General features: G+C 35.6%; 3 protein-coding genes across 5 annotated transcripts; 2 read left to right on the forward strand and 1 right to left on the reverse strand.

Moving 5' to 3' along the window:
* Positions 1-7,234: 7,234 nt before the first annotated feature.
* On the reverse strand, positions 7,235-25,670 carry Gos28 (golgi SNAP receptor complex member Gos28). Its single transcript, XM_089242613.1, has 8 exons — positions 25,382-25,670; positions 23,443-23,548; positions 21,563-21,650; positions 19,847-20,040; positions 14,639-14,710; positions 11,260-11,289; positions 9,553-9,635; positions 7,235-7,498 (listed from the first exon to the last, which is right to left on the reverse strand). The coding sequence occupies exons 1-8, from the start codon at positions 25,410-25,412 to the stop codon at positions 7,374-7,376; spliced, it is 729 nt and encodes a 242-aa protein (XP_089098739.1). The 5' UTR covers positions 25,413-25,670; the 3' UTR covers positions 7,235-7,373.
* A 292-nt stretch (positions 25,671-25,962) lies between these two features.
* LOC149075282 (uncharacterized) lies at positions 25,963-54,995 on the forward strand. 2 transcript variants are annotated; one of them, XR_016193975.1, is made up of 8 exons: positions 25,963-26,116; positions 28,230-28,906; positions 31,668-31,772; positions 33,863-34,092; positions 36,774-36,840; positions 47,621-47,833; positions 48,951-49,019; positions 52,170-52,240. XR_016193975.1 is itself a non-coding variant. In XM_089242614.1 (8 exons), exons 1-8 carry the CDS (start codon positions 26,094-26,096, stop codon positions 52,269-52,271), a joined length of 1,533 nt encoding a protein of 510 aa, XP_089098740.1. In that variant the 5' UTR covers positions 25,963-26,093; the 3' UTR covers positions 52,272-54,995. The 2 variants fall into 2 exon arrangements, 1 of the variants encoding a protein (XP_089098740.1); XM_089242614.1 differs by having other exon boundaries at positions 36,774-36,887; positions 52,170-54,995.
* A 1,705-nt stretch (positions 54,996-56,700) lies between these two features.
* On the forward strand, positions 56,701-70,750 carry LOC149075283 (uncharacterized). 2 transcript variants are annotated; one of them, XM_089242615.1, is made up of 4 exons: positions 56,701-56,972; positions 62,335-63,026; positions 65,777-66,383; positions 68,282-70,750. In XM_089242615.1, the coding sequence occupies exons 2-4, from the start codon at positions 62,358-62,360 to the stop codon at positions 70,486-70,488; spliced, it is 3,483 nt and encodes a 1,160-aa protein (XP_089098741.1). In that variant the 5' UTR covers positions 56,701-56,972; positions 62,335-62,357; the 3' UTR covers positions 70,489-70,750. The 2 variants fall into 2 exon arrangements, with proteins under 2 accessions (XP_089098741.1, XP_089098742.1); XM_089242616.1 differs by having other exon boundaries at positions 56,706-56,951.
* Positions 70,751-72,089: the final 1,339 nt, after the last annotated feature.

The following is a 72,089-nucleotide window of genomic DNA, read 5'->3' on the forward strand; positions in this document are numbered from 1 at the left end:
CATACACGTGGGTCAAAAAAAATCTGTCAAAAATAAAATAACTTTTAAAAAAATTAAAAAAATATTTTGATAATCAGCAGTATTTTTCGCATCTACTCAGAAAAAATGATTAAGTTTTGGGAATTAGAACTAAGCAAAAAAATTAATCAATAGAGATAGATCTCTAGCTATCTCTAGGAGGTGCTGCTATAGTCCGGTCTATATATTCTATAAATCTTGGTGCATCGAGCTATAGCCACTAGAATAAGGGCCTTATCAAGTCGCCTTACATCGAGCTTATATTACTGGAGGGAGTATGATGTCAGCGGTCTCCGCCTTGGCAGTGCTGAGAACGGTGTCCGAAACATCATTCGTCGGAAGATCACGTGACTCGGTGAAAGCACACACAATCGCCGTTATTTTCTAATGGCATAAATTGGCTTCTAAAGGTTTTAATCTTAAGATTTCTAAAATCTTTATAACCAAACTTTTATACACAGAGAATAATCTCAAACTAAAAGTTGTCATTGTAGAGTGATTATGCCAAAAATTGTTTTGTTTTGATGTTTCAGGCAATGAAAACTGATATTTAGTTTATAATATAAACGAAACTAGTAAAAAAATTCATTATTTAAAAGAAAAATGAATATTCTCACCTTGCATCTCTAGCCATGTGAATTTTTAAAGATTTTCATTTATTCATTGAAAAAATGGGCATTATTTCCCATTATAATTATCTTCTGATTTGCATACTGCTTTCTCTGTGATAAAATTACTTCATTTCATTAATTTAATTTTATAACACACCAAATAGTATTCAAATGCTATTAGAAAACGCCAAATATATTATTTTATGAATCTTGTAATGATCAGAAATATTGATTTTCAACATTATTTTAATGGTTTATATTTATAATAGTTTATACAATTAAGTTCGTTAACAATTATAATTCTTTCACACACACTTCCCTTCGATTCAAATCGAATACAATTCTTTAATTTAGATTTTAAAAAAACAATAATTGGCAGCCCATAATTGAGGTAAAATTTTAATGGGAAATGACTCGGGTCCAATTAAGTTTGATGGCCTTGCTACAAGCCCGTAACTAGTCTGGGGCACTGTACAGGACCCCGAGCCAAGTGCCCCACCACAGAAAATTACACATATTTTGCATAGAAATAACCACATTCAGGCGGCCTCCAAGAAAAAGTCTGCTTTCAGAAGGCATGCTACGGTCCTGCCTTGCTGTACACTAATGGAATTCATTGCCAATAAAATCAGTGTTGAATAGTGCTATTATTACAGCCCGCAGAAGTGCCGCAACACGACGTGGCATGGACTCGACTAATGTCTGAAGTAGTGCTGGAGGTAATTGACACCATGAATCCTGCAGGGCTGTCCATAAATCCGTAGGAGTAAGAGGGGGTGGAGATCTCTTCTGAACAGCACGTTGCAAGGCATCCCAGATATGTTCAATAATGTTCATGTCTGGGGATTTTGGTGGCCAGCGGAAGTGTCTAAAGTCAGAAGAGTGTTCCTGGAGCCACTTTGTAGCAATTCTGGACGTGTGGGGTGTCCACAGGAAGACAGGATGCTTACGCGTACCTGTCACCTGTCAGAGTCGTATCTAGACGTATCAGGGGTCCCATATCACGCCAACTGCACACGTCCCATACCATCACAGAGCCTCCACCAGCTTGAACAGTCCCCCTGTTGACAAGTAGGGTCCATGGATTCATGAGGTTGTCTCCATACCCGTACACGTCCATCAGCTCGAAGCAATTGGAACCGAGACTCGTCAGAACAGGCAACGTGTTTCCAGTCCTCAACAGTCCAATGTCGGGCCCAGGCGAGGCGTAAAGCTTTGTGTCGTGCAGTCATCAAGGGTACACGACTGGGCCTTCGGCTCCGAAAGCCCATATCGATGATGTTTCGTTGAATGGTTCGCACGCTGACACTTGTTGATGGCCCAGCATTGAAATCTGCAGCAATTTGCGGAAGGGTTGCACGTCTGTCACGTTTAATGATTCTCGTCATTCGTCGTTGGTCCCATTCTTGCATGATCTTTTTCCGGCCACAGCGATGTCGTAGATTTAATTTTTTACCGGATTCCCGATATTCACGGTACACTCGTGAAATGGTCGTACGTGAAAATCCAAATTTCATCGCTACCTCGGAGATGCTATGTCCCATCTCTCTCGCGCTGACTATAACACAACGTTCAAACTCACTTAAATCTCGATAACCTGCCATTTTAGCAGCAGTAACCGATCTAACAACTATACCAGACACTTGTGTTATATAGGCGTTGCCGACCACAGCGCCGTACTCTGATTAGTTCCATATCTCTTTATTTGCATACGCATGCCTGTACCAGTTTTTTTGGCTCTTCAGTTTAAATGTTCGTTTCACAAAAACTGCTTGTCAAGTGTTTTTACTATTGTTTTCATTTGCTTTCTAGATAAAATTAAAGCTTGAGTGGTTTACTGTGAGAAAATATTGGATGATATTAGAAATTCCTTAGTTTTAGATCTAGAAATTGATCTTGATGACAAAACAAGACTTGAACAAAATAAAACAAGAATTCAACACTTCAATTATTAAAATACCCTGATGGGATGCATTTCCACTCATTGAAACAACCATAGATCTGAAGTAGACACAACATTCAATATTTTGATTCATTCAACATGTTTTTATTACCCATATACAGTTTTATTACCCAACTTATCTCAAAGTTATTGAATCAAACCATGGACAGAAATAATCTTTCAACACACGCAGAAACATAGCCTTTTTTTTGTTAGCTGTTTCACTAACACTCAAATGATTATATACATATCTATCGTCCATTAATCCAAAGGATACATTTGGGAATAATGTTCTCTCAAAGATGAAATTATAAAATTGATTTGCATTTGCTAGAAGTCTCATGGTTATTGATATTAAAAATAGTAAAATACAACTTTCTTATGAAGCTCAATAAATTTGTGCAATAAAGTAATACAAACAGTCAATTTGCTGTTACAAAGAAATTAGTGAAAGCAAGTGCTCTGTTGTAATGTGCATTGCAAATATTTAGTATAATTTCATCTGTGTTTTGATTTTAAAAGATTTTTCTTAAATTCTTTTCTACATGTGAACTTAACTAGAATTAGAGGGGCTATATATATATATATCCTTCTGTACTGTATTTCTGAAGATAAGCAATTGGGGTATGTCTATCTGTATTTCTTTTATTGTGAAATTTCAGGTTTTTGTCACATTACAAAAAATAACATGCATTAAAAATACAACGCCACAACAGGCAAAATGCCCAACGAGGTGGCTGAGAAAAAAGATGCCCATAACAGATATGATGTCATATATTTCAAAAATACAGCAACCCAATTAAAAATGCAATAAATATATATACACATGATAAAATATATTATATATACAATGCCCATAAAGAATATTTATGGTTGTGTTGTTCTTATGTCCTTATTCTAATAAACAAATATTCTTACTGTCATCTTACTTGGTGTGCCGAACACAAGAGAACCTTTCGCTACTTTGTGAGCACCTGAACTAACATTCTCCTTATCGATAAGTCCTCTACAGAGCCACTTAAGTGATTTCAATCTTTAACACGGATCCTTCAAGTGATCTGGAAATGAGTCCGGCCGTTTAAACGCTCTAAGGAATGTGTCGCTAGCTTCTTAAGTGCTCTGAACCGTGTCACTCAAGTGAAGGGGTGGGAAGTGACAAAGTCCATTTCGGAGCAGCTTTGGAGCAGTTAATTGAGGATTCGGAGCAGATATTTATAAATTGGAGCAGCGAAATTAACAATATTTTCGTTAACCCTCACCCCTTTTCAAAATAAGTCTTTTGTTATCAAACATCTTTTCATCAGCTTGATTTTGGTGTTTCAGGTTTTTGACACCTTGTTTGAATGAGCGGCTGTCATAAAATTTTTCGCACCAGTCTATTAAAGATGATTTTTGCTTACTGAGGGCACTATTTGCTGTCTGGTACAGCAGCCCTTCAAAATGGGCTAAACATTTTCTATACATAGTCTTTATAGATATTATAAATTTCTATATCAAGTTTTCAATTCGTTTATACCCAGGAAGAAATTGTTGCAAAATGGGAGAGAATTTCGGAAAAATCAACACGATGGTTGGCGATTCAGCACTCATTATTTAGCGAGATTGGCAATCTGACACTCGTTATTTGGCGACATTGGCTATCTTACTCGTTATTTGGCGATATTGGCTATCTTACTCGTTATTTGGCGTTTTAATACTCGTTATTCGGCAACATTGGCAATTTAACGCTCGTTATTCGGCAAAGTTTCTAAATTAGCAATCATAATTCGGCGAACATGCTCTTTTCACTCCCGGGATATTTTTTTTTCACGAAACATCGGGATTTGACGAAATGACGATCGACTACAGTAATTTCTGCTGCTTTCAGCGGCGACTTTTTTTTTTGAGAAACGGAAACTGACTCGCATTTGTGCTTTAAAGTTGAAAGACCATTGCAAACCATCCTCAGTTGCACGATCACTGATACTATTGGGGTTTCGCGATGGAAAGCCCGATGATGGACCGATAGTTTAAATACGGCGATAGTTAAAGTACAGTAGAATAAAACACGCTCTTTTAGGAAAGAATCGTTTCGCGGCAAGCAGGAACAAAAATTTTACGGCGCAAGATGTTAATTTTGGCGCAGTGCGGCGCAGAGTTCCCACCCCTGCAAGTGATAAGTGGTTACGCCGCGGATTACTTAAGTAATCTGAGAATGTACCGCGGTTAACTTGAGTGATGTAGAACTCCACTGCAGTGCTCTAAAGCTGTACTACGTGTCAATTAAGGGATCTTATGGTTTAGAGGGTGGGTCGCAATACAAATTCAAGGCTACATCAGGCAAAATGCCCAACAAGGTGGCTGATAAAAAGATGCCCATAACAAATATGGATGTCATATATCTCAAAAATACAACAACCAAATTAAAAACACAAAAATTATAAACAATATATACACATGATACAATGCCCATAAAGAATATTATTGTTGTCTTATTCTAAGAATGGATAGCTTCTCGATTTAACCCCAACATGTTTATGGTATTTCTTTTTAAACGTATCAATTGTGTTACAATTTACTACCTCCGGGAGTAAGCTATTCCATTTATTAACAACCCTATTAGAGAAAATTCCCTGCGACACCATAAACTCGCATTGCCCCTTACCAATCGATACTGGTGTCCCCTTGTTAAAGCAGTCGATTGACGGTGTACTAATAATTCATGGTCCATCCTATCCATCCCACTGAAAATTTTGAACACTTCGATCATGTCTCCCTGACACCTGCGTTCATCCAATGTAAACATATTCAAAAAATGAAGTCTCTCTTCATAACTGCATTCGGGATAGTGACACCATTCAACTCGCAAGAGAATCGTGGGTTGTTCAAACCAAAATGAGCAACCACACATTTGTCAACGCTAAACGTCATGCTCCAATTATTTGCCCATGCTGCAATCCTGTTTAAGTTGGTCTGGAACAATATATCTGTGGTGTTTGGTCAGAACATAATCAAAGAACATAGTCCAAAATCACATTTTTGAGATATGAGCATTTTCATTGTGATTTAAAAATCAAAAATAAAGCATACACACAAATAAAAATCATCAGCATGTTGTTTAGCTGTACGCGTATGTTTGCGCATTTATGTCACTTCTAATTAGCTATAATTAGCAAGACTTTCTTTTAGATCAATAACAATTTTTTGGAGATATCATGTTCTGACCAAAAAAACACCACAGATATATTCACTTACTTCATAAACTTACACATATTTATAGCATACTATCTGAGTGTTGTTCCAGATAGATAAAATGAATCAGAAATTACAATGGTTTCTGCAAATTATTCCATCCAAAATTCTTAGTTTGAAATTTGCAGAAAAGATTTTCATTCTCATTTTTGATTTGGAAGGAAGATTGCAACACTTGAACACATAACAAATGCAACACTTACATGAATTATCTTTTCGTTCCTTTTGAAACCAACCACGACCAACTCACTTCTACATTATTGCAGTAGGATTCTATTTGGTATCATGTTTTACTTATCCCAGAAATTCACCCCTGACATAAACTCTTTCAGAGAAAGGGATAGGTAATATATACACAATAAAATATAATCTGTAAATATTGTTAATTTATGCAAAAAATTCCAATTAATATGGTTTTTTCAAATAAGTTTGTGCTCACAGATTTACAGATATTCGGCCGAACAGAATATTTGGCAAAATGGCCGAATGCTGAAAATTCGTCCCATCTCTAATACTCATTGGCTTCCAAGATATTTGTGGTGCAAATCCACTTACAGCCACGGATTCGTGAGATATATGTCATGACCCAAACTTTATTCGCAGGGTCTTTCGAGAAGGGTTGTATGAATTCATTTACAGCCAGAGGTTCTTGAGCTATGGGTCACCACACAAATTTGATTTCACTGGGCTTTCGAGATGGCCGTGAAAATCCACTTACAGCCAGGGGCTCTTGTGCTATGACCCCCCCCCCCCCTGATTTGTGGGGTCTTTCGAGAAGTTTCTACGAATCCATTTAGAGCCACAGACTCTTTAGCTATGGGTCTAGATTCTAACTTGCTTCCCAGGGGCTTTTGTGAGACGAGTCATACAAAATCATTAGTCCTGTCATAAATTTTTACCAATTTTGAAAAACAAACGTTGCATGGGTCGCAAAGCTGATTTTTCTGTTGATTTCGGGTCACGTCTGAAAAATATTAAGAACCTCTGGATTACATCTTCTAGCCTCCTACATAGTCTTGTAGCCCGATAATGATAGCTTACAGGAAAAAATTATGTTTAATTAAACTTTAGCTTCATAATGTGTAAAAAAATCTTTCGACAGAAAAAAATTCAATAAATTTATTCGAAGTCCCAATAAATAAAAATTTCCCCAAGTCAGGATATTCGTCCATTCCTTACAAAAATGATAACAATACCAGTTATTCTCCTAAGTGGCATCGACTGTATATAAAAAACTTGTTCCTAGGAATTTCATACACATTGTACATCTCATATTTTATAAACGAACAAATAAAAACATTTGTCTAATCTTGTTTCTCTTATTCATTGGAAAATATTTCATTTTCTGTATAGCGGGTAAACATAATTTTAGATTCTCTCTCTCTGAGGTCACAAATGCTGAAGGGGAGGGAAAATGAAATTGAGAGTACTCTTTGATAACATTTTTCTTTTTTTTAATAAGCACAAATAACAATTTCTATGCCTTTCTAAAACAGTTATGGCGATCATCATAATCAAGTTCCACACAACATCAGTTTGCATCACAGTTCAGGTCAGAAAGGCAGTAACATCTAATTGAAAATATACAAAATGAGAAGGATCAAGCAAGCACTGATCACAAGCCCAACGATTATGGAATCTCGCCTTTTCCGAAGGTTTATTCTCTGTACAATACTGTTAATGACTGGAAATCGGTCTTTGAAAAGAATGTCAAGTCCATTTCTTTGAAATTATATTAAAAAATTCATACAATAAAGAAAAAACACAAGAAATTAAACTCAAGCAAAATAACAGGGCTTGACAAATCAGGGGAAAACAATCAATTGTCAGCTGAATTTTTCAGGAGACAAACATACATTTTTAAACTTTTTTGGGGACACTTTTCCATGTTATTATAATACATGCAGACACAAATTGTCTTATCATTCTTATTTAGAGATTACACATGCAGAGAAAATTTTAAGGCACTAATACTAATTTCTTTGTTGCAGTGGTAACCTGGGAGGTCTGCGATTTGTCAAGCCCAGTAAAATACATCTATGCTAACTTAAAGAAAATCTTTTTTTAATATAAACTTTCACATTTTCAGCAAAATAACACCTATTCAATCAGATTTGCAATTTTGGAAGGAAAAAAATTCTTTAACAAGACAAAGGTTTAAGAAGAAATTTTTCTCCGATTTCAGCTTGAAGCTATATGTAATCTCTCCCGATGGTTACATGGTAGAAATATATTATGTTGAATAAATGGCAGAAGTTTGAATGAGAAATGTTTTTCCCAATTTTTTTTTCTTCATAAATATTCACAACGATCTAAACTAGTAATTTTCAGCGGTTGTGTAAAATGAAGTGGTTGAAAAAATTAATGAAATTGAAAAATATTTCGATACACAATGAAAATCTTATGCAACTATACCTCCCATAACGATAATACTCTTTGGTCCCAATGCACTTTTCATAGTGTTGACACAGATGCCCGGACTTGAAAAATCTGTGGTTTAATGATGAAATATTTCATGCTGAGGAAAACATTATATAATACAAATAAAAGGGGGAAAAAAGTATTTTTTGGGGATTGCAATCAGGGTAACTATATGATTCATTTTTCTGACCTGTTCTAGTATTTTTGCCAACACAATTATTTTTATTAAAATGTCCCATTTTTCGATGTGGTCTCTCTCAGCCTAGAATTATCAGGATTAAAAGAGTATTTTTTAGGAATTTTTCTATAAAGACAGGTTTCTTGTAGACAGGTTTCTTTCATAAATTTCTGGTTTCTGTCCAGAAAAAGTGCTAAAAATCAAAAGCATTGTGTGTGGCACCTATGTATAAACATGTTCCATCTATAACCTACCCAGTCCCTTCGTCATCTGTGGAAGACACTAAACACCACTTTAAACAAAAGTCCACCTAGTTAAATGAAATGCTCACAGAGACCTCAAAATTAGTTTTAGATGTAAGCATTTGGTATTAACTACATGTAGAGTAGCATATTCATGCTCATCTTTTGGAAGAAACCAATTTTAGGCAGTTATAATTAGACAGTTAAAAATAAATGTGAAATTCAAAATGATCTTGAGGAGGGTAACAATAACTCCTTTATAATGATACACTTCTCCAGTCCCTTGAGGGTTGTTATATAGGTGTTTCACTGAATATAATTTTTTAATGTGCTCAAATCCAGTAAAAATAAAAATCTGAAAATGATTTAGAATCCCAATCATACGTGTACTGGTTACTTTTGCGGCACTAAAGTAATTCTATTACATTTTACTTACCTAATAGATGCTGATGTCAAAGGTGAACGATCAGCACACTTCGGACATTTTTCAATTCATATTAAACATCAACAGATCCATAGTTACTCTCAATAGTTTCCTCCTCAAACTGAGCATGAGAGCTTCAGACATATATATATATATATATATTTTGAAAATATGCAAATAATTGAGTTTCATCACAAAATGTAAAAATATAAAATTTAAAAAAAAAAAATTCTTCACGCATAATTTGAACAATATCCTACATGATGTAAGGAATTTAATTGCTGCTTGGATAAACAGTCCATTACCATTTGAATTGTACTCATTGTTTACCTTTGACAATGACACCTCTGAGATGTGTGTCAGGTAACAAATAACTTGTTTCTATATTTTTTTTCATCTTCAAAAACACTGGAACTTTACATATTTTTTCCATCTTTTAAAACATTTGAAATAACAAATAAGCAAAGAAAAATAGAAAAGGATACTAGCTAAAGTTGTTATTTTACTATGAATTGCTTTCATAGCTATTCTTTGACTGATAAGCTCGTCTTTTGTTTTCATAGCAATACTGTAATGAAAGAAAAGGTTACACAATTTTTATACTTTATCAATATAATCACAATATTTTATTAAATATCGTAAAAAAGCAAACACTCAGAGAATGCTTTGAATACATGCACAGTGAAACCTTGATATAACGATATTCTGCAAACCAAGAAAAAATATTGTCATACAGGGCTAGAGAACCGATTTATCTTCCCAGGGTAACTCTTGCCGCCGGACAAGCATGCATTATTCCTCGCTCATGTAATTATGAATAATTTTAAAGTTAGAATTTAGCGCCCGGGGCATTAGATCCATCAGAATTATTCTCCTAGTTTGAGGGGGGGGGGGAGGTTCTGCAAAAATAGTAGTTCAGAGGGTTTGATGCCTGAATATTAGAGAGAGGTCTTTGTATGACCCCCCCCCCCCCCCAACATCTTGTAACAGAGCTGGCCTAGGCTAGGATCTAAATACAAATACAACGCCACAACAGGCAAAATGCCCAACGAGGTGGCTGATAAAAAGATGCCCATAAAAATTATTTGGGCCCTACCATAGTGAATTCATAATATAAGAAAACAAAAAGTGATAAGAATCATCCCGGGCTGGAGCCCTTACAGCCCTACCCTTGTGAAGGTTGTGGGTTTTGGACAGTGAAAATATAAGGAAAATATTTTTATGCTGTTTTGCTGCCCCTAAAATTTTGCATCATGGTGCGACCACACCCTTTGCACCTGCTCAAGTCCAGCTGTGTGTGTAATGCACCTATAAAAAAACTTCAACACTTTCGGTGATCAGGTCGTACCAGTTCTACACAAAAGAATGATTTTCAAGAGCATTTTCACTCCTCTCCAAAAATTTGAGGCATAATTTCATAAAGACAGTAGTATTTTTTTAAATGAAAAACAGAGAAATAACTATTTTTAAAAAAAGCCACCTAAAATTTGAAGTATTTTCACTCCTAAATGAAATTTGGAGGATTCAAATTGAATTTTGATGTGTAAATCCACATAACAATATTATTAGACGCCCTCAGATGAACTGAAATGTGTGACAAGCTTAAAAATATATTGACATATATTTCGTGAAAAATATAAAAAAGTATTGTTATACAGACAGGTTTATCATAGTAAAGAATAGTTTTATCAAGAAGAGTTTAACATTAGACTATAAGTGATTCCCAACAAAGTTTTAAAAAATGTGGTAGAGGGATTTATCATAACATGGAGTATTGTTGTAGCCAAGATTTCACTGTACTTCTCTGATTATATTGATAATGTCACAAGTGAAAATTACATTTTAGTATTTTCTATTTACGATTCTACTATAATTGAAATTACAATCGTGGCATCATGGTTCTAAATACCCCCCAAAAAAAAGCTGGACAAAGTCCCGAACATATTCAGAAAAAGAGCATACCATGGGGGAGGGGGGAAAGCCATGAAAATTAAAGTGATGAAAAGAACAAAAATTATAAACCGTTTTGTTTTTTTTTGCCTTAAAATAATATACATACATTTTTCCATTACTGAGCTAGAAAACTGACACAGCCCAACAAAGAATTGATTGGGAAAAATAAGTTGGAATAAAAATTTTTTTTGTTTTTTTTAAAGCAATAAACTAAACATATTTTGAAAAAAAAAACTTACCTAATTTGATCTTCCACCATTTTCTCTGAGCTGAATGAATAATTTTTTAAAATAGCCATTACAATACTGCCATGGAAATATATTTACAGCAAAATTATGAACACTATCATAATTTGCTGTATTATGATAGTGTTCGAACACCTTATTACTGAAATAACGCTTAGAGAAATCAAAAGATGGACCATTCAAACCTTGTCTATTTTCAAAAATGCTCTAAAATGTTTTGAACTTAAATTGCCAATGACCTTAGTGAAAGTTTTAAATTTTTGAAATGTGAAAAATTCAACACTGGAGTTATTTTTTTATGTGAAAAAAGATTTTTTTAGAAGTAACATATTTACCAAGTACGGTAAAACCCCTCTTTTGCAGACACTCATGGGACAGAAAATATGTCAGTAAAATAGGGGTGACCCTATGGGAGGGTTTCCTGTTTGAATTATATTATATAGTATTAACAATAATTGAAAAAGTTCCTTACTTCAATATGAATTAAATTCTGACAATATGAGATATATTTAAAGTCACGAAAATACATAATTACTGCATAGATACACAATTAAAATTACAAAAGACATATTACACAAGGTTTACATACTGAAGTTATATATCTTTTGGATAAGCTGATCAATGTTTGGTGGGTTCGCTGAGTATTTTAGCTATTTCAAAATGCATTTTAATATCATTGTGTTCACAGGAAAATGTATTCCATCAATGAATTGAATTCCTTTGCAAGTGCACAAACTCCAATTTTATGTTTTTCACTGTATTCGATACATCAATTTTTTTCTCAGTGATAAAGAGTGATGATTACTAGAGATGGTCATATTAAACAGTGTGGAATAATGTAAAATATTATAGCACAACCACAACAACACATGATTTCAGATTCTAAACGAACGTCAGAGTTGCCAAATATTAACTTTGAGCCAAAATTTCATTCAAAAGTAACCAACTTTCGTTGCCCTAGTGAGATTACTTCAAACCAAAATAGCTATTATTGGTGTCTGCACAGGAGTTTTAGTGCAATGAAACGTATGATGAAAATGGTGTCTGTTACGCATTGTAACAGTACAAAATGGCAAACTCGGTACCCAAACTTATAGGACTGCCCTTACCTACTACTAATACTTTACTGTGCATGCACCTTAGACACATTCCTTTATGAAATTTCTAACGTATTGATACATGTCAGAATGTGTGTGTATGTGTTATGAACATGAAATGAAGTTTGTTTCCTCAAACAAACTTCATGTGCTGCCATCTGCTATCAATTTTTCAAACTAGGAGGGAAGTGTAAAGATTGAATAACTACCGTTGTAGTTCTGTTGCTCTCTGTGGTGACACATTTTAAGGAGGTGATCGGCTCGAATTTGCACCTTGAAATTGGGAACTGCCCTTATCGGACAGAGAGCTCAGTGACAAAATAATTTTGGGTACTTTCATGGAATAAATGGTTTTCTATAACTAGTTATACACTATCTACCAATAAGTATTTGGATACCTGTGATAGAAAAGAAAAACTAACTTTATTCAAAATCAATAGTTGGTAGAGCCTCCACGAGAGGCAATTACATCGTGAACCCTCCGGGGCATACTTTCCACAAGTCCTTGTGTGACGGCTAGTGGTATTTTCTTCCACTCGGCTTGGAGAACACATGTCAGTTCCTTCACCGATTTTGGACGGGTAGGGCACCCCTTAATTCGGCAATCCAACTCGTCCCAGAGGTTCTCGATAGGGTTCAGGTCTGGGCTCTGGGCAGGCCAGTCCATTCGATGAACCCCATTGGCACCATACCAAGCCTTGGTTAACCTCGCAGTATGACAGCTGGCATTGTCGTCCTGGAAGTAACAGGGGTCCACCCCGTAAAACTGCCACAATGTAGGAAGCACATTGTCATCCAAAATAGTGCAGTGGGCATCGGTGTTGAGCATACCATGAATGGGGACCAAGGGTCCCAGTCCATACCAGGAGAAACACCCCCAGACCATAATTCCACCTCCGCCGAACTTGACTGTTGGCACAATGCATTCTGGCAGGAGACGTTCTCCAGGCAGATGCCAGACCCTGCCATCCGAACGATAGAGGGTGAACCTTGATTCGTCGCTCCAAAGAACCCGTTTCCACTGATATACGGTCCAATTTCGATGTGCTTTGCACCACATTAACCGAGCAACGCGGTTGGACTTTGTGATCAAAGGCTTATGGGCAGCAGCACGACCATGAAAACCAATCAGATGTGCTTCCTTACGGATGGTATTCATTGAAACAATACTCCCGGATGCCTGTTGAAACTCCTCGCGGATGAGGGTCATCGGTTGGGTGCGGTTCTTCCGAATTTCTGTGGACAGCACCCGTCGGTCTCTATCTCCCAGTTTCGTTGGTCTGCCGACTCGTGGCAAATTCCGACAATCACAGCTCACCTTCCACTTCTTAATCACATAGGCCACTGTCAATTTTGGGTACTTCAGCTCGATAGATATGTCCCTTAAGGATCGGTCATTTTTGTGATACCCGATAATTATACCTTTCTCGAAATCAGAGAGCTCCGAACTGCGCGGCATCTTGCATGCGACTAATGCTGATGTTGTTTCCTAAACGATATATACCGGCGGAGGGCGTGACGTATCTCAGGACCGCAGATATCGTCATTTGCATAGGTGTCCAAATACTTATTGGTAGATAGTGTATATAGCTCATGGTTGTGGAGCAACTACCTTACTTTGCCGTATAAAATTATTTTTCAATTTCTACTATAGCAAGTGTGCTGCACTTGCATCATACATACAGGCTGCTCTGCCCAAACTTCAACACATATCCACACTTTTGGAATACACATTTCATGGTGTATTCCAATTTGTCTCAACAAAATATAGCCCCCTTCCCCCCCCCAAGATTTTATGCCCACATGAAGTAATTTCACTTGACATTTCTACGGTATTACAGTTTGCAATTTGACACCAAACAGCGCAAAGGCCAACACCTCATATCGATCAGATGTTATTTATGGTGAGTGTTGACAAGGCCCAAGCTCAGTTAACCTCCAACAGGTATTTTAGCCATGTGATTCACAATGTAATGCTTTCTGAGAAAGATTACTTAATATTTCTTGGTTTTTATTAAGGAATTAACATCATGTTCAGGTTTTTATGAAGATTTGTCCTTTTTTCTCAGTAATATAATCTGGCCACACTATTCTAACTGGCCACACTGCACTCAGATTAACATATTTTGTTTTGTAAGGGAGTGGAAAGCATGTGTTGGTTTCGACTAAGTGATGTATTTTTAATCAATAAATGAGCAATAAATTCTCAAGAAGGATCATCAAGACTAAGACTTCACAAATAAAATAACCAGACTAATAAATACTGACATACTCACTTTCTGATATGTTCGTGTTCTTTCAGGTACATATCTGCTCTCCTGTTCAGACCAGAGGAATGTTTGTATGCACTTAATAAAAAAGAAAATTACACAGCCATTAGCGGACATAAAAAATATAAATAATTTGAATGAATATTATGATTTTTATACATCTACTCTTTCTCCAACTTATGAGAATATTCTGTTTGATAAGGCATGATCATTAAACATAAGTTTAAAATATGATATGAAATATAGCATATCTCAAACCTCACTGGAGTTCAAGTATGCAGTATACTTTTTGTCATTAAAACAGCAATATGTTGCCATAATCCCATCTATAACCCTAGTAAATAGCACTAAATCGAGTCTGGTGATAAAAAAAGTCACCAAACAGTGATATGCTATGCCGAATTTATCCAAACCCATGTAGATCTTTGGTGGTTTGGGATGTTACAAAGGAAAACCTCACTAGTCAAAGGTATTATAGATGTAACATTTAATTATTTTTATTTAATCAATGGTACTTATTCATTACAGCATAGAAGCACAAACTTTGGCCCACCATGCAATTTTGAAAACTAAATCATTATTTATAAAATGCACTTGAGAATATGTATCAAAAAACGTAATATATATATATATATATAATAGAATTATATAATGCATTCTTGATTCTGATCCAATGATAACTAAGTGGAAAGTATCTCAGAATTAATTAAACCATGTTTAAATTTTATTGACATTTGGTTTATCAAGAAATAATTTAGCTCTTATACCGCACGTAAATGTAATCCTTAGGTGAAACATGACCTGCAAGCAGAAATGTATGTGTATCTGTGTATTACAGGGTACTACACAAAGGCAAACATCAAAATGAGCTTAGTGGAATTTAGCAACAGAGATATATCACAATATATCACACACAAAAAAATAAAGAAAAATATTTATAGAATATAATGAATACATATAATACACAAATACATATTTTAAATTTATTTGTTGAATATGCTTATACTCCTACAATTAGAGATGTGAGGAGAACGAGAATATTCTCCTGGATGTAAAAATTGGAGAATAATAGAGAATATTCATTTTTCTTTTAAATAATTTAATTTTTTTTACTAATTCTGTTTATATTGTGAAATATAAATCAGTTTTCATTGCCTGAAATATTTACAACAATACAATTTTTGGTATAATCACCCCCAATGGCAACTTTAGTTCGAGAATATTCTCCAGGTTATGATGAGAGGTTTTAAAAGTTTGTTTATAAAGATTTTAGAAACCTTTAGATTAAAACTTTAAAAAATTATTTTAAAATTAGATCAATTTTCAGAAATAAGTTTACAACAAATCAAAGTTGATTGATAAAGGAAGCTATTCTTATATAATCACCTTCATTCTATGACAAAGAACTGTTGTTTTCTTCAATGCACATACACTTAAATTCTGTATCACTAATACTTCTTTAAAAGTTGTGCAATTCAGGCCTGTTGGTTTAATTTTCTTGCTTTCAAACTTTAATATTGTGGTCTACAAACTTCAATATACTCATCTTCTTGACGGGAAGAGAGACGGGGACAGAGAATATTCTCTCAAAGGACTACTATTATAAATTACTAGAGAATATTCTAATCAAAAATAATAATTATTATTCTCAATTTATTTATCAAGATTATTTATTGTAATACACATGTTATTGCATATATTCTTGATAATACTCTCTGGAAAGATTTCGGTAACTGAAGAATATTCTCTGGAGAAGGACTATTATTAATAACTTCAGAATAATTCTTATTATTTTCTATAAGAATATTCCCCAGTAATCTATGTACTGCAGCTACACAGATTGAGTCAAGTACTGTTAATATGATGAAGCTGCTATTTTTTATTGTCATTCAGCCAGATTCATTACTATTCCATCTCAATTACATGTATTATCAGGGGAATTTAACCTATTTTTGACAAGTGTCTTGAAAAGTTTAATCTAAGGTTAACCAATGTCTTAATATTACTTTCAGTCATAATTTTGGATGGGTATGTGACAGACTGCCCCATTCCTGTTATATTATTTTTATGAGTTTAAAACAACATACAGTAAAGTCTCGAAAATTCAAGGTTCCAGATAATCTGAGGAGCTGGAATTTTCCACAAAATTCCTTCTCGAGTCCCTCTTTCTGTTTTTTCACCAAGACCGCACTTAATTTCATTTGCTTGATTCTTTTGATGAATGCAATTATTCTGAGTTTTAAGGGGCCTTGATCTTTAGGCTGGGGTATTCAGTATATTCCCACACCAGATTTTCCACAAGCTCCTCTAATAACAATAAATGTATGAATGTTACTTTTTTTACACCATCTAAGTCCCCAGGGATAAAAAAAAAGCCCCTGCAGGGTTTCGAGCAAAATCTGTTTGATCATTTCCCTGACCAAATTCAAAAATTTCCCTGACCAATTGCGCGTACACTGACACACGCATATATAATTCTAAACCATCTAATATCACTGAATCAATGATTCCCAACAACGGGGCGGTAGAAGCTACAGGTATAACATAGGATCCTATGGGTTAGATTGCATTGGGGGCGATGGGAGAAAAAAATTTCTGAAGGGGGTGCGAGATGGGACAAAAAAGGTTAGGAAACTATGCTCTAAATTATAGTCGATCCCTCCCCCGTATTTGTGGGGGTTACATTCTGGGAGTGGGGAAAATATGGGAAATTGCAAATAACTGAAACCATAGATTTTTTTGTTTATCTTGTTTATTGAACATCACGAGAAGAGCAGGGTAACACAAAATTGTAAGGGAATGTAAACGAGGGTGCAGCGATTGATTGTTGGTGATGTTTTCTGAAAGAACATTGTAATTCCTGTTTGCCGTTTCTTCTTCATATCATCGAGTATGTTGACAAGACTTCCTCTACCAATTTTTCTACATGTGTAGAACGTACCATAGAGGGATCTATATCATGAAAACCATCTGGTGGTGAGCCAAAGCAGCAACTGACTTACTTTCGCCAGGCATAGTCAATATACCTAATTTTTTTTGTAAACTTTTTTTTTTTGTATTTTCGGAGCATTATCAGTAGCACTAGACAAATGAGCCATCCTAAACAGGCACAACTCAAATTTTGTAAGCAAAACATGTAAATGACGATTGCTGAGGAAAAAATCCAATGAAGGAAAAAAACGACAAATACGGGAACCACAAATACGGGGTGGGGCGACTGTATATCATTTCACGGTAATATACCATTGAAAAGCACATTACAGACAGATGCTAATATTTTGCCGCCAACACCACTCCTTACAAAATCAAACTGTGTATATGATCTTGCACACAACACTAATTTCCTTGGAAATTTCACAGAGATAATTGAATTCAAACCATTCTTCAACATATAAAGGTTAAGGGCCCTTTCACACGGAGCGGATGTGGACGCAGGTACGGAAGAACTTTTAACAATTGGTATATACAGAGCATTTCAGACAATGTGGAATGCGCCCGCACCTTTGAAGTGTTCATGTGGGTCCGGATGGCATCCGCACATACAAGTTTTGTACATTAGGTTATTTGGAGCTATTCACACGACACAGATGCGGGTCGAATTAGTCCACATCTTTGGCTACTTTTTCAAGACTATTTTGCATGGAATTTTTTTAATTATTTGACATAAATATAAAAACACCATATGAAGGTCCCTCTGCATCAATAGGATGTACCCACATATATATGTCTATCCCTCCGTTTCCTTAGATAAAGGAGATATAGCAACTTTAACTGCTTTTTGTCCGTACTTTACAATTTTATGTAATAAAATTTGCCAACAACGAACACTGACGGGACCAAAATTATGAGCCGTTCTGTAATTCATTACGAATACAATTGACTGAATACTTTAATAACTTTTAAATTTAATTACAAATTTTTAATTTTTTCTTTTTAAATTTTTAAAATTATTATAAAAATATAAATATTTAAAATTGTTTAAAATATTTTTTTATTTTTAAAACTAAATACTTTTATTAAACAACATTATCCATGTACAGCGTTCACTCAGGGCTGGATTAACACGTTTGAAAGCCCTAAGCACTTGAATAGTTTTGGTGTGTGTCCCCCCACCCCCAATACCTACATATATACTTTACATGATATTGAGTCTATAAACTTAAAAAAAGAATTTATATTTCAGAAGTGACTAATCTAAGGATGGGATTTCACTCTAAAAGGTTTATGAAAGTTATTTTATAAAACTTGAAAAAAAGCAACCAATAAATTTATCGGTTACATTCGAGAAAATGCAACCAATCAGCTTATTGGTTGCATTTGTAAAAGAATCAAATTTTTATAGTGTAATCTGGGCTTAACACAGAATTGTGATGTGAATATTTCTAAGCACAGACATTTTGAGTCTCCACCCCTCCCCCTTTTTCTACTTGCAAAGTCTTTGATATCTCCTGATTTTTTTTTTTTTTTTTTGGAACATCATTGGATATGTTTTTGGAATTTTTTTTCATATTTTCTAAAAAGACAGATCTTAGATTTTTTTTTCAAAACCTTTTGAAAATATTTTGAGATATATTCTCCCATTGACTAATTGTGACGATCAAACTGAAAAGGCATCTTTATGTTACGATTAAACTATTAAGATTATTCTATGGGGCTCTAGATTAAACCACCAAAGAATAGCTCTAGGCTGCCTATGAGCACTGAATCAGGGGTGATTTCCCTGACTTTCCCTGATTCTCCCTGACTTTCCAGGTTGCTGGGAACCCTGCCCTGCCAGTCACCCTTATATTGTTAGAGGTTCCGTAAGGAATATTAACGTGGGTATCTGTCTGGTAGTTCAAGTCACCCTTATAAAGAGGTCATCAGTCTTGACAGCCCAAACCTTAATGGACAAAGCAACTGAATTAAGAACAATATAGATAAGAGTAAGTATGAATAGGTAAGTCAATGCATCCCCCTCCCTCCAGTGAAAATATTTCATTTCTATTGCCTTCTATGGCAATCCAAGTTTTTGGTAATCAGAGGTGGCCTCGGTACCATTTCACCTCGAATAATTGGGACTCTACTGTAACATAATCCTTTTCTTTAGTTTAGCAAACAAGGATTCAGCGATACAAAAATGAATTGGATGAATGATTTGAATCAACACAATATAAAATGTCACATTCCCTGTTAAATGGTGATAAGACAACAATATAAACAAAACTATTTTACTCAATATCCTTATGAACAGAGCAAAGCAATTCTTCTCGCTCTTTACGAGCTTGAATATTGGATCTTGTTTTCTGGAACTCATTGTTGCAGTCTAGCAGAATATCTCTGTGGCGCTGCAGAGTATGAGTTATGGTGGCACTGGGAGCAACCTGAGACTGACAGTACGTCACCATTTTGTCATTAATGTCTGTCAGCTAAATCAAAATATAAAGTGATCAGTGCAAAAACTCAACATAACAAAGTAAAGGCATAAAGCAAAGATTAGAATTCAAGTCACACTGAACAGCGAAATCATTGGTGGTCCACTAGTCAGAGACTACTGATTAAACAATCAGACCACCACGAAGAAAAAAAAAAATTGCGGTGGTCTGCGGGATCAAAATAGCAAAGAACTTCATGTCCCCCCCCCCCGATACATTGATCAAGGAAAAATCCCATATGAGAGAATCACTGATACGTAGTGGATTTTTATGGCTTTTTGCAATCCCCTTAGTGGTATATCACTCTTCTAAATAGTAATTATGTTTGGGAAAATTTATTATTATACAAAACAGATTTAGTTTAGCAGACCAATCATGATGTCTGTGGACCAGTAGGTTTTCGTTTTCATTAGTCCATGGGACCAGTGACTTTTATTTTTTAATTCTAACGCTGCTGAATGATACAGATAATCATGCACCCCCACAGCAGAATGTTTTGTTTTGTCTACAATGAGCACTCAGCTGGATGAAAATGTTCTGCGGTAAAATATTTCCATAACATTCAAGAGAGAGAAAACATGAAGTGTTCTTTTTTTCGATATTTTCTTACAATTATTTCCAAAATTGTTCTGTGATGTATGTGGAAGTTTTGCTACATTCTACTGGGGATCATACGGTAATACATCCAGCTATTAAAGGTTCTCGAATGTGTTATCGATGTTAACTCCATTTGGGGCATCAAATGTCAGTTTTAGAAAAGTGAACCACTCTTACGAGAGAATAAATTACAATTTTAGTCAAAAAATATTACAAAATATTGTCTTTCATTTTATAATCACAATATATCACAAGTCATTATTTGGTAAAGCATTTTTTCACTATCAGTGTAGTATAGTAGTATTTAATGAAGCCATTTTATAGAGATACTCTGAAAATTTCCAGCTATTATTAACAGATAAACTGTGAATCATATGCTGAAAATTAGAGTTTTTTAAATTCTATTCTATATCATTTGTTCAGAAAACTGCCAATAAATAATTTATTTCCCCAATAATTGTGTTATTCCAGTAATGCCATAACACAGTTTCCTCCAAGTGTGCATCACAGCTCTCAGGAGCTATCAATATTGATGTGTGCCTATTCAGCACCACGAAGAGGTTCTTTTGAGACTATTCTGGAGAGTCACAGCTAAAACATACCGAGCCATGGGTGGCAAAAAGTTTGAGAACCACTGGCATAACACATATTGAAACAGCAGCAAGCTAGATCAACTGATCAGAGGCTGAGGTGGACAAAGTACAATAGTACTTACAGATTGCAGAAGCCTCTAAATCTCTACAGAAACAAATCTAAACAAAATCTACCTGGTCTAAATTTGCTTGCTGTAAATATGCACAGAGTTAACACAAATGATATAATCTGAAATCCTCTTTTACAAAAGACACTCCTATTAATGAAAAATCTCATGTAAATGAATTGGTAGAGAAAATCCAGAAAAAAATTAAGTTGCACAGACCTTTGATAATAGCTGCTCAATTTCCAACGACATTGTTTCAAATACATGATCACTATTTGTACTGCTCAGCAGTGGCACCTTATCTAAGCTGTTTTTAAAATGAAAAAAAAAATTATAAATTGAAAAATTGAAGAAAAAATCAGATTAAAGTGTGTGAAAACATAAAACAATGCCAAAAAAAGTAAAATAATTTCTGTATAGCATGAACTCTATGATATGCTGCCAAACATGGTTAATTTAGTCCAGTCACTGGAAAAAAAGTTCAAATTATCCAAAATTTGAATTACCTAATTAATCTACTCTGGATCCATAAACCGACAACAAATTGCAACTTAATCATCACCATACACATAGGAAAATAATTATAAATTCTTAAAATTTTATCAGTTACAAAACTGTTTTCCAAATTTTAATCTGTACACATAATTGATTTTGTGTCTGTGAATTTTTTCTATACAAATCTACAATTTTAGACTGATCTCTGCCAAATTTTGCATACATACCAAACAGGATCTGACTTAAACAATAGGCTACTTTAAAAGTTCGTCAGAACTGGAGAAAACCTGGGAAGCCCCGGGAGTTACAGCTAATAATTTATAATTATAGTAATTGATCTTAGCTGCTACATTATTTCACTGTTCTGGAATCAGAACCACTGCAGAATTTCTTGACCATGCATGAGCCTGATTTATGGAAACAATTCATGATCATTCGTTATGAAACTGTTTCACAACTTTTGGTTACCATTCTTATGCTATCAAGGAAATATACTTCCATTTATGTATTGCTCTGATACTTTCCATACTCTTCATGATGACAAAAAGATTTAGATTTTGAATGGTACACCTTGATCCATAGGTTCAACAAAATAATCAGTATTGAGAGGTACACAGTCTCGCGATGCACTTCAGCTGAACAATGTTAAAAAATGCATTAAATTATCAAAAAAAAATAGAAAAAAATTACAATATCAAACTTTTATTTGTTTCAGAAAATTTTTCTAAAATATAAATCTGCTCATAGAAAAATTATAAATTTTTCCTTTTTTCTCTTTAACCAAAACATTTAACAAGAAATTTTAACATTAAATTATAGATAGAAAACTTTGAGGAGAGTTCATAAAAGTTTGAATTATCCAAAATTTGAATTGAACAAGTTCTACGATACAAGGTGCAATCAAAAAATATTGTATTAGCTACTTCAAAGGTAGTTTGATGCAGGAATAATAATCATTTGCTTAATATTAACTTATTAAAGAAGAAACAAAGTATTCATGGCTTTTTCTCATTATTTGTCCTTATCGTTGGTGTCTTCTTTATTGCTATTTGATTGATCTTTTAATCTTTGGGACTCAGACCATGCAGATCCTGGTGCTCGTCTCTAATTAAAGGCCCTGTGATAGATGTCTTTTGACATCAGCCCTTATGTTGTCCTGAATTTATATTTCTTAAATTTTACACAGAAGTATCAAGAGGATGAATAGCTGCTAATCATCATACATAAGTTTCTAGTTATTTATTCACATTAATTACGCATAATTAAAACATACAAATATCATCAACAACCATTAATATTATTTAAGTTGAAAGCCAAAGGTTGAAAGCAGAAGGTAAGAGCTAAAGAAAATTGTAGATGGAATTTGTTATTGAGCTAATTCTATGTGTGAATCATGTTATCGTGACACAAATGCAGACTGAATCACAAGACGGCTTCTTTTTCCACATATCATTTTTTTTAAATTATTGTAAATTTGTGCAATTCCTTACTGGAATTGAAAATAACTGGAATACTTGTTATAAAATATTTTAAAAAGTAATAAAAAACCTGAAATTTTATATTGAAATGTTTTTTTTCCTGACAGGAAATAAAGAAAAACTTACTCTTCATTCTTGTAGTCATGACTGCCCAGACTAGTACCAAGTTTGCTGAATGAGACTAGCTTTGAATCTATTTCATTTTCTAACTGACGAGCTTGTTTCCTAAGCTCTATAAATTGAAAATAAAAATAAAAAATTTTACACAAATACATTGACAAATTGTCAAATCGAGTTTCAAGTAAAATTTCAAAAAACAGTTCGCTGGAAGTATGACTGTCTTGAACAACCAACATGAGCAATAATCAGAGTTAAACTATAAGCTTCAGACCCAAGCACAAATTTTATATCCAAGGCCTGAACATTATTTGTATCTGATTAGCTTACTCTGGTTGTCACTGAATGGAATCCCGAAGCTGGGATTCTGTAATAATATTACTTTACCACACACCCCAGCTTCAGTCATATCATAAGGTAGGGTTGATTTCCAATTAATGAAGTTGGGTAGGAAATTAAAACGCCATCTAGCAGTGCCCGTCCTACACTCAGCAGGTAAATAAATTGTTTTCGATGTTCTTCCCCTAGATTCGAACCCATGGTTCTTGATGGTAACCTCCATGGTGGAAGACGAGCATCTTATCACTTGGCCGCTGGTAATACTGCAATTGAACATTACAAAGTCCAGTGCAAGGCTGTAACTGGGACTTTTGTGTGGGGGGGGGGCACGATTTTTCTGCCCCCACACTAAAATTTTATGATTTTCTTACAGTATTTTTGTTCCCCTCCAAAACTTTGTGGCCCACCCATCAAATTCGTTGCCCAAGGAAGTTGCTCCCTTTGCTTCCCTCTAGTTTTGGCTGTACCCAACCCAATGAAGCACACACATGGGCTTCTACACACAAGAGCCTTTATCTGGGCGAATTACAACCAAATGCTTTTTTTGTCCACATCTCTGACCAACATCCTGAACTTTGAGTTGAAGAATGTTAAAATGGAGTGAAGTTAATGAGATCTTTATATTTTGAACCAATTTCGATGAATTTTCACAAACAGAATAGCTCAATATTTAAATAGGGGAAAAAAGAATAAATTTCTATTTAAAATTACAGCAGTATAAAAAAGCAAACATCAATTTGTAAAGAAAACAGTATAGATAGTTTACGGCCAAAGTCTGAAGTCCGGCCAGCTTGCAATTTGACTGAAGTTTTTGCCCGAAAATTTGTGAACTGGCAGATGTAAATAACATCAAAATAACGCTATATCAGGGTTATATATTTAATAATGACATGTCAAAAAGGTGTTAAAAATACTCTATAGCAGGGATTACGAAACCTATAGTATAAAAAGAGTGATTTAAGATGACAGCAAAAAGGGGTGTTCCCTTCAACTAGAGCAGTGATTCCCAATGTGCGTGTTAACACCCCCTTGGGGACAATGGAATGTTCTGGGTGCAGTAGAAACTACAGGTTTAACATAGGATCCCATGGGTTAGATTGTGTTGGGGGGCGATGGGAGAAAAATTTCTGAAGTGGGTGGTGGAACAAAAAAGGTTGGGAAACTATGAACCAGAGTGACGAAGTGTTTCTCAAGGTGTGTCGAGGCTCCTAGGGGGTATCACCAATCTATACCTTTCTCTGAATTATGTTTGTGTTTATCATTCTTTTTCTTACAAACGGAAAGAAACGATAAACTCAAACACATTTTGGAAGCAAGTTTCTCTCTTGCAGATTGTTTCAAACAAGAAACTGTCATAATTTCTAAGAAATTTTCAAAATAAACGTAATTTTTTCTGTGGGGGGAAGCAATCGGCTCGGAGGGGCCCCGGAACTGGAGGGTACCTAATATCTGTTACATCCTAATATACCCTAGCCTAGATTTCAATCTTTCTACTTTGTACAAAATAAAAACTCAATAATTCCTTACCCCCTCCCCCTTCACAAGGACTTTTCTAATTAAATAAAAGCATTACTAACATCATGAATGTGATCGTGATTATATAATTTACCTTCCCAGCTAACAGAACCGATGTTCAACATCTTGCATCACAACCAAATGATAAATTTCTAAAATTGTTCACACCTACGACAATCGTAAACAAACAATTTGTATCAATAATTCAGTTCATTTTATTTTAGATTTTTTTTAAAAATAAATTATTTTATACTGTGGCCACGAAAAGCTTTCTCAAAGATTTAAAAGGAAATGAAATCCAATAAATGAACAAATAAAACTTTTAGCTCAAACAAACATCACTTCCTAGACATATTTAACGACGACGAAAAACAAATTATGACGTTTCATAGCTCATCAGCGACGAGGAAAGTTTTTGAACCGAAAAACTTCTTTCATGATCGAATAATACAATGAAGTCAAAAGCATAATTTATTTAAATTCCAGAAAATTACAAACTGTAATTTAGTTATTATACTAATATACTGAAACACATGATTTACAATATTTGAAACAGTAATTAGCTTAGGTTAAAGCAATGTAAATAACAACTTTTCTGGAAATAAAAATTACTGAATGGGCATTTTGGCCGAAGTGGCAGAACGTCCAAAAAATATCGAAATGCCCTAATCGATATTTACTTTGTTTGTATACAATATGCAAGAAACTATTAAAGCGCCCGCCCCCTCGTAGGCACTTCGAATATAGTTATGGTAAAAGAAAATGATTTGTTGAAGAAAACTATTTTTTTAATCTTCAATTGAAATATGATACGTGAAAGAATTGGAAGGTGAGAACTTTTCCCGCATTTTCATGTTGACGGTGACTCTCTTGCATTTTCATATGGCCACATGCATACCCTGAGGTGGTTATATACAAGCCGCCCGCCATGTGTTAGAGCCAATCCCCCTATTCCGGGATATTTCCATGGGCTTCTCTGTGTTCATTGTGTTAAGGAGTGGTTCTCAACCGGGGCTCCGAATGCACTTCTCACGGTGTCCGCGGCCACCAGAGGAAAGTGAAGTAAACCAGTAAATTTAATACATAAACAAAATGGAAGAGGCCTTTGGGGCTCTGCCATAGAAATTATGTACTAAAAAAGGCTCCACGAGTCAAAAAAGTGTCGAGAACCGCTGGTGTAAATCATACACGCTCATTGCTTGGCCAGCAACCTCAAATCAAATTGAAAAAAAAACTTAGCAGTGCATTTACATAACTCTGAAGCTACCTGCGGTACAGTTGCACATCACTCTAGTTAGGTGCGGGGTATTCCCAGATCACTTAAGTGACCCGCTGTATATTTGCAGACCACTCAATGGATGCGATGCAGTTCCAAAGCACACTGAAGGGACTTGTGGTGCAGTTCCACATCACTCAAGTAGCCTAAACTCTTTAGAAAACATTAGAGAGCAGTGACAGTGCCCATCAAGGCAAACAATATTTACAATGGAACCTATGTTCATAATCAACTCGGACAGGGCCATCTCAAGAGCATCATGGGTCCCTGGATCATGTGATTTTTCTGAGGTCTTACCAGTCAAATTCTTGAAAATTTCACCCAAATTTAAGTTTTGTGAGGTCCCCCAGGCCGTGCTTGGGCCTTAAGAATGTACTGCACTCACAGTCAGAAAATCGTAAATTAAATTGTCCATGGGTCAATTTAATTCACGTCAACAGTGAAAAAATAAAGATATAATGAAATCATAAATAGCACAATCTAGTGCAGCAAAAGACTTAAAGAAGATACTCCAAATGATGTCCAACAGGGATCATTGCACAGTTCACATTAGCAAATGAAATACTAGCGCACACCCTCTTGTAGACTACTGATACGAGTGCATGTCAAATTAGGGATTTGTGGGATTAAAAACAATTGCTTAATGAAATCTAAAACACCTCAGCTAGGAATTCAGGCTAAATCACAATCAGGAATTGTGTTAATGAACACTCTTCTCTGCACTCTGATCAATCTCTCGCGCAAATAACCATTCTCACCAGAAGCTGTTTTCTAAATAATTAAAGACATAACCATATTATAAGATTCTGGTTTCTAGCATTAAAAAAAATCTACCTACTATTAAGTTATAAATTCGGGTTTCACATTTATTACATAACTTAAAATTGGCAGATGTTCACCAAAAGAATTTCTTCTGAGAATAGAAAAGACATGACGTCATCTTGCCATAGGCAGAGATAGACTTGAAAGGCTGGGGATGTCAATTCACTGATATATATGTATATCTAATATACATTATATCAGTGTGCTCGGCCATTGATGTGGGGAGCAATGTCCCCTCCCTTGTATCTCCATCCATAGTGAAGGGGAGTTTCGTCTTTTTTTCACACAAGCCAGGTTGACGAATCTATCTAGTTGCCATTTTAAAAATGTTTTGATAGGTTAATGTTACTGATGACAATTTGTATAAACCTGTCGTATATGTTTCCTATTTAATAAATTAAACCATGTATCATGTATAAGTTGAGTTTTTTTGTTCAAATATATTGTTCCGAAATTGAGGGGGGGGGGGATTGAATTATATATGTGTCAGTCAGTTTTAGTGGAGAGAAACCTTGATTGTCGTTATAGTTTTTTGTGGTCCTCGAGTGGAGGGAATAGACTTATACATGAGTATAGGCCTATACTGTAAGTTTTTTGGTTATATTTAGATGGAATCTCAAGATCAAGTTGACTTGTGTACAGTCAAGTTTGAAATTGTTACAAGTTGTATTATTAAAAGTATAATTGTTAAAAGTGGACTTGAAACTGTACTTGAAACTCCCTGTTTTCATTTTAACATTAACTACCTGATAAAAACCTAGCTTGAAGCTACAGGTATTTACAGATATTTTGTATAAAAAAATATTAGTCTTATCATTAAATGATTTTTTTACATCATTTCCAGGCATAGACGAGCTGAATCCTTAACGTCCAGACGTTTTTACGAATCTGCAGGTGTTGATAAGAAACTCATTTCTCTGATAGAAATCGCTGGATCTGAACCCAAACAGCAAAGAACTGAACAATCAAGACACTTGCCATACTGGGCCTGGTATATTATTGCGAAAATCAATGGGATCGCTTTAAAAGAAGGGCAGAGACCCATTTTGGGAACATTCCTGCATGCTTTGACTTTTACGTGTGCACTTGCATATGCAATATCTTATACTTGGTATAAAGTTTATGACATAGTGTCTGACAGCACAGAGAAAGATATTCCCGGTGGAGCAGTGAGCATTTTCCTTGTTTATTGCTGGTGTGCTTTTGGCTTCTATTGTAAAACATTATGCAGCCGTTTGTTCTTGCATCAACGATTTCTCAAGGACGTCAGGGTACATTCTCGAACAGTATTCAAAATAAAAGCATCTTTCTTGGCTGTAATACTTGGCATCTTGTTCAGTGCATCACACATTTATGAAGAAACCGAAACATTAGATCCACATATTTGCAAAGAAATAAATCTGAATTATATTGTTTGTTCAGTGAACTCTATTTCGAGTATAGCATTCACTTTTTTCACTCTGATCTGGCATTCACTTGTGTCATTTGTTTTTATTTCAGTCTGCCGGACGCACACTATAGGTAAGAATAGTGGAATAAGTGCAAGTTATTAACTTTTGAATGAACACGATAGTGCTTTATATTTAATCAAACAACTCAGATTCATATTTTTTGGTTCATGTTATTTTTATTACTTAAAATGAATAATTATTTGAAGTATGACCATAGCAAATTTTTGAACTGGTTCTAGTCAGACGTCATAGCTATTTCTATTTATACATATTTTTTTAGTTATTTTTAATCTAATTCACAAATCTTCTTACCTGCAAGTACCGTGCTTCAATATATGTTCTAGTTGATAATACAGTAGACTCTTTCTTATCCGGCTCACATATCAGACCAGGGTTTGCCGAATCATTGAAATTGTCAGATTTTTCTAGGAGTCAATTGAAAAAGCCTACTTAAGCACAGTAAAACCCCTCAGATGCAGTCACCCCCTCATTTATGGACAAATTTTTTTGACTTGTTAGTGTCCATAAAAAAGAGTTTCTATTGCAGTAGAAATTTTACTGTAATATAAATTTCTACTCAAAGACATGCAGTGGCATGTTTTCCTCTTCTATGCTGGAAGAAAACCCTCCTGAAAATGCTGTATCACTGAATGGGTTGTGCTATCACACAGATTATCAAGAGTCTATTGTATTATATTTTACCTGGAAGAAATCAGCATAGCTTTGACTTTGCTAAATTTCTCATGTCTTTCAGAGAAAATTCAACTTATTGTGCAAGATAAAACAGATGGTACTCCTGGAATTCCTTAATTTTTTTTTACAATTACTTTCACAATTATTATGTATATACTAGCAGAATACACTGCTACAGAGAATAAATTATTCTTATTATTTAATATGACGTAACACTACTAACAAACATTTATTTAATATTATAAACTATAACATAATATAATATAACATAATATAATATAATATAACATAATATAATATAACATAATATAATATAATATAACATAATATAATATAACATAATGTAATATATAACTGTATAATATAATAAACATAACTCTGTCTTCCATGAATCAAAAAAACCCAGGTCTTTCATACCAGACAAGTTTGCTACCTATATACCAGAGGCATGACCTTCATTTCTTTATAACAGGCATTAATAGCATGCTGCACTGGGTGTAGACATTCTGGCCTCCCTCCTTAACTACAGGAAAGTTCTCTCCCCATGTGGAAACTCAGAGGAGCATGCTGTTAATGTGTGTTATAGACAAAGAAAGGTTGTGTCCGTGATGTCTAGGTAGCCTACTTGCTAGGTAGGCAAGAGGACCCAGGTTCGATTCTTAAAGGAGACAGCTAACTTTTCTTCTTAAGGTTTTTATATCAACAGTAAAAAACATTATTCCTTGTTTCAAAAATTTAAATTAGTTGAAGTAAAATGTGAAGTTTTTCCCAGCAGGGAAAAATAGAATTTTCTCTCTTAGTTCACCTTGGCATAATATCTGGAAAAAGTACCTTTCTTTCAAAATTTAAAATGCCAGAGAAACAGAGTATTCTGTGAAAAGCATTGTCAACTGTATGAGAAAACAAAGAGAAATTGATGTGAAATGTGAAAGGTATACAGCGTTAAATTGGTGAGGTACATGAGAAATATATTAGAAATCTGCAAAACACATATTTTCAAAAATATACTCACGTGGTTCTATAAGATTTCCATTAAATTTTTTTCTTTCTAAATATTTTATTACTTCTGAATATATTTTTGTTTGTTTAAAATTGCTCATCAATGATAATTTTAATTGATGTGCCAATAATATTGAATTTTAGTTAAGCTTATCTTTTTTAACCAGTACAAATATAAGCAAGTTTGCATGTAAAAAACATTTTTTCAGCTTTCTTCAACTTTGTTACCAGTAGTACTAACATTGAAAAGAAAATTGATTCTTATACATAACCGCAAATTTATTCATTACAGTGATGTCTCTACTAACCACAACATCAGATTACAAATTTTTTGGCTAGCAAATATTTTTTTCACAATATTTTTACCTTGGCTAACGAACGTTTTGGTTGACATGAATACAAATGCTCACACACACGAAACACAGTCACGTCGTGAGCTCAGTTTTCACACAATCATTATCAGAATCAGTCTTTTTAATCCGATTCCAAATACACTTATTTCTGTTCCAGAAAGCTTTTGCAATACTTAATGCTAATGTAAAATGAATGATTATGCAAAGTGAAAAGTGCATTAAAAAAAACTAGTCTTAGAATTTTTCAGTGCAAACGTTCTTTTGGTGCAAAACTTTTATCAAACTGAATGGTCTGGACACTGTAAGAGATATATTTTCCATTTGCATACGTATGAGACACAGAAATGAGATCGCCACATCCCAAGTGGCACCAGTGAACCCAACTGGGTTGTTTTATATGTATAATGTGAAATAAAAATCTTTTTTTTTTTTTTCAGTTTTTCATCTTTCTGTAAATTCTTCATAAAATTGCCAACCTGTTTATTTTGGTCTCTGTTAGTTTTATATTTATTATATATGGTTTTGCTAAACTTCAAATTTTGTTCTGCCGCACCTGGAACAAATTAAAATGATTTTCTATGGAAACTTATGGGAAAGAATAAATTGTTCTTTAGCCGAGGTATTTAACTGTTATGTTTTTGTGTCCCCCTGGTTCATTTGTCTTGCAAAATTTCTTATTTTTTTATAATTCATTCTATCCTATTATAATTTTGTGTTTACTGTGTTTTGTGATAATTACGATTCATCATGATAATTGTAATTGTGATTTCTATGGTATAAATATAGGACTGAGATGCTTCATCAGAGAAATCGAATCAGATTCAGCATTATTGCAACAGTATCATTCATTAATGAACAAACATATCGCTCCAGATCTTGAAAGAGAATCAGGTAAGACATTGATTGATGTCTTTTTGTAGCAATTTCAATTATTTTTTTCATTGTGAAATGGCATTTATGATGAATTGTAACAGCCTAGTTCACTCAATATTTCTCTTCACCTCTTTTAAATTCTATGGAAACTACTGCATACATCAAAGTAGTTATAGGTGGAATCAAACCTTCCCCCTATAACAATCTTCAAGAGAACAATATTTGGTTTGTTATATTTGATGTAAAAAGAGCAAATCTCATGGGGTAGGACTAGATACTTCATTGGTTATACCTGGAGGTTTGTTTTCAGTCAAGTTGCTATAACATATGGGGATCGACTGTATTTATCATTAATATCAAATTCAATGTAAATGTGTTCATGTAAGCATAGAGTAATAGATGATACAGCAAATTGCAAATTTCTGTTTTCTTGAAAATGATCGACAATGAACTGTAGGTCCACATCTAATTAGTTCTTGTGTGCAAAAAATGACTGATTTGAGGAAAATGGTCAATAATAAGAAAAAGGCCAAATACAGCAGAATCCATTACGATTTTTTTTTAAATTTTACTGATTATAAATGCAATTTTTTTTTAAATATAAACACTAACACTATACGTTTCAAAAATAAAATAAAATAACTTTTTCATTGTCTATGCACACAGACACTCAGTAGCCGTTGTGTGCAGTCATGTGGGCATTGAAGTGAACTCTCATCATAATCAGGAGTCAAACCCCATTGATGCTCAGTACTGGTTGACTGAAGCTTGGTAGGAGATATGGGGGCAACCCCCCCCCCCAGCATCAAAGATGGAGCCTACTGATCTAATGTATATACGTATATATAAACTGACATCATCCTGCTCCTCCAGCAATCATCATCATACCCCTACAGACTTTCAAGTCTATCTGTGCGTATGAGCTAAATTGGGTTATCTGTGGTTTTCCAACTTTGAGATGTGAATGTGAACTGGTCTCTCTCATTTAAAAAAAGTCTGCAGAGACCGAACAGACCTACAACACCACTGACATAACAGGAAAAATTTGAATATTCGACATCTTTACTTCAAACTGTGGAAGGTAGATGTCAGCACCAGCAAGAGACGCCTTACTGCGGTGATCGAGTGGTCATAGTGACAGACTTGCATCATGAGGAACTAGGTTCGAACCTCACCATCGCTACAGGCTGAAGTTGCTTTTCTGTGGTTCGCGAATGCGAGCTAATCTTCTGTTAAAAAGTCTTGCCACAGAGAGCAACAAGCCTACAACGGTAAAATCTTCAATCCTTACACTTCACTCATAGTTAGAAATATTTATGGCAGATGGGACAGCACTGCACATTACAAACATTACACAGAAACAAACTTAACATTAGGTTCACAACACGTACATGCACATTCTGGCATGTACCAATTCATTAGAAATTCTATAGAGGAATGTATATGAGGAGTATGTATGGTTAAGTAGTGGTAACACCAGCAAGAACAGAAAATAATCACAACTCTGACAACAAATATGTGAGAGTGACACATACACTCAGAACACTCATTCTGGCATACACCAATTCTCTTTAGAAATTCTGTAGAGGAATGTGTATGATTTGCATGCATGATTAAATAGTAGTAGTAGCAGCTTTTAGTCTGATATGTAGTTAAGATGATTTTTTCTTGGGAGCAAAGAATGTTTATGATTAATCCATGTATTTTTTAAATTGTTTTATTTGAAGTCACTATTGAGGCGTTCGATAAGGAATTTTCTAATATTTCTTCAATTTTTTTCAATTTTGAAATGAAAATTGAAATTGATGTCAGACTTCCATGGCCCCCACATCCTGTAGCGGGCCCCCTAGGCTGGGATCTTTTGCGGGCCCCTCGGTCAGACTTTTAATGGACCCCTTCTGTAGTTAATTTGTAGCGTGACAAAGTAAAAAAAATGTGATAACCGTCCCGGGCCCCAGGGCTAGAGCCCTGGCCAGCCCCCCCCCCTCTATGTGGGGGGCCATGCAGACTTCTGAATATTTATTTTGACATTTGATTAAACATGGTTATTTCCTATTTCTGCATGTGTTGTTTTTCAGAAAATGTATAGATCATTTTATCTTGTTTAGATATTGAAATTTTGACTGATGAAGAGGATGCAACAGTTCCCAGTTATGTAAGCTTCAGCAGTACACAAAGAGTTGAACACCCAGAAGAAGTAAATGTGTTTGGTGATTCTAATAGCAACATTCCACTTCAACAACCTGGCGAAATAGGTGTCTTGTTAACACCTGTAGCTGCAAATCTGAACGATTCAGAAGACTCGCATTCTCCTGCAATGAGGCCAGAGAGAACTGATGTTAGTAGTTTTTGTTTTCAGTTACCATATTTTTCTTTGTACAATACATGGATAGTAAGTTATAAAAGCATTCAAATTTCTTAGTGCAGACCTATAATACTGCTATGTGTTATCTGCAGCCTTTTCCGATTGGTTGAAATGGAAATAAATCTTTTTAGAAATTAGTTTCTAAAAATAGTTTTTAAAGATATATAGACGTATTATAGACATATAGTTTTTGTGTAGGTTACTATAAATGTGATAAATCTCAGAGATTATGCATAATCACTGGATTTATCACATTGACCATAACATATGCTACATAAATTCACTTTTTTTTCTGCAAACAACCCCTTCCATTTCTTAAAATTTCATTATTATTAATACAATTTTTACATGCGGATTAACCTATGATATTTTTTCATGAAGTAGCAAAATTTGCATCTGGGGATTATATGCAGGAAGTTAGGGCATTTCAGACTTCTCTGACATTCAAATTTCCATCATGGTGTCACTTTTCTAGTTAATGTCTGAGTGTCAAAACTCAGGATAAAAATCACTGTAACCATCGTTAAAACTCGAGCAAGGAAGGTGAGCACATACCGGTATTTCAAATGAAACTTTTTTTATGAACTTCATATTATCAAATGTGTTTCTTTAATTTTGTATAAAGAATAGTGATATTGTCTCGTTATTTTATATAAATATTTTTTTATGAGGAAAAAAAGTACCTGACTTGGTTTTCCTGGCCAATTGTTCAATTAAAATTAATTTTGCAAGTTAAAAAGCCATTTTATGTGTTTTCCAGTAATGACTTGACATTTTTTTTCGACTCCAGTTATTAGAAATTAGTTGGTGTTGCATTCATGTAGGAAAATTCCATAAACCTAAAGGCTACAAATCTTCCATATCTGTTTATAGATGAATTGTGGAAACTGCAGTAGACACTCATTTTTACGAACCAGTATAGACGTGAAAAATTGTTCAAAAAAGCAAAAGCTCATAAAATGGGAAAGACGTTTACAGGAATAGCATATTGTTTGGGACCAGATCAGTTAGTAAAAATGTGCAGTTCATAAATTGGAGGTTTGTAAAATCAGTGTAGACTGTATTATTTATATAGTTGAACTCACTTATAATAAACACAGGTATTATGAATTTTCATGTGTGATAAAGGTTTTCCATGTCCCATAAATTTTGTGTTCCTTATTTTTGTATTTTGATTGCTTTTAATTAACGCTATTTTGGCAGAGTACTTATATAATGAATTTTCAACCATTTTCATCACAAATTTCTTTGTGATACTCTCCCAGAATTTTTATGAGTAAATTTACCTTTCTACAATGTTTATGTAGAAAGTGGTTGAGTGGTAGAAGAGTGGTTATAGTGCCGGACTCGTGATGCGAGGATCCGGGTTCGAACCCCACAGTGGTGGTCGGCTGAAGTTGGTTTTCTGTGGTTCCCAACTTCAAGGCGCAAATGCGAGCCGATCTCCCCGTTAAAAAGTCTCGCCACAGAGAGCAACAGTCCTACAACGGTAAATCATTCAACCATAACACTTCACTCATAGTTAGTAAAACTGGGGGCAGATGACAGCACTACACATAACAAGCATTACACAGAAACAAACTATACGTCAGGTTGCACTACACGTACACGCACATTCCCGCATTTACCGATTCGTTGGGGGGTTCCGCGGGGGGGGGGGGTGCATGTGTGGTGTAGCAGTAGTAGGTAGGGGCTCGGGGATCCATAATGTTCTTAAGTCAGCCACCTCGTTGGGCAATTTGCCTGTTGTGGCGTTGTATTTGTATTTGTATTTGTATGTGCATCTGATAATGTCCCTCTTTTTTCCTGGATTATATTCCAATAAGGCATTTTTAAGTACTGCAAAATCCTCTTTGTTTTACATTTATTTTTGGTTTTTTTACATTTTATTTTGCTTGTGTGGAACCTTGTTAGGAAAAAAAGACATTATTTATCTCTAAGAATCTAGCCTCCAAAACTTTGAGCACAATTGCCAATCAAACATTGTTTGTGGTGGTGTTAGCATGTTCAAATTGATTTTTGAGAATGGCAAGTGCAAAACACTATTTATTGATTCAAAAATTGAAGCTATACAGTTGGTTGAAGGCCAAAAAAGTAAGAAAGTGAGATATAAAAATCAGTTCTTTGATGTTTACTAGCCATCACTTTGAAGTAAGAAGATAAACTGATGAAAGTTTTTGGATGATGAACTGAAAAACTGCAAGGAGAGATTCAGAGAAGTTCATACTGACTGATGTGGAAGCAGCTTTTTTCAAATGGCTAAAAAAAGAACGACAAAAATTTTTGTTGCACCAGGTCTTTATAAAAAAAATGTTGCATTTTTAGCATGCATAATAAGTAAAAACGATTTTAATAAAGTTTTAATGTCCACACTCATATCAAGGGGGGAAAAAACAAGGATTGTGACCAATATTTTTTTTTTTTGTTGACCTATTCAATTACATAAGATTTTAATTATATTTTTATCGTTTCAACAAATATATAGTATTTATCTCTATTTTTAAAATGCTCAGACTATTCAAAAATGTTTATCTTTCATTTAAATTGTTTCATTTTGCCTAAACGTATCATTTTCATATTCAGTGTGTGTATTGGAAAAAAAAAATATATTGTTTATTTTAAGCCTTTTTTGTAAATAACTTCATATATTCCAGTTGGAATGTTCTATCCAGTCTGAAAGTATTGCTGTTGAGAAACCAAGAGATAATTCTTCAGTGTCAGGTACATTATCATGTTCCGATATATTGCACAACTACTGGAAATTGAATGTAAGTCAATATATATATGAATTACATTTTCTATCTGGACAAGTCTCAGTCTATGTTCAAGTCTCAGTTGCAAAGATGTAATTTAATTAGATTTTCTTTTCAATAATTATATGCCTCTACATTTCTTTGAAATATTTTTCTCAGTCTGAAATTAATACATAGATTTTATGAATATGAATTTATTTCAAGAATAAAATTAATTGAAACAAAAAAGTGCATGTCCTTATAACTACAGTTTAACCTTCATAGGTAAAAACCTTTATTCTGTTACCAACCTCTCTTCACAGCTAGTTTTTCTCAAAATAAACTATTTATAGCCATTATACTAAAATCACCTTCATTTCCAACTCTCCTCTTTTTTTTACCCGCTCAGACTTGTTACTCTGTGTATAGTTTTGGCATTTGCAGCGAATTACAAAACAAAACTTCATACCAATATAGCAAGTGTCTTCTGTGCTGCAAAAATGTTTTGTCTGTGTGCAGTTTAGAGGGAACATTGGTCTTGAATGGAAGGGGAAAAAATTATTAGTGTTTAAATTTAAAGATGCAATTAATTGAAAATTAAAAGCTTGAGAATAAATATGAATGATAGAAAAAATAACTATATATTTTTTAATGTTTGTTACACATCCCACATTTGGATAAACTCCCACAATATTAATCACAATTATAAATCCAATCACTCTCTTCTCTCAAGAATATGCTTGGGGGAAGGTGATTCAATTTGCAACTGCAGCTATCCCCTAGTAGCAGGAATCATAGTGGGTACCATGGCCTGATGACGACATTATGATTGTGAATGGACAATAGAAATTTCTGTACTTTTCACCAAGTTCCTCCTCTTACATAGTCTACAATAATTATAATGGTAAGTTATTGGTGAAAACAATAGTCTTCTACAGCTTCAGCTTCAAAATGCACAAAAAATAAACTTTGGTTGAAAAAGGAATAGGTAACACAAACCAAAATAATATAAATCCTGATAACTATAAACAAATACTTCCCTGTACAAATACAATACTTACAAAAACAAATACTTACATGTCGTGATAATACGTCTTGTCTGTACTTTGTGGAAGTGATAACAATAGCTCATTAGTCATGATTCCATTAGGCAGCATCTACTATACTTTGTTCGTTTTTGGTTAATTTTTTTTTGTAATTCTAATTGTACTATTATCACAGTTATTACACACGCCTGTGGAGTGCCTTTCTTTTTCTTTTCACCTCGTTGGGCATTTTGCCTGTTGTGGCCTTACATTGCAGCACCGTGACCATGATTGTCAGGAAGAACAAAATTTTTTTGCCTCCCTCTTCCATTATAAACTTCCATATGTCTATGATGAAGTTTACTTTGCATTATGTTCTGAAGTAAATTTTTTTTTCTCTTTTTATCCCAAATGTTGCTGCACCCTTTACCCCTCATCTAGTTCCAGCCTTATTACATTGCAATTTTTAATATGCATTGTGTCAAATTTAAATTTCCCTCAATATTTTGTTTCCCTTATTAACTTGAAATGATAATTTTTTTTTTCTCAATTATTTCAAATATGATCACTCATTTTTTCCTGTTGTGGTTCAAAGAGATCTTTTAAAATATATATATATTACTGAGTGTGTGTGTGTGTAAAAGCCTGAAACAAACCTAGGTTTTACCAAAGTGAGTTGGTAAAAGCCCAAAATGCGCTTGTAAATGTTGCTATTTGTGACTTTTACCAAGTCAAAGCCTGTTTTTAATGAAGCGATTAACCACCATTAACCTGACTCTTCCACCATGAAGAGTTCCTGACTCTTATTAATTAATTAATTATCATTATTTTTTTATAATCACAATTATTTAGTAATTACAATTATTTAAATTAGTTAGCTATTGAATCAATAGACCACCTAAATCATATTAGTTCCTGACGCTAATTAAATAATGACAAATTACCATGATTGATTTAAAGTTCATACTGTGTTTGAACTAAATCAATTAATTTACTCAGAACAGTTTATGGTGATGCTAGTGCTGGTGGATGTGTCTGGTTGTTATTTCGGAAACATACAGTCATGACTCCTTTCTTTTTTTAGTTATTTAATAGAAGAGAGAGAGAGTTTTAGGACATGTTCGGTCGACAGTTGGAGCCAGACTGAACTCCAATACAAGAACACACTAGATAATGCCTAGCTAGTAAGTGGCATAAAAAATATAATAAAAACATAAAAATTGTACAAGACAAGTAGCGCCACAGTACTCCCCCACGAGTCTGAAGGACGGCATATGGCACAATGTACAAAATATGATAATATAGTTACGACGATATGACAGTATAGTTACGACGATTTGACAATATAGTTACGGCAACTAATATGGCATTGACATGTGGAAAAAAAAAAATTTGTTCGAAAAATTCAAAAAATACGCAATACGAAAATACCTTATGCACAAATTAATAGTCGAGCAAAAAAAAAAAAATTACAAATGATCAAAAATTAGTAAATGTATGTATGTGCAAAAACGATTACTAGAATAGATAATAGACATATATAATATACATATAAGAACATTGAAAAATGAAAATTTTTTGCAAAACATAATACCAATTTTCAAAAAATGTTGCAAAAAACAATAATATTGTTAATTTCAAAAAATATGCAAATAAGAATAATATCAAGGAATTCTTATACGAACCGTACGCCCTGATCGAGTTACATAAGGCTGTTTCGGTTCAGTGAACGGTGATTGCTCATTAAAAGTGCAATCAAGCAAAAATGCTGGTTTCAATCTGTCTATTGAGATTTTCGTTAGTTTGCCTTTCATGTTCACTGAATATACTTTTGGAGATCGTTCAATCACTTCATATGGCCCCAAATATGGTTGTTGAAGGGGCTTTTGTACGGTGTCCAGCCGCACGAACACATGGGAAGAAACAGCAAGTTCTTTATGAACGAAAACGTTGTGAGTCCCATGCCTTGAAGTTTGGATCGGACGTAAAGTGTTTATGTGATCTCGTAGAGCACGTAGAAATTCCGGCTGTGTTGGCTGAGGGTCGAAACTACGGAAGAATTCACCAGGTAGGCGCAATGGTGATCCGTAAACCATCTCAGCAGCAGAAGTGTTGATGTCCGGTTTGATGCTGGCTCGGATGGACAGAAGTATAGTAGGTAACACTTCAGTCCAACGTTCCGTGGCATGGCAGCGTATGGCGCCTTTGAGCTGCCGGTGGAATCTTTCAACGATGCCATTGGAGGACGGATGATACGCTGTCGTGCGTGTTTTCTGAGTTCCAAGAAAACGAACGAATGCGCGAAACAAATCACTTTCGAATTGTCTCCCTTGATCGGTGGTAACCGATTCCGGAACTCCGAATCTGCTGATCCAGCCAGAGTAGAATGTCTCTACAACAGTTTCGGCTTTTTGGTTTTCCATCGGGAAAGCCTCTACCCACCTGGTGTATCGATCCACACAGGTAAGGCAGTAGGTGAAACCCCGAGAAGGAGGAAGAGGACCAACAATGTCGATGTTAATGTGTGAGAATCTGCATTGGGGCAAAGGGTATGCACTGATGGAAGATCGAGTGTGGCGATGCACTTTTGAGCGTTGGCACTCGATGCACGCCCTGGTCCATCGTGTGACATCCTTGCGTATTGAACTCCACACAAATCGTTGACGAATAAGGTCTACAGTTGATTTAACGCCTGGATGGGCGAGGTTATGAAGGACCGTAAACACGTGATATCGGTGATTTTCTGGTACGTAGGGACGGATAATTCCAGTGGATAAATCACAAAAAAGTTCTGTACCCTGAGGACCGAATTTGATAGGTTTTATATCGAGCACCCCACCTGGTTGTTGGAGGGCTGTTAATTCAGCGTCTGTACTCTGTGAAGTAGCAATAGCTGCGTAATCAATCGAGTCAGGTAAATTAATTTCGGATAATCTGGAAAAAGCATCCGCTACAACATTTCGCTCACCCTGAATGTAACGAATGTCCGTAGAAAATTGTGATATATACTCTAAATGACGTCGTTGTCTGGGAGAGCTGTTATCATTAACTTTGTGAAAAACATAAGTTAGAGGCCTATGATCACTGTAGATCGTAAATGGTCTGCCTTCTAACATGTGTCTGAAATGTTTAATAGAACTATAAACCGCAAGCAACTCGCGATCATAAGTACTATAGTTCTTTTCAGTTGTCGTTAACTTTAGAGAAAAAAATGAGAGTGGTTCGACGACACCATCGGAAGTTTGTTGTAAAACAGCTCCGAGAGCGAAATCTGATGCGTCGACTGTCAACGAAAGATGAGCATCATGTTTAGGATGAGCCAAAAGCGTGGCATTGGTAATAGCATGTTTACACGTTTCGAAAGCAGCAATAGTTTCCCCCGACCAGGCGATGAGAGATTTATCTTTTTTCTTCTTTCCTTTGCCCAAATCGTGTAAGGGAGCCTGGTCAGATGCTGCGTTTTTCAAGAAACGGTGGTAAAAGTTGAGAATTGCTAGAAATCTTCGAAGTTCATCAACCGTTTTTGGTTGCGGATAATTACGAAGAATGTCGACTTTTTCTGGCAAAGGAGAAATGCCGTTGCTGTTAACCAAAAATCCTAAGAACTCTATCTCAGATTTCCCAAATATGCATTTATCAGGATTAAGAATTATACCAAAACTGTTTAAACGTTCAAAAACTAATTCAAGATCTTTAAGATGTTCTTCTTCTGTTGTTGATGCAACTAGTACGTCATCTAAATATGCATAACAGTTCAAGTCTCTTAAGACAATATCTATGAACCGTTGAAATGATTGTGCCGCATTAGACAATCCAAAACACATATATAAGTACTCATAAAGTCCGAATGGGGTAATAATGGCAGTTTTTTCAACAGACTCAGGATCTAAAGGTATCTGATGATAAGCCTTAACCAAGTCCAATTTAGAAAAAATGTTTTTTCCCTGCAGACCATAACTGAAATCATGTACATGTGGTATAGGATATCTGTCTGGACACGTTATAGAATTAAGTTTTCTGTAATCCCCACATAAACGGTATTCTCCATTACGTTTAGGAACAATGTGTATCGGGCTTGCCCATGGACTTTTTGAAGGTCTCAGTATGCCCTGATCCATTAGCATTTGAACTTCACGCTTTGCAATAGCAAGTTTCTCTGGAGAAAGTCTGCGGGCTTTGGTAAAGACAGGAGAACCTTTAGTAGTAATGCAATGTGTAACGCAGTGTTTTTTAGAAGTAGCCCCAAGCATAGAAGGATTCGTTAGATTAGGAAATTTAGATAAAATTTTCAAGTAGGGTGAATCTCCACTAATGGTCTTTAAGCCTAATGTAGGGCAACTGGCATTGCTACATTTGATTGAAAGTGAAGTCAAACTGTCAATCAAACGAGACTTTTTTACGTCAACTAATAGACCATAATGTTCTAAGAAATCAGCACCTAATATCGGGCGATTAACATCAGCTATAACGAAGGACCATCTAAATAGTCTGCGTAACCCTAAATCCACTGATAAAGATTTACAACCATACGTAGAAATTTTAGTATCATTAGCTGCGTATAGCGAAAAGTTTGTATCTGCTGCTTTATGTACCTGTGTATCTCGTGGGAAAACCGAAATGCTAGCGCCTGTGTCCACTAAAAAACCAGTACCGGATTTTCGATCATGAACAAAAAGGCGAACTAAACGCCGGCCATCACCTGCTGTCGCCAAAACAGATGGGCCAGTTAGTTTTCCGACCAATCACAGGGTTTAATGCATTTTGATGCTTTTCGACCGAATTTGAAATGGTACCAACAATAAGGTTTACGTTTGGGTGTACCATCACCACTAGACCTCTCTCTAGACCGAGAATTTGAACGAACTCTTCCCTTTTTGTTAAAATTTTTCTCTCTATAGCGGGATAAGCGGTCAACAGCAACGGTCAAAGTCGAAATTTGACTTTGAAGTGATTGCAAGCTGATGGTTTCATTACGGCTGACCTCAGAAATAGTCGGTGTGTGCCCAGTGACTTCGGTAATTTTATCTGCCATTTCTGCTAAATCCGGCAATGTATCCTTACTAACAGAAAGTATCTGCTGTGTATGGATAGGCAAACGTTGTAACCAAAGGGTTTTAAGCACTTCATCTGAAATTTTCTTGCCAGCTAATGTATGCATCTCATGCAACAACTGAGAAGGTCGCTTATCCCCAAGAGTGAGCTCTTGGAGTAGAACTCGTAAGCGGGAAGTTTCCGACAGTGAAAACTGTTGACAAATGTGTGTTTTTAACTGGTTGTAAGAATCGTCTGTAACAGAAGCTCTGGTCAAATCGCTAACATATGATAACACTTCAACATCGAGAGCTGTCACAACACAGTGAAATTGCGTTTTAGGATCAGTAATTCCGGCAATTTTAAAGTTCGATTCAATCTGAAGAAACCAAAGATCGACATCGGATTTCCAAATCGAAGGCGCGCGAAAAGAAACACGCGAAAGTTCTAATTCAGAAGACATACCTGTTTCTTCGGTAGCGTTCGGCATATCCAAAAAAAGTTCAGCACAATCCAGGAAGGGAATTGAGGAGATGCCCCCTCAATCAGTCAGCCAACGCACCACACACAGGGAAAAAAAGAAGAAAGGCAGCAAGTAACATATTACGAAGCGAGAAAGAGTACTTGTTTTCGTCTGCTTTCGAGTTCGTGGCTGTCAAACATCTGCTTTACCCGGGTCACCAGTACTATGGTGATGCTAGTGCTGGTGGATGTGTCTGGTTGTTATTTCGGAAACATACAGTCATGACTCCTTTCTTTTTTTAGTTATTTAATAGAAGAGAGAGAGAGTTTTAGGACATGTTCGGTCGACAGTTGGAGCCAGACTGAACTCCAATACAAGAACACACTAGATAATGCCTAGCTAGCAAGTGGCATAAAAAATATAATAAAAACATAAAAATTGTACAAGACAAGTAGCGCCACAAGTTAAAACCCCCATTTTTAATGAATCAATTGACCATCACAATAATTGTTGATGGTCAGAGTAGATTAGTTAGTTAAAATTAATTATGATTAATAATCACTTGCTTAGCATCAAAAAGAAAATAATTTCAATTAGTAATTGCTGAATTAATTCAGGAGAACAGCTAATTCATTTGTTAATGATTAATTAATTAGAATCATGATGGTTAATTTCTTCATTAAAAACGTACTTTGATTTGATAAAGGTCCAAAATGTTTACAAGTGTATTTTGGGCTTCTATAAACTCGTCCTGATAAAACCCAGGTTTTACAAATACAAATACAAATACAACGCCACAACAGGCAAATTGTCCAACGAGGTGGCTGACTTAAGAACATCATGGATCCCCGAGCCATTTTTTGGAGGCCCTACCTACTACTGCTACATCACACATGCACCACCCCCCCCCCCCGCGGAACCCCCCAACGAATCGGTACATGCGGGAATGTGCGTGTACGTGTAGTGCAACCTGACGTAAAGTTTGTTTCTGTGTAATGCTTGTTATGTGTAGTACTGTCATCTGCCCCCAGTTTTTCTAACTATGAGTGAAGTGTTATGGTTGAATGATTTACCGTTGTAGGACTGTTGCTCTCTGTGGCGAGACTTTTTAACGGGGAGATCGGCTCGCATTTGCGCCTTGAAGTTGGGAACCACAGAAAACCAACTTCAGCCGACCACCACTGTGGGGTTCGAACCCGTATCCTCGCATCACGAGTCCGGCACTATAACCACTCGACTACCACAGTCTTCAGGCTTTTACCATAATATATATATATATAACAGCATTAAAAATCATTGGCAGTCTGCTGGTTTGAGATAACTGAGAAAAAATTGTGCCCCTCTCCGCGGTGATACATTGAGCGTGGACGAATCTCCTACGGGAGAATCACAGACTCAGTTCTGTGATTTTTCTTTTTTGCACCCTTTTGGTGGTATATTATTTTTCTAAATGTTAATATATTTGGGAAAATTTATTATTATTTAGAACAGATTTCATTTAGTGGACCAGTCATGATGTCTATGGACCAGTAGGTTCATGTATTTACTGGTATGTGGGACCAGTGACTTTTATTTTTTAATTCTAACACTGTGTAACAAATAAATTTTATGATAAAATAATGAATAGAAGCTCTGGGAAATATATATATATATATTGTGTGATTGTCTTATAAGGAGGTATTCTGCATTTAGAAGATGTGTAATGATTGTTTTTACACTCATTTTGTATTTACAACTTTTATTTCCACACTGACTTTTTTACTCACAACACAAATGGTGTCGCAGGGAATTTTTCTCTAACAGGGTTGTTAATAAATGGAACAGCTTACCCCCGGAGGTAGTAAATTGTAATACAATTGACATGTTTAAAAAGAAATACAGTCGGCCCCCCATATTCGCGGGGGTAACGTTCCAGGAGTGACCGCGAATAACAGAAACCATAGGTTTTTTATTGTATATCTCGTTTATTGAATATCATGAGAAAGAGCAGGGTGACGCAGAGGTAGAAGGGAATGTAAAAGAGGATGCACCGATTGTTCGCGATGTTTTCTGAAAGAATGTTGTGTTGTTGTCATTTTTCTGTTTGCCGTGTCTTCTTCATATGATTAAGTATGTCGGAGTATGTTGGCAAGGCTTCCTCTACTAATTTTTCTACATGTGAAGAACGTAAAATAGAGGGATTTATGTTATGAAAATAATCTATTGCTGATTTCAGCTTGAGAATCCCTTTCGCTATGTTACTTGTGGTGAACTTGTCTTCTACTTCTTTATCTCGATCTTATTTATCTTTCAGTAACAGTTAGCTGCATTAACTCCTCCTCGGTCAACCCAATATCAAACGAACTTTGAATAGCATGTATTCACTAACAAGGTACCACCTGACTTCCGAAACTAAAAACTGTTTAAACTAATCCAGGAAAAGTATTTTCATAGTCCAAGCCTTTTTATTGTTCGTCCAAAATACTGGGAGCTTTGGCTTATCCTTCCCTTCAACGCTCGCGAATTCGCAGATTTGAAAATGATGGTGGGCTTTATCATGTACTCATACGCATTTGCGCAAAACAACATAGTAAGTCTATCTCTACTTGCCTTAAAACCAGGAGCTCGTTTTCTTCCTGTTGCTTAACTTCTTTGCTGCATTTTCTTCCAAAATAGTGTAGTTTCGTCAGCGTTAAACACCTGGTGAGATGCATAACCCTTCTCTTTAATAGTTTTCTACAAATTTTTCGAAATTTTCTAGCTGCCTCCTGGTTGGCAGAGGCTTGATCGCCAGTACTTTTTACATTGCTCAAACTGAATCGTTTCTTAAACCTATGAAACAACCTTTACTTGCATAAGATTCTGATGAAATAGACGGTTCACCAGCCCTTTCCTTATGGAATAGTAAAATTTTTCGCATTTTCTGTTATAATATTACAATCAATTGAAATACTTTTTTGTGTCAGTCTTGTACCCACAAACCACAGCATTTTCTGTACGTGAAACACATGGATCCCATAGATGCTGCAAAGTTTTGACTGCCACAGGTGTGGCTACAGCTACGGCTGAACGAATTTCAGATTCCATTTTCTTGATATAACTCACTGAACATTCGTTGATTCCATAATGGCGGACCACAGAAGGTATTGACTTCGCCAAGCAGTCAATATATCAAATTTTTCTTGTCAAGTTTTCATTTTGATTTACCTTTTCAAAGCATTATCAGTAGCACTAGAAAAATGAGCCATCCTAAACAAGCACAACTCAAATTTTGTAAATAAAACACGTGAATGACGATTGCTGAGTATTTTAGAGAAAAATTCCAATAAAGGAAAAAACCACGAATACGGAAACCGCAAATATGGAAACTGCGAATATGGGGGTCCGACTATACAATAAACATGTTGGGGTAAATCGAGAAGCTATCCATACTTAGTATGACAACCATAAGTATTCTTTATGGGCATTGTATAGTATTTTATCATGTGTATATATTGATTATAATTTTTGTTAATTGCATTTTTAATTGGGTTGCTGTATTTTTTAAATACATGACATCCATATTTTTATGGGCATCTTTTTCTCAGCCACCTCGTTGGGCATTTTGCCTGTTGTGGTGTTGTATTTGTATAAATCAAAATGCTCTTATTTTTTGGAATAAGTGGTGCAGTTGAAGAAAAGCATTTAAAAAATTACTCGTCATAAACTTAACACCTTACAGTTAAATTCAAGTGGAATTACACTTGATTACAATTTGCTAAAATAGCAAAATTAAAATTAAAGTGTAATACGTAACAAACATCCCGGGGATAACTAATTTTTCAAATTTGAAAACGTCTCCATTATCCATAATTTCCAAGTTCTTGCTGAAAAAGTTGCTTGTATTTGGTGTAACAGGTTTCGATGATGCTGTTGGTTGAAACTATGTTTTTGGAAACCTGTTCAAGTTTATATCATGATGAGTTAATAATATTCAGATTTTTTCATTAGCAATATTCACGCAATGAAAAGAAGCAGAATGTGTGGATATAGAATAAATGCTGCAAACACTGAAAATATGTGCATGATAAAACACAAGTGCCACTGGCTCTAGAATGATGTGTGTAAATACACATGACCTGCAGTGGATATAAAAATTACCTCAATATATATATATATATATATATTACCATGTTCATTGAACATTACATTTTATTGGTTGGCATAGCATGGCATATATTATACCTATAATGATATAATTATGGTACAATAACATGGTTTCTTTTTTACAGCGTCGTCTTCGTTTTTCATCTCTGGCACTGCAAAGATGGTTTGCAAGTTTTATGGCATTAGTATTATTAAGATGTTCAACATATCTAGTGCACTGGCTCACACATCCTGCAACCATAACAGACATTCTTCAGTTTGCTGTTCCCCTGATATATTTGATAGTACTCTCATCTGCTATAGCTGAAGTTAATTTTGAGGGTCAGCGTTTTCTACGAGTGAGTATTTTGAATTTATATATAATCACACTATTTTATTGCCTAATGCAGGTATATTTCTATTTTTTCCTAGTTGCTGCTAAATCCCCTGAATGTCAATGCAATTAAATTAAGTGTTTTACTGCTCTAATAAACATTTTTTTACAGAAGGTGAAAAGAATTTATTCCCCCCCCCCCCCAAGATGTTTTGTCCTCCTTTATATTAGATTAGTTAAGACAGCCTGCTTAGAAGGAATAGATAGATATAGCTGTATATTACTTAACCCACAGAAAAAAGTGCCTAAAACTAGTCAAAGTTTATAACACTTTATTGTGTGGGGAAATTTAATTTCTTTTTATTTTAGGATTTCCACATTCAGATGAAAAAATTACTAAGAGAAACATTTTCATGCATTAATTTTCTTGTGCAGCCGAAATGTAGCATATGGTAGGTGTGACCTCCTGAGTGTTCTCATATTTTGTAAAATTTTTTAAAAATCAACTTTGATGCTCATTTATTTCAAAAACATTTTCATTTAAACATGATTTGAAGTACATAAGAATCCTTCATTTTAATAATATAGCAGTTATAAAAATGATAAAGAAACGTTCTTCTGTGCTAGCTAGATATATTTATGCAATAAAATAAATTGTAGGTATAAGTTTGTTCATTACTTATCTGTCAAATATACTGAACGTGGATATTTTATACAAAACCCTAAAGTTACAGCATTCAACCATTTTCCATTCCACAGATAATTTTAATTTTAATTTTGGCCTTTGTCAGGACACATTCCCAAATTTACAACAACTTCATATTTCCCCATTGGACGCCGTTGCATGCTGACATCTTCCCCCCCCCCCCAATCCCTTTGTCAACAGCCTGCCGAAGCAACATCATGGGATCATGTACATAGATACACAGCATCGGACACTGGACTTAGATTAATTTTTCCATTCGTACAGTCTTTTTTAGGTCGCAGTTTTTGTGATTTTCCTTGTTCTGCAATTTCAGAATTAGCTAGCAGGCTCACATTTGTGCACCCATGATGATGTAGAATAATATTTTTTTAACCTTTCCTGCTTGATATGCATGTAAGTTCTTCAAAATATTAAAATTTTTTACTTTGTTTTTTAGAGTTTGTATCCTACTGAAGAACGACTCAAAATTTTCCAATTTATGGTTTTAAATCCATTGCAAATGCCAGTAAGTCTTTATTTATTAATTTTTATTACTGCCATAGTTTTTTTCGTTCAAAACTTCTAAAAACCTTTTGTGTTATTTCGATCTAATGTTTATAATAAAAATATAATGTAATTATTTGTGGTTTTCTCATGAGTAACATGCACAGATTTTTGGCACATTTGTATGGATCTGAAAATTCATTAAACATCGTGGAAAAAATCAGTTAAAATGGCTTCTAAGTTAATGGTGAGCTCTTATCCCCCTTCACTCCTCACTTTTAATGGTTTTAAATGTTTTTAATGATTCTTTTTTCAAGTTAAGACCTCAGACACACATATCACACACCGGCAAGAATAATATAACTAAAAAAAAATCTAAAGTTGCAGAATAAAGAAAATAAACTTCACTTTTTCAATACAAAAGGCTGTTTACTAGAATGAAACTTTGTTGCTTAGTAGCCAGTTTTGTAACTACAAGAATGTGAATATTAATGACTTGTTGGGAAAAAAATGTTGTTTCGAATATGTGGAATTAACTCAAATTTGTGAATTTTTGAGTTGTAAGTTGTTTGTTCTTGCTGGTGTGCAATATGTGTATCTCCTAACTCAAACAGTTCTAGTAAATATATCGAACAAATTTTAATTGATTAATTTAAAAATATATATATATTTCATTTTTAAAGGGCATTTTGGCATACAATAAGTACAAATCAATAAAAGAAAAATTTTTTAACCATAAGTTTTGGCTCAGTTTTAATGTTATGACATTGTTTAATAGAGAAAAAAATGGTTTATGTGCTTTGATAAAAGGTACTAGTTTTTCCATTGAGAGTAACAAATACAATATATTAATAAAAATATGATGAAGTAAAATAATTATATAATTATTTAAATATCTGGAACCAGAGGTTCAACCTCAATGCAGACCAAGTATAGCTGAGCCTGATCCAATGTAATGCAAGTGGAATGTATGCAGAAGGTACAAGTGATTCCAAATGGGGTGATTTGTGTTCAAATGTGTATAGATATACCCTCTTCCCCCCCCCATTGTTTTTGGAAGAGGTTTTATTACCTCACAGCAATTTTTTTAAACAGTTGGGTAGTGAGTAGGGTAGAAGTTCTACTTTTTAATGTCATTTCAATTGTCCTCCTACATTTTAGAAAATTCACCCCTTTTGTCCTGTTCAGGTTTCCAGAATTATTTATCTTTTTTTTCCTGGGAGATTTTTTTTTACTTTGAAATATATCTCTTCATTAATATGAGTTGGTGTGTTTTTCCCCCACACACATTTTTACATGCTTTGGCCAATTGCTGTCAAAATTCCCACAATATAAGAACCCAAGTTGTGCCTCCAAGCAGGGTAGATGAAATTCTGCAGTCCAGCTTGCTACCATGGGCCAGCTTATGAAAAAGGCAGTCTGAAAACAATTCTCGAAGAACAAAACCACAATAATTATTTTAAGAACATCATTGTTTGCTCACCAACAGCTAATGCTGTGTACTGCAGTGAGTAGGGTGTTGCCTCTTCCATTCAGAAATAAAGAAAATAGGGTGTGAACAACACAATGCTGATTCCTATGGCAAACAGTCTGTCAACAAAAAAAAGCAACGCTTCTGAGAGAGAAAAAAACCTTAAGGTGGAGAAAGAAAACCTTTCAACCTGCTCCAGGCTATATGTAAGCAATTCTGTTTTTGTTGGGGGAAAATTATTGTGGTGGTGATTGTGTGTGTGTGTTTTTTGGTCAGTATAGTGGCACCACCTGTTGTGAAAATAGGTAAAAGTGACGTTTTCCTATTTTCACAACTGAGGACAATTGTGCACTGCTAAGTGTCCTCCTTTCCAGGGGCGCACAGAAGTGTTTTGAACCTGAGGGTGCTCGTCTTTAGTTCCATGTAGGAAAATTCAATTTCTGAATCAATTCTGTGGGTGCTCGGACCTGTTATACAAACTTCAGTGTGTGCTCGAGCACCCCCGGCTCCAAGGCCACTGTTTCTTTCTCAGTTTTTGAATCTGGTAACCCCAGTAGTGGAAGGGGGAAGAAACTTTTGTTGATGAGTTACATGTGTGGACACCACACTAATAATTTTTTTCCAAGGGTTAGAAAGGGTTTAGAATTGACTTTTTCTTTTGTATTTTCTATTATAGAGCCTTCAAACTCTATTGTGTCTCTGCTTTGGTGAAAATCACCCATATTTAAAAATACAGTAGCTTTCATTCTAGAAAGAATTTTTTTTCCTCGACTTTTTACTTCATTTCTGTTTCTTTTTCCAGTATACAGGATGTTCTGTTGATGGACTCACAAACTCAGAGGGTTGTTAGTAGGCATCAAGAGGAACAAAAATTGCAATGAAACATGGTGTCGCACCCCACGTTGAGAGGGTGAAAATTACGAAAAACACATGCAGGTTTCGACGTCACTATAGAACAACAAAAAAGTACAATAATAACTAGAAAAGATTTAGATTTATTTGATTAATTATTACAAGAGTTGTTGGAAGTGGTGGCCTCTGCCATCATTGCACAGTCTATAACAACGTAAAAACGAATGCCGGACAGTGCGGGCAATGCCTCATCGGATATTGCGGTTTGTACATCTGCTGTGCTAAGCACCCATTGTCATCTGCTCGACCATAAATCAGATGCATATCAGCGTATTCCTTGTTCATGTAGTCAGCCATCACGATACTCATTGAAACAGACAACTAACTGCTACACGTGCTTACTACCGCAATAGCTCTAATTTATGTCGTCCGCAGCTCGTGTTCTTACTCTAGCGTATGCGTTTTGCGACACTGCTTATGTCAGATATGGTGAGCGAACCCAGGAACACATTCAGCGATCAACTGACATCTACCTTTCATCTCCTCTGGACTCAGCGCCTGCATGCAATTTTAACCCTCTCAACATGGTTTGCGACACCATGTTCCATTGCAATTTTTGTTCCTCTTGATGCCTACTAATAACCCTCTGAGTTTGTCGGTACATTAACACCCCCCTGTATGAATACTCATTTAATTTTATTATCTTTTTTTTTTTTTGTTCAAAGTTTTTTTCAATTATTGTTTAATATTGAAATATAGTGTTAATTTAACTAATATTTTAATCGCCTTGTTTTTTAATAAGACAATTGATTTTGCAGGGTAATTGATTTCATAATTTTTCCCCCATAGATTTATGGCTTTGGAGTAACCCATGGAACGATTGTTACAGTTGTATTTGCCATTCTTGTTGGTTTTATAACACGCATTGTAATAACCGAGCTGACAAAATAAGTTCAGATTTTAAACTCATTGATTTTTGTGGTTCATGTTGATACGGCATCTGTCAAAGGACTGTTCAGGAACAGAGGTACTACTTTTTCTTATTGAAGAGAAAAATGACATTAAGCTCATCGCACAAGCATATGGCCAAGCACCTCTCAGTGATATGAAAGAAAACAGTATTTTAGGAATCTGAAAAAATTAATTAGTGATCTCATTGATTTTTTGAATTTACCTTTTATAATTTTGCAATGTGGCTGAAAATGTTGTGGTGATCTGTCAAAGAGACATAAAAATGCATTGTCAGTAAAAAGGATCTTTGAACACGAAGTACAGTAGAGTCTTGATAATCTGGGGTGAACATGACCGAGGCTACCTCGGATTATCAGAAAAACAATAGAAAACAACTTTTGGAATCTCCTTACATTTATTTTACGTCAAATATACCATATACACTGCTGGCCACCCAAATTGCAACACCAAGAAAGACAAGAGATATCGCAACAATATTTATTTTGTAGATAACATGTTGACCAAGCATCGAATGATTAAATTTATAGACTTCTGTGAAGTGTGGTTCCTGCCAAAATCAGTAGCCAGAGTAGCCGCCATTGTTGGAGATCACCGCTGCCACACGCCTCGGCATTGATTCAAAGAGACTTTGGATGTGTTCTTGGGGTACAGCAGACCAAGCAGCTTCCACGCGTTGCCAAAGTTGATCTGGTGTGACAGCTGGGGATGTAATCTGGGTCAATCGTTGAGCAACCATGGACCACATGTTTTCTATCGGCGAAAGATCCGGAGAGCGAGCTGGCCAGGGAAGCAATTCAATCTGGCGATTGACGAAAAACCTTTGGACAATGCGTGCCACGTGTGGTCGCGCATTATCCTGTTGAAATATGGCTGTGGGCAAGCCCTGAAGGTAAGGAAGGACAACTGGCTCCAACACCTCGGAGATGTAGCGCTGGCTTTTTAAAGTACCGGCAATGCGTACTAGAGGAGTGCGAGAGTGATATCCAATACCGCCCCATACCATAATACCTGGTGCAGGACCAGTGTGGCGGTGCATAACGCAGATGTTCAGCATCCTCTCTCCACGGTGTCTTCAGACTCGAATCCGACCATCGTGGTGTTGCAGACAGAAGCGTGACTCGTCAGTAAAGACAATTTCATTCCATTGTGCCGTCCACATCCTTCTTTCATCGCACCATTGGCGGCGGAAACGTCTGTGGTTCTGCGTCAAGGGTAGACGAAGCAATGGACGTCTTGCGGACAGACCACTCTGCTGTAAACGGCGTCGAATGGTACGCGCAGACACTGGATGATGCGGTACAGACTGAATGTGCTGTGCTATGGTTCGTGATGTGGCTTATGTGTGCACAATACGCGTGTCATCACGTGAAGTGGTGCACTGAGGTGGATGCGATCGAACACGTCGGTCCGTCGTACCCTCCAGCATCCAACGATCACATATCCGCATTACAGTTGTTTGGTTTCGTCCAACACGACTACAGATTTCCCTGAAAGATAATCCACAATCTCGGTAGGCCACTATCCTTCCTCTATCGAACTCGGATACTTGATCAAAAGATGATCGCTGTTTTCTACGAGGCATAATTGATCGTTTTTTTTGAAAAAACCACAAGAAAAACACAATTGCCGTACTTCAAATCGTCGAAATCTCCAAGCCTTAAATAGCGCTTTGAAGTGGCGCCACAAGTGCGCGTGATGTGCGTCTGCGCTGAAATTCTAATCATTTGCATATCTCACCTCCGCTAATGCATGTTGTAAATTTCATATTATTTGCATGCTTCCTTCAGGGTGTTGCATTTACGGTGGCCAGCAGTGTAGTAAAAAAAATTAAGAGAAATACCAAGTCGTTCATCCCTGGGCCATCGGACTGGTTGGAACTTATTCTTCTCTGATGAAATTGTTCTAACTTGTTTTCTTTGGGGCCTATATATTCATATACTTTTACCGTTTTAGTTCTTGGTTCACCGAATTATAGTTTACTGAATTAGAGAATTTCGTAATGTGGTTAAAAATTTTGTGATCTGTCAGAGACATAAAAATGTATTCTGTCAATGAAATGTATCTTTGAATATTTTAAGTGCAGTAGATGTCCTATGTCCTCTTTATAACTACAGCTGACAGGGGCTCTAGCCCTGTCGTTATGCATGGGCCCACCTGGGCACCTCAAGAGAAGAGGGGCCTCACAGAAATGAGATTTGTTTGAAATTTTCTTGGGATTTACCTTTTAGGGCCTCAGAAAACCACTTGGCCCAGGGGCCCATGATGCTCTTAATATAGCTCTGCCACCCAATATGAAAATATGATTTTTTTGTTTTTTTACAGTACAAATTTTGTATAGAGGATCTGTGAAAATTTCTGTCCTGGGGGCTCCCAACGAAGACTCTAACCTAGGGATGTAGACCTTTTCAGTCCCTGAAAACTCCTCTTCAAATTAGAATACCTGGAATTCATAGAAAAACTAAACAAATCACATTCCTTGTGAAAAAAAACAGAAAAAGTAAGGCTCTGAGAAAAGCAATTGTGATAAATTCCAGGACCTCAAATTATATATATATGGAACCTTGAACTTTCCGAACAAATTATCTAGACTCTACATTAGTGTAGTTTTTTGTGTTTTTCTATTGTTTTGAGGATTTTTGATCTGTAAATTCATGTAAAATCATAAAGTTATCAACCACTGGAATAAAATTTGTATACATTGAACATTCGGTGTATATTACATTAGTGGAAAATTTGATCCTCACAATTAATGTGTAAGGTCAGGGCCGCAACTAGAGGGGTGTAGGCGGGTCTAGTACCCCGGGCGTCGGACTGGAGGGGGCGAAAATTTCACTCTTTAACCTCTCCTTCGACATTATGAGGGGGTGCCCAAATGTGTGCTTGCTCCGGCTGACCAAGCATCTAGTTGCAGCCCTGTGTAAGGTAGACTAAAAATTTCATTTGGATTCATATATATATGGCACACTATGTAAAACTTCTGTGCAGAGAAAATCATCAGAGTTGATTAATTTCATTTTCTAATTTGACTGCAGGGCTCCACATCAGGAACCCTATATATTTACACGGGTCCGTGAATTTGAACGCAGCAGTTTCATGCAGCAAGAACACAAAACAAGCTCAACCCTGTTCATGTACGGTTAAGTAGTAGCGTGAAAAACAAAAAAAATGAAGAATCTTCCTGGGCTGGATGCGCTGAGATAGGCCTCCGCACGGGTTGCCATAAACGTCATTCAGACTACGTAGCAAGTTTGCCACATTTTGAAACACGGCATCCTATTTCGTTTCTTATTTTGGCGTAGAATCTTCCTGATTAGCTCACAAATACCACATGGTGACTGGATGGGGGGGCATAGAATTCGTCAATCCTGAACCCGATCATTTCTTTTCCGCACAACGATGATACGGCCACGAGCGCGGAATTTTTCTCCCTGAATATTCTCAGTGCAGATGGACTACTTACTTACGTCACAAGCAGCGTGCGGAGGCTTTCTATCTATAAGAGGTGTTGATCGGAACCTTGTTAGCCCCACCTTTATGGGGGGGGGGCATAATGCAGTGCCGTTTAAACGCATAGGCCCACCCCGGGCATCTCATGATTATGAGATCTAGTTAAGATTTTCGAGATTAAGCACGTGAAGTTGGTAGGCAGGCAGACATTTATAGTTGGGGGGGGGGGGGACGCTCAGAGGAATCTATTCACCGTGAGCTCTTGATGCTCTTAAGACGGACCTGCCAAGGGGTGGACATTGAGCCGAGATTTTAGTGGTTTTTATACAGCAAAAATCGAACGAAATGATGGAAACCCTAACGCCCCTGAGAAAATCTTGCTTATGGTGTTTGATACCCTGCATCTGAGCCAAGGACAGCAAAACAATATCCCAGAGGACCTGGAAATTCCTGCTAAAGAGGTGCTCTAAAAGATATTGCCCAGCAGTGCCGGTTCTGGACATTTTTCAAGTGTAAGTAAATCTTATTTTAGTGATAAAAAAAACGTCATTTTCTTTTCAGTTGGTGCCTTCTGCGGCCGCGTGGTTCAAGATCCGGCCTTATTGATCGGGGCCATCGTAGCCACTGTCCGTAGTTACGGTACGGACATGTATTCATACATTTTATTTGGGGGTTGTCTTTTAAAAATAAATCATTGGGACAACCTCTTAAATTACCAGAGCCGCCTCTGAATGCGAGGCATGGCATGGGCGTACGCAGAATTTTTTAAGGTTTGGGTCAAAGCGTCTTTAATACGCTTTGGTTTGGGTTCTCGTAATTTTCTTTTCTTCCTCCAGGGAAGGTGAATCGTTTTTTAATTGTAATAAAAAGACTAAAATTGGAACTCGGCTGAGAATGCCCGTAGCGCCATCTATGAGTCATTTCACCTACAGTTTCAACATCATTACGGGTGAAGTGAAATGAAGTGTAGTTGTTTGTTGATGCGTTTTCCAGGCACAGATGGCTTCGTGATGATTAAACTTTAATAATTATTTGTAATCGTGATTGGTAGATGTCGCACGAATGAGTGATTCATCTCGTTGAAAAACTATCAGAGCCTCCCGAAATTTAGAAATTGCGTTGGGAGTTGCTCTAGTTTTGAAAGAAAGCTGCTTGTAGGAGAAAGGGATGCTCCTCGCCCGCAAGCACCATCAAGGAAATTCATATCCCTTGGTTTGACTCTACGTTCACGTTGTGTGTTTTTTTTATTTTGTTTTATTGTTTTCGTAATTTAAATTTGATCAACTTATCAATGATTAATAGCGTTGCGATGACTTGTCAACATGTATGCCATAGAGATCTAATCGATTTTCATATTGCCATGTTATGTGATCTATTATTTCCACGGATATTCAAATTTCTCCGCGTAGATGACATACACAATGAAACACCTCTGTGAGGTGCACCCATGGGTTCCCCAAATCCTGTCCCTTGAATAGAGGTAACTGAATTCTTATTAAAAAGGGACACTGATCATTGCATCCATCCCTTAAATGTGTTTCACTACAGCTTAACTGTAATTGACTACCATAAAATGGCTCCCACATACTGCAGCAGCCGTCACCCAAGGCTGTAGTCTGATGGGCCCCAATATTGCGTGAAAAAAATTCGCCCTGGGATGGAGTCCTGTTAGCCTATTATGGGGGGGGGGGAGACACACATGAATCAAATTTGGGAACAGGTGCCGTATAATCCATCGTATGGTAGCGGAGAGTGACGTCATCCTTGTAAATTACATATTTTACAATATTTGAAAGAAAATGCAAAGAGGAAGAAAAATTTTTTGAATGGACGGTATAAGAACAGTTAATTCATAATGTGATGAAGAAAGCTGAGACAGGGAAGAGAGCAGTAGCTAAATGCTAGTAAAAGGACAAGATGTCTACAGAACTGAAACGAAGTCATCTTTTCAGATGTGTTTTGTATAAGAAAAAATTTGCTAAAAAGGGATGGCATAGTATTCGATGGTATGAATTAAAATTTAAAAAATGAACGACACAAACAATAAAGAAAACAACATTGTTAGACTAAATAAGGGAATCAAGATCAAAAATACATAATTTACTGATGTATAGGACGTGGATTTTATTCAATTTTCACTGCCTCAAAAACGTAGGTCATCCTGTATGCGCTTGAGTAAATATCTAAATAAAATAAATTGTTTTTCCCACTAAGAGACAAAAAAAAAGTAAAGAATTAACTCCAAAAATAATGATAAAATTAAAATGACCAATTAAAAAGTATATAATTAAGAATTCTTGTTAAAAATTCAATATTCATGAAAAAATTATTAGAATCAGGAAGTAAAGTAATCAAAAATTTGCGAATAAAACAAACTAATGACAGAGATAATTTCAGAATTGATGAAAATTCAGAATTTATGAATGACGTAATTCCAGAATTTGTGAAAGTTTTTAATACTTTTGGGCCTCCCATTTAACTCTGTCCTGGACCAGACACAAGGATCCTGACAGTGGCCTCCTATCTGGGGGGTGCAGTGGGTACTCAAGCAACTACAGTATTTTGTAACAACATTCTGAGCATCCCCTAAAGTTTAGTGAGAAATCCCCTGTACAATTCGTTATCTACTTCACCTCCCCTCCAAAAAATCTTTGCTATTATTTGTAAATAAATGAGATGAGTTGAATTAATCTAGTTTATTTTAATGTGTAAAATCATACCTGGTATAAATAATGATGCTAATATTCCCAATAGAAAGTTTTATAGATGAAAGTGATTTCTTATCAGTGATGCTGCATTGTTGTATGTTGCATTTAAGTGCATCTACATAGGTAGCTTGCCTTCACTTAAGTTCACTGTGTGGTGAATTCCCAATATGTGGTTTATTGCCAGGCTCAATTTGGTGCTATTTACTAGTGTTGCAATCAAGACAGAAGACCTAAAAAGATCCGTGTTTTAGTGCCAGAGAGGATAACGTTTGCGATGTATCGCTCTTTTGACATAGTTGAAAACCAGGGTTGGGGTGTGGTTGTTGGTGGCAAAAAGTGGAAAAACCATGGGAAATTTGATAAAAATTATTCTTTTTACCAGGGTTGGGCTTTTTGCCAAGACAGTGGTAAAAACCACCAAAAATAGTTTTATGAATAAAAAATTTGTCTAAATGTGTTTATTATATGTAATTGAGACTTTAAATCATTACAGCAATCAACTTTATACTGTTGTATTGTGAAGCAATCTGGTGGAAAATACATTTACAAATAAATAGAGATACAGTTATAATATATTATAATGATCCCATGCTATAACGATCATTCATTGCAACGCTCTTAGGAAAAGTCAGTTATGTTTTCCTATTGGCCTATACAGATGAAGGGTCATTATAACAATATACAATTATTTTGCACACATAAATTTTTTAATCTAAATGATACTGGGCATAAATAAATGTGGGAAGTATCGATTTGTTTTATGCTTGGCAAAAATATATAGTAAATTGGGAATTAACCGTTAAACCAAGGCTCTTGACTTATTGAATGGATCATGACATGGACCCCCAAAAAAAAAACCTTTGACATAGGACTTTTTACTTATAGTTTTTTCCAGCTATGGCAAAAACTTACCAACCATAAAAATGATTGATTATTTAATTGAAATTTGAGTTCAAAACTATGTCATTCGCATAATAAATGGTAAAATAAATGTATAAAAATATCTCATGCAAAGATAGTTGAGGAAAGAATCTATTTTTGCCAGGCCAGTTTTTACCATGGCTTTTTCCACCTATGGCAAAAACTTGCCAACCCTGATAGAGTTACCAATCTTGATGTAATTATACTCTGTGGTCAAGAAAAAAATATTGTTGTAGAGGGATTTATCTGCTAGATCGAAAATCGTTGTAGTGAAGTTTTGCTGTACAGTAATTCCTGAACTTACACTACCCTGAGTTATGAGATTTCAGAATTGCACAATTTTTTGTGAAAAATGCACATTTCTGAAGTTCAAACATAATCACTGGATTATTGCCAAAATAGTGGAGATCATTAAGTAATAATCTAGTAAAAAAATGTTTTATTCAATCAAAACATATTTAATATGAAGTTATATATGCCAATTTTTTAGTGGTTACATTATGTAAAGATGAAAACTTTGCCAGGATTTCAGAATGGAATTACAAGGCTTGTTTGGTATGTGATATTTTTCACAGAAAAAAATCACAATTTTATAAGCGAAGTCCAGCACCAAGTTTAAAAAATAATTTGTTTAATATATTCGCTTTGACAATCACCTGGTCTGCAACTTTCAGTTAACTTCAATTCATGGCTGAAATTTGTTTTGTCTTCACACACGAGCAGCTAATTTCTTTTGATTGGTCGAGATGTTATCAAAACATTCAAAGCATTTTCTCATTTGCACAGATTTCAGAGTGCAAATACAGATATTGTCTTCTTTTTACCAGACCGGATTGCAGTCACAACACAACTTAAATTCATGAAGCTCCATAGAAGAGTACCATAGCATTATAGTCATAGTAAGAAAGAAAAAGATAGGTGGTTTTTCTATAATTTGGTCCCAATTAACTAATGTGTATATATATTTCTATGGAAAACTACATCTCCACTTACGCAGTTGTCCCACCCTATTGCATAACTTTGGAGTATTATTGTGCTACGTTTAAAAAGAATTGGTTTACTTTAGACAGAATTTGCTACTTTCATTTCAAACACAATTTTGTGAATGGTAAGGGTATTAAGTGTTTTAAATGCTTTTGTAAAACAATTTATTCTCATTAAAAATTGATAAATATACAAATACAAAGTCACAAACAGGCAAAATGCCCAACGAGGTGGCTGAGAAAAAGATGCCCATAAAAATATAGATGTCATATATTTAAAAAATATAGCAACCCAATTAAAAATGCAATTAACAAAAATTGTAAACAATATATATATATATACACATGATGAAATATTATACAAAGTCCATAAAGAATACTTAGGGTTGTCTTATTCTAAGTATGGATTAATAACCACGTATATCCTTGTTAATATAATTCTTAAACCAGAGTTTGTGTTTCTTTTTGTATTAAATTGAATTGATTTTTTGTATTAAATTAAAAGTAAAAGACTTTATTTATAGAGTTGAAAACATGTAAGTCCAATTTTTTAATCCTATGAATTTTTTTTTTTGCCTCTGGCAAAAACGATTTTTGCCTGGGTGGTTTTTACCACTGCGGGAAAAACTTGCCAACCCTTTCGAAAACTTTACAAAAAAATATTTAGTGTATTGGGAATTGTGTGACCCGCCGTGCCTTTACTTTTCAAATCCGCCATGTTTTGCCACCTTTATTTTTCTCCCTCCCAATGTGTGACCCAGTTCTAACTGCAGCCTTTGCTATACAAAGTCAAGAAGACACAACACAAGCTTCTTTGATAAAATCCATTGTTGAGTGGGTCCTCCCAAATTTGACATTCGTCTAGTGTGCTTTGCTTGGCCCACAATGAAATATTCTGTGACAGCCGTACATAGCATAGGAATTCTCAGCACACCACTCAAGGACAACGTCCCTCCTAACATTTTCAATAACTTCATGTCTTTACATATTGAACTTGATATTTCTAATTTGATTAGAAACCAATCAGTTTCAAATCCTCTCCCTCTATGAAATTATTCTAACATACAGCCAGCTCCTCAAGCAAAGACAAGTGGGGAGGGAGGAAATTATAAGTGTGAAACATGTTTTTCCTCTTCACTCGCATAAAAAATTCATATGGTTGGTTACTTATCTCAGATCGGCACACAAACAAACTTGGCATAACAATTAACAATCAGCAGTGAAGGAATGGTGTTTTTCATTTCTTCCATGGAGCATTTGATGTAGGTCCTAATGTTAGGTCAAAAACATTGAATGGGTTAAGTATCTGAACTCTGGAAATAGGTTGATTTGGCTGTGCTCTGAGTTTTAAAATTTTAAAATCCTTTCTGTGTCACAATTTACAATAAGATAATTTCATGCACTTCCCTGTTGCGAACAGTTTTAACGGTTTAAACACAGAATTCCTATCTTCAACTTTGTTTTGAAATGTACTTTAAAAAATGCTGATTAAGAAAAGTGATTGATAAACTTAATTAAAACCGCCCAACTCTCTGAGTAATTAATCTGCATAACAGGCCCGTCATTTAGGGGGGGGGGCACCCGTTGCCCCTCCCCTGGCTTTTAAAAATACACTAAAAATGGTATATATATACACAAATATATATATGCATACATTGAGTACATGTGCTTTGGTCTCCCCCCCCCCCCCCTGGGAAAAATTGAAATGACGGCCCTGCTGCGTAACTGAAATTTATTGTGATTGTAGTAGTAGTTCCCAGCAGTTAAAAACGAATGGTGCATAATAGTGGTAGGCTTCCTTCTTTTAGTTTTGCAGACTTATCAGAATTCTAGTACCTAGGCTATAGCTGTAATCAGTCAGTAAATTGATCATGTGAACATTAGTATTGAAGAGCCCGTTTGTTTCATTGTGATCTACATTTGTAAATATGTTTGCACATTAAGTTTCTAGAATTTACTTGAATGTTCTTTTTGCTTGTTTAGCTCTTCGGATTTGAAAAATAACTATGAGTAACAAAAAATCCCAATGTAACCAACTCATTACGAGGCTGTCAAACCACCCAGGGATCAGAGGATCAAGTAAATGGAAGCAGGCTGGTAGAAATAATGAAAATCTCCGTGTCCTGGATTCTAGTATACTAATTGAAGAAAAAGAAGCATCTCTGCAAGAAACTGAAGAAGCCAGTTCTCAGCTAACAGTCGAAAAAACTTTTGAAAATGAGTTAGATGAAATCTCAGAATCTTCTCTTTCTGTTGATGACATTTCTGCTGAAAACTGGGAGAAAATTTCCGAAGGCTCATTTGAGCATACAAACACTGAAGAGGAAGAATATTTCTCCGACTTGGAAATTTTGGATGAGCATGTAGATGATGACAACAAAGAGAACGAATTCAGTGTTGAGTATCGCACTTGTGTTCCAAAGTATTTTAAATCGTATAAAGCGCTGGACTTTTACAAACCGAAGGTTTTGATCCTGTCAAATAATAAGTTTTCGGTTTGTTGTGTTAGTGCAGTTTGTTCTGAAGGTATGTCCAATGAGTGTGGTAAATCAGAGATTCCTGAGCCCGTTGAATCTGTAGAACCAGTGGCTGAAACTCCCATTGTTTTAAATATGGAAAATAAAGCTAAAAGTCCAGATTTAGAGATAATTACTTCTGAAAAGAATGATGATAGTGTAAGTAGTTACCTTTTTAATACACGTTAAATTGTGTGCAGGAGGACCCTGTTATACCTTGGCTGTTGAGGAAAATTGTTTGACCTATGTTATGTAACGAGGTGAATAAAAAAATTATATATTTTTAATTTGTGTCGAAAATGTATTTAAATCCAAGATATATCAAGGGTTGGTATAACAAGGTTCTATTCACGCACATGTCATTTGATCGAAATTTTATTTTTGAAAATGTGTAAAACTTTTATATACTGATTGTTTTTCATTACCATGTTTACCTTCTTTGGTGCTCCGATGTGTACTTCATGATATTTCAATAGGTATAACTTACATACCAAAAAATTTGTGAATGTCTTAAGATAACTTCTGTAAATGTCTTTCAGCCCACTGTGCGAGGCATTGTCTGACTAATGATCATCACAAAAAGCGGATTCATTCTTCAGTAGGGAGAAAAAAAAAGTCTTCCAGGGTCGCTGATGAAGGGTGTTTTTTCTCCTCCCCCATTTCCTTGTATTGGAGAATGGACCCTTTCTTTCTGTGATGAAGGCTATCTTTCTGTGGTCAAGACAATGCTGATAAATTGATAAATTGTCGTACAAGTGCACACAGTCACCTAGAAAAATTCAAATCATATAATCAATATTATAGTGATACCTCGGCTTACAAATTTTTCAGCTAAGGAAAATTTATTAATATTAATCAGTCACCTTAGAATTTTTCTTCCTCAAAATCTATTATAAATTATCCATGGCGAAAGGCAGGTAGGCTTAGGCCCTATATCTATCCCATAGTTATATTTATGGGAAAAATTATGTAGGAAAAAGTATGGCATATAATATCAAGATGTATATTACTTATAAAAGTTCTGTAACTTGTTTTATTACATAAGAATGAGTGCTGATAAAATCTGTTCATTTGATATTTCTTTCGAAGTAACTACCCTGTGCAATTATGAATTTTTGCCATTGTTCATATGAAGACATGAATGCGTATTGCAAGAATTCTTTTGTTGCATCAGCCAGTGCCTTTATCGCTGCTCCTCTTTGGAACCTGAAAATATTTTTTTTATATCCGAGGAAAAAGTCATATGGGATGCGATCAAGGGAATGAGCTGGTTGTAGAACTATTGGAATGGGATGTTTTGACAGGTAAATCTGACATGAGGAGGGACCTGTGAGTTCTTAAACGTCTGTGCGATTCAGTGAGACGCAGCAATCAGTTCTTTGGAAGGCCAAGTCGTTGGAGCTCCATCATGATAATGCACCAGTGCACAGATCTCTTTGGATGTCTAATTTCCTGTCAAACATCACATTCTGATACTTTCACAGCCAGTGTATTTTCCCGATATTGCCCCATGTAATTTTTTTCATTTTCCTCAAATGAAGAATTTGCTTAAGGGGCAACAATTCTCTGGTTCCAAATCGATGCAGCGACAAAAGCTTTGGAGGATGTGATTAAAGGAAGCTTGCAATCTGCATTTACATCTTCGTATGAATGGTGACAAAAATGCATAACTGCGCAGGGTAGTTTACTTTGAAGGAAACACCAAATGTTAATAGGTTGTACCTGTACTCTTTCTTCCATAATAAAATAAGTTTGGGAACTTTTTGAACTAAATAGTATATACTGTGGATCCAGCTTATAAGGTTTCTCAAAAAATTATCATGAAAAAACATCAGCAAGAAAATTCTTTAAATGAGTAATCTTAATAAGAATTAGAGTTGGGACCATAAAAATAAGTTGTACTAAGCAGGGGGAAAGCATTATAAGCATGATATTGACCATATATTGACATTAAATCATCTAAAGCAGTGGTTCCCAAACTTGAAATGCATCCTCCTTTTGACAAAAATTTTATTGGTGACCTTCCCCCTCCCCTTTTAAACTTCTGTTAACATTTTATTGATAGGTGCCATACTGTACCGATATCATTCATAATTAGCCTATGTGCATAATCAATACATTTTTCAAATTTTTTTGAAACATATTCTGATCGAGATACATCTGCTCGTGCTTGTATGTGTGTGTAAGCGAAGGATAGGTCACATATCAACCTGTGTTTAACAACCAATGAAAGTTAAATGATTGTAGAGCTTCAATCATCAATATCTGCAAGTAAATGATTTCCTGAAACCTGATAATTAAAGTTTTACAGGGCTGTCTGCAAGTACAAAAAAAGGAAAAAATGTTTCTTTTAACATATTTTACCATTTTGGTGGAGTTCATTTTTTCAGACACCTTGCGGTTTCTAATTTATTAGTTGTGTGATTTGCTTTTCGTTAGTGAGTGGATGATAAGTATCTCAGATAAGAGTCCTTAGAGGTGTTTTAGGTTTGTCATGTAAATTTGTTTATGTTGCGAAAACAAAATTTAATTTATTTTCAGATATTCAAATTTTGGAAAAAATCTTTCACCACACCCCCTACACCAGCTCATTTATGCGTCCCCCCCCCCTAGGGGATCACAACCCAGAGTTTGGGAACCATTGATTTAAAGTATGCTTATTAGATGAGCGTCTGGTCACGAAACCTCCTTGATTGTTTATAAGGCATGTAAAATTTAGGCTCTGACTGACAAAATAGGCATTCAGATTGCATGTGGATAATACAATAGTTTTGTCATTTTGATTGTTCATTACCGTCATTGTAAATCAATATTTCATTCAGGTTCTGAATGATTCTGAAAATTCGAAGCTGAGTAAAATTTTCTCTCATATTTTTCTTCTTTAGCCGTATATTTTTTCACCCCTGCAGGAGATGCATTCCCAATCACAAAGTTCTGAGATTCAGTTGTCGCCCACTGGGAAAAAAGATGATGATGATGTGGTCATAGTTTTTGACAGTGCTGACAAAATTGTTATGGGAAATGATGAATCTGTATCAGTGGCAAAAAGTATGGTTACTTGCGAAACCAAATCGGGAAGCATAGGAAATTACGAATGCATTGCTGATCGTCCTAATCTAAAAGTATGTACGCCAACATGTGCCGTTGCTTCAAAATCAAGTGGTGAACTTTCTTCTGGTGATCAGAAAGCTGTTACTGAGGGTGAGCATGAAAGTTCTGCATGTTTGAAAGTTATTCCAGGTGAAGTAAAAAGGTCCAAGCATTGTACTAAACACGGCAAGTCTACAAGTGAAAAAATAGAAGTGAAGTCTGCATCTCAGAAAAAGCAGTCTCATAGGTCCGATGATAAGAAGAAATTTGGTGAGGCAAAGAAGTTTCCAAATAGTCGAAGATACAGGACGAATAATGAACAGGATACTTCGAAAAAACGGTCAGTATCACCTCATGCAAGCCCGCTCCAGAATAAAAATGTTTGTCTAGGTGAAGCAAAATTGGACATTAAAGAGAAAAAACGTGGTGAGTAAGGATTTTTTTTTCTTGCCTGCATTAAGAAAAATAATTTATTTGTTGTGTTAAATAAATGTCAAACATGTGGAATTACTATTAACTTCAAAGTAGTTTCATGTGATAAAATAGGTATGGATTTTACATCAAAATAAATAGTCTGCCAGCATCTCGGTGTGAAATACCTTTCTTAGTTGCATGTTGTGTGAACAATGTAGATATTTGCTGTACAATACTCGGCACTTTTTAGTATGCACCAAATTGTTATAAATTCCTTATAGAAATTTTTATGAAGTATGTGCAAAGTTGAGTAGTGGTTTCTATACACTTATCTCTTGGGACTTCCTTACTTCATATAGATTTTCTTAATTTCTGAATTAGACATAATTCTCATAAATTGCTATATTGTTATTTCTCTTAAAAAAAGCGGGTAAGTTCTGTCAGAAATATACAGATAGAAGTGTTTGAAAATATAGTATCAATACATTATGTATTTTTCTTTTCTCCCGGCTGCACACAACTGACATACTAAACTGTACATGCACCTCCGGAACACTGCTCTGACAAATTTCCCATGGAATGGTGCATACATGATGTGTGTTGTGTGTGTTCTATAATGCATTTATGAATGTTTAAATTCTGCATGTTATGTGTTAAAAGGGCTTTCATCCATCTTCCCAACTGTAGGGGAAAAGCAGCAGAATTATAGCGTTTGTGATAATTTTTGTGTTTGTGGATCTGCCTTCACTATATGTATAATAAAATTACAATGGTCCCCAATAATCTAGTTTGGTGTGGGGGGGGGGGTGAAACAGTCCCTATAACACCACAATCCGGAAGTGTCAGTAACTAACCAGCAGTGAAATCTCATTATCGAAGAACTGGGCCTATGGCATGCTAATAACTGATGGGTCATCATATACCAGCCAGGTAGAAATTTTAAACACTTCAATCATATCCTCCCGACATCTAGTTGTGGTCTATTGTGAAATACCGGTTGAGTAACATCTAATTTTTTTTAACTAGGATGCCTTGCAATGTGGGCTGAACAATCCTCTTTTTAACAAGCAGGTGTATGCTATGTTGCATTTAATATCTTATTGTAATGTTACAGATCTATTGCAAATTGTTGCAACGTTTTTTTAAAAATGGGAAGCTTCTATACGTGTGCTGCATATTTGACAGGAATTTGCCATAATCTGGTTGTTCTTGTTTTACGCTAGTACTACTAGACCACACATGCACCTTATAAATATTCCTCTGAAGAATTTGTAATGAATTCAGGAATGCTGGAAAATGTTGTGTATGTGCCTAATGCAAAGATGGTTGCTTTGGAAGAAATGTGTATTATGTGTTCGAGAAGTGCTGCTACTTGTCTTCTATATTCAGAAGCTGAAAATGATTGGCAGGTAATTGCCTGTACTTATTATGTGTGAATTTTAAATATTTTTGGCCTGAACTGATCTCTGTGTGAAGGGCCTTTTAAATGGAAGACAAGCTCTCATTACCAGGTTCTTGTTACTCTGGAAAACCACCTCAAGACTTGATATGGCCATTATTAGAACTGACATTTTACATTTTGCAACAGAATCTCACCCCCTCGCTGTGGAAATACGTGTGAAAGCATTGTAATAACTTCTCATTATGGTAAGCCAAGGAATGATGCAATATGGTTTAAGGGTAAATTATTATCTCACCTACGCAACATCTGATGATGGAAAACAGACAAATGCATACACCTTTTCATGGATAGCATTTTAGACGTGCATAAGATTAAATGATTTCATACTAGTGTAATTGAAGGGCAGAGAGCGATGAATTTCATGTTGTTCGACTGAAGAGGTTTTTATATTGGTGTTTTTTTTTTCCCACTTTTGCATCAAACGTTATTGTTTCTTGTTTTTTCTTAGGAGAAAGACTTGATTCCAGCCATGAAAAAAATGTTTCCAAAAGTTTGTGTTCATCAGAAGATGCTCGCGGTGACATTAGTTCGAAAAACCGAAACTTCCGTCGTGAAAATGATTCTATAGGTATGCTAAGGGAAAAAAAGAATAGAGAAGATTACAGTAAACGTGAGAATAGAGGAAATTCAAATTCGGGTAACTGGCAGTTTTTAACTGCAGGATCAAAGAAGAGGAAGTTATTGGCTGAAAAAGTGGCAGATAGAAATCTGCAAGAAGACCCCAGTACTAGTGAAAGACCTGCATACAAAACTGGCAGCAGTAGTAGTAGATATTCATCTAAGAACCAACTAAATCGAGCTGAAATGCCTTTTTCAAAAAAATCTCCTGATCGCAGCAGTGTTGAATCCTCTGGTTCTAGATTGAGTGATAGCAGAAAGCATGTTGATTCATTCAGAGATATCAAATTGTCAAAAAGGTCAGAAATAGATCCCAGAGGTATGAGAACTTCCTACTCTGGGGAATCTCAGTTGAGAAATCGAGCTAGATTTAAAAAAGTTGAATCCATAAATCGTGAAAGTCATTCATCTGTTAAGGATAGACGTTCAAGAGAAAGGTCTCTGACAAGAAAAAGATCACCAAGCGATGTTTTTGATAGAGATTCAAGGTCTTGTGTATCAGCTCATAGTGTCTCTAAAGAAGCAAGAGTTTTTCGTCGCAGCGCAAGTCCAAAGAGACGAAGGGAATCACCAGATAGATACAGATCTTCTAGAAGGAGAGAGTCACCAGATAGTCCAAGAAGTTCTAGAAGAAAAGAGTCACCTGACAGCTACAGAAATCCTAGAAGAAGAGAGTCTCCAGATAGCTACAGGAATTCTCGAAGGAGAGAGTCACCTGATAGCTATAGACCTAGAAAAGCTTCATGGTCTAAGCATAGTGATGGTGATAGCTCACCTAGACGAGTGTCTCCAAGCAATTTTGAGTCATTTAGCAAATCACCTAAAAGCAGGTCAAAGTATTCTAGATCTCCAGAGAGATCCCGTATAAATGTCTCAGGAAAAAAGCTATCTAGAAACATTTCCAGATCACCAGAAAGATTCGTTCAAACTGCTGAGAAAACAAGCGATGATATAATCAATAAATTTATGGCACCATCACCAGCACACGCATTTCATCATGCTTTACAAGCATACCAAGGCTCCCAAAGTAACTTATCTGGGTTTTCACCCACCACACAACCATCTCCTCAAAGTTCAATGTTGCAAAACCAAAATCCAATGTATCCAAATATCATTGACTGTGCTATTGCCGATGGAATCAAGTCTTCTCATGGTGTGTATGATAATAGAATAAACACTGTGGCACAGATGGATGCTAAACTTAGTGAAAACCAAAGGCCAGGCAATTTGTTCCCTTCTGTGTATCCTCATCTTCCAGTTAGTCAAGGTTCGTTCAATCCACTTTGTGCGTCGACCACAATCTTAAGCCACGCTAACTTGAATGATGAGAAGTTATTCTCTGGTAGATATACTCCTTATAATGTGCCATCAGTTCCTGGATTTAACTGTCCAAACCCGTATGTGCAAACATCAGATTTAAACAAGCATCAAAGTGACAGTTTGAGGTGTTATGCATCTGGTGCTTCCAGTGGAATTCAGAGTGCAGAAAAGTCTCAAGATGTGTTTAAAAACATGCAGAGCGTGGTGAATAAACTATTCGGGACATCCCTTGCTTCTCAAACTGAAACAAACATGAAGCTGAGTTTATCAGGCTCTATCGCAAAAAGTGAAAACTATATCGGTGGTGGAAATCTTAGTAAAGTTCACGATTTTTATTCTTCGGTTACTGGAGCAAAGAATGTTTTACAATCAGATTCTCCTCACTCAACCCGCGTTGTGCAAATGCGCGACATCACCTCAAATTCCAAGTTCCATGGAGATTCTGACAATATTTTATCCTTGAGGAAGAACCAAGGGCGAGAAATTCAAAACTTTGAACCACATAACTTTCAAGGACCTAGCGGAAATTATCAAAAGACTTCTTTGGTGCAGCGATTGGCATCAGTGCTTATGAAGTTGCAGATGACTGACTTACCAGAACATATATTATCTGAAATGTTGGTGAAAATAGGCGCCTTCAATGACTCTCTACCATCACATGACATATCTGAAACTCAGATTGTAGCTGTTTTGAGGCAGTTTAATTATATATGGTAGAGTTGTTTGCAGTTATTTTATTCGCAATTTTAAGAGTGTATAATTGAATTCACTGTAAAACTTCTTTGTAAAAATACATGGTATGTATTTTTTTGGTTGATGTAATCGCAGTGTTACACAATGAGATTTTCTTCATTTGTGAACAATAGCTTATGTATATGTGCGTTATTATGATTGGTTCGATTATTGAATAAAAATCCAATAAAGTATTGTTATTAGTATGTTGATGAAAATATGACTCAATAAAATTGTTCTAATTGCTTTCATGTTTGGGAGAATATTTGACAAAAATTGGGTTTCAAGCTTTTTTTTTAAAAGATTGTTGGTATACAAGAAGTGTGGAATTAGAGCACAGCCACTCCCTGACCTGGAAACAGCTTACTTACTGACTTTGAACCAAAATATTTGAGGTTCTTGGAGAATAATATATTGCCCTAGCTGATATTTGGCAAACTATAAAAATAAGACTGCCTTTCTCATCACTGGTTTTGATCCTTATTGAAGAATTGTGGATATGAAATTTATTTATGTACCATGCATATAATGTCTTCATGTTATGCACATTTATTTATGACTTGTAAAGCAGGGCTGGGCAAATTGCAAAAAAAAAAAAGAAAAATCCAGGCATCAAAAAGTTTTTATCAGAAGTGAAAGGTCCAAAATAATGCTGCTTTTGACTTTTTCAGGTCATAGTGACCCTTTTCCGTGTTGGCAGATCTGCTATGAATTCCAAACATTTTGGGATGCTGTCAGCCGGCAATTTAGTAATTACGCAAAGAAAACTTTAGGTGCAAATAATAATTTTCTAGTCAACCTGGGATTTGTCCAGCCCTGTCTTCATAGCATAGGGGTCATTCAAGTATTACATCAGCATCGATGGGGATTCCCAATTTGCTGACTTATGAACTTTTGATGACGAGGGGAGGGGGTTTGGATGATGCTTACGTCATCAGCCACCCTTTATGAAGGTATGAAATATTCTTAATAGCATCTTATTTGGTGCTCCAAAAATGGATAAAACCTTTCGATAGTTATTGGCCACCTGAATTAACATTCTCCGTATAAGTTCCCTACAGAGCCACTTTAGTGATCTCTGAATGTTTCACGAATCTTTCAAGTGCTCTGGAAATGTGCCACAGATTACTTAAGTAACCTGGGAATGTGCCACGGATCACTTAAGTAATCTGGGAGTGTTCCACGAGTAACTTGAGTGATGTAGAACCGCTTAAATGCTTTAAATAAAACTGTGCCACATGTCACTCAAGGGATCTCTAAATGTGCCATGGATCGTTCAAGTGTTCTGGAACTGTGTCGCAGGATACTTAAGTGATCATTGAATGTGAAAGTGATCTTTGAGGCTTACTTAAGTGATCTGAAAATGTGCCACAGGCAACTTGAATGCTCTGGAATTGTGCCATGGGTCATTTAATTAATTTGTAAATGTGCCGCTTTGTTCATTTTTACATAATTACGTTTTAGGGGGCAAGCCACATCAGATAACCTTCAGGGCCACATTTGGTCTGCGGGTCAAAGGTTTACCATATATGGTTTAAAGGGTGGGTCGCAATGAATTTCTTAGAGAAATTTTGAGTTCTTTCCCT

Source organism: Pholcus phalangioides, unplaced genomic scaffold (assembly GCF_987345545.1).
Source record: "Pholcus phalangioides strain wild (caught in Gottingen) unplaced genomic scaffold, Ppha-v1.0 ptg000015l_1, whole genome shotgun sequence".
NCBI lineage: Eukaryota > Metazoa > Arthropoda > Arachnida > Araneae > Pholcidae > Pholcus > Pholcus phalangioides.

Bases quoted from the DNA above. Each gene is read 5' to 3' on its own strand.
- LOC149075282 (XM_089242614.1), top strand. From the start codon at position 26,094: ATGATACGTGAAAGAATTGGAAG. The intron at 28,907-31,667 runs GTAAGAATAGTG...GTATAAATATAG, and splicing joins CTGCCGGACGCACACTATAG to GACTGAGATGCTTCATCAGA. The intron at 49,020-52,169 runs GTAAGTCTTTAT...TTTCCCCCATAG, and splicing joins TAAATCCATTGCAAATGCCA to ATTTATGGCTTTGGAGTAAC.
- LOC149075283 (XM_089242615.1), top strand. From the start codon at position 62,358: ATGAGTAACAAAAAATCCCAATGTAACCAACTCATTACGAGGCTGTCA. The intron at 63,027-65,776 runs GTAAGTAGTTAC...TCACCCCTGCAG, and splicing joins CTGAAAAGAATGATGATAGT to GAGATGCATTCCCAATCACA. The intron at 66,384-68,281 runs GTGAGTAAGGAT...GTTTTTTCTTAG, and splicing joins CATTAAAGAGAAAAAACGTG to GAGAAAGACTTGATTCCAGC.
- Gos28 (XM_089242613.1), bottom strand. From the start codon at position 25,412: ATGTTGAACATCGGTTCTGTTAGCTGGGAAG. The intron at 23,549-25,381 runs GTAAATTATATA...TTCAATTTATAG, and splicing joins CGGTTCTGTTAGCTGGGAAG to AGCTTAGGAAACAAGCTCGT. The intron at 7,499-9,552 runs GTATCCTTTTCT...TTCTTTTCAAAG, and splicing joins TAAAATAACAACTTTAGCTA to ACCGATTTCCAGTCATTAAC.